Genomic DNA, 72089 nt, shown 5'->3' on the forward strand with positions numbered 1-72089 from the left:
ATCTATCTAATTCTTACTGGCATGGTTTGGCTCAGTCCATTTTAACTGACAGAGCCTTAGTGCAACATCAGAGACATGGATCTGCAGGCCGGCAGTGTGTAATATCCTCTGACGTGAAAGCAATAGCAGCCTATTTCTCATAAATACTTAAAACCTTTAGAGGGCTGTTAGAGATGGTCTAGTGAGTTGATACAAAAATCACACACAAAAGCCAAAATACAGCCCTTATCAAATGGCTCTTCAGGAACACATCCTGATATTGCATCTGGCAAATACAATCCCCGGAGCAGTGATTTATGTGTAACCTAATATTGAAACCAATAAAGATGGTGCAGCGCTCTTAATTTGTAGATTACCCAGTTTTATGTTTCCATCAAAAGTACATCTTGGCTCAAAATGATATTTCTAATAAATGTTCCAGTCAGTTGAGTCAGTAAAGTGCATATTACCGACCGTGTTTCACTATGTAGGAGCTCCCTACTGCAGATAATTAACATGCCAGCTAATATATAAATAATAACCCAATTGAGATTAACAACAAAAAAAACCTGATTGACATTTTTAAAAGCTGCAGTGTGGTTTTGTTGTTAACGCGTCCATATAGTGCACTTTCTTCTGTCAACTTTAAAGGTGTACAAATTTAGAGCGTTATTGATAGCTGACCTTTGTGAGGTGTCAGCAGGACCACATCCGCGAGTGTGTATGTGTGTGCATGCATGTTTCTGCGAGCGTGCCAGTATGCGTGCATGCGTTTGGTCTTTTATCACCAGCTCTTATGCGCGGTATAGGCAGTCCTTACTGAATCTTACTGTTGTCAAGAGGGTGCCTTTTTTTAGGTGGCATGTTATCCGCAGACATACTATCAGCCGTGCATTCTGACAGGGCCAGGCTAGATGATGCAATACATTATGTCTGGTATGCACAGATCCATGGGTGATACAGGTGTAGACATACTAAAGGCAGAGCTTAGGACCTTATATATGCACGTTATAGAAAAAAATAACCAGGCTACCAAGGCCTCCTGGACGTATGTGGCTACATATGGTTAAAGGAATCTTTCCCAAGCCCCTCCCAGAGTCAAGAATGGGTGTAAAGCATTCGTAGTAGAGCCGGTCACCATTGTGCATCACTCATTTAGTGGAGTCAAGTGTTGATGTAAGTGCGGTCCAAAAGCTGGCCTTGGATACAAGATACTGTATACTGAAGCTGGCCACGATCAAGAAACCATGACATGACAGTTCACGAAAAAAAAATATCAGGATCTCTGACCTTCATTCAAATGTAACTGTGTAACGTTACCTTTATTCAGCCACGTCATATCTGCCATTGTCTAATGTCCAAGCCCTAACATATACTACCGAAGTGCCCTCACAGCCTCTTTTAGAACAGCCCACAATAAAGGACCGCAGGCTGGCACATGGATCTTGTGAGAAAATAACTCTTTTATCTGAGCAGTGGCACTCTGTCACATCTTTCCACTGTTGCTTTCCAAAGAGATCCACATTTGGAACAGCTGATACTGAGGTCCACTCATCTGGCTAATGTTAAAGTAGCACATTGGTGCTGAATGAGTGGATGGCATATGAGTACACCAGGACATTGTCTGGCGGTGACATCATGCTACTTCCACTTCCAGACCTGCTTTGATGTCTGAGAGCTGACCAGGTGAAATGCCTAAGCAAATCTGTGAGAGGCTGCTGATGATAACGCCTGCCTCATCTCTCTGTTTAGTAATGCCACAGACGAAAGTTCACGTATTTAGGATGACCTTCCACCTCATATTTAGTGTTGTAAAATCGTGTTTGCTTGTGTTTTAATTTCCGTTTGCTTTAATGTCTTTTACCCTCATTAACTGCAGTCATTCAGATGTCTCTTTTAATTAAGATGGCTGCTTTCCATGTTTGTTTTCACTGGCTCAGAATCAATTTCCACCTCACACTGATGGAAAAGAGAGGACGACTCTAAATTCTGCCAACCATCCATTATTCATCCAACATGGTGCAATTTACCTCAAACCCAACACTCTGGCCTCTGCACCGCCTCTGCGCTCTATCAATCAAAAAGAGTGAACAATGCCCAGTGAAAATGTCAAGTGTCAGTCATGACTCTTCAGTCTGTATGAAGCGCTGGTACTGCAGCGTTGTGACAGATGTTGAGGAAACGCTGACACGACAGAACGGAGAAAAACGATGGATGAGAGACGTTGAAGGATAATAGAGAATGACACTGTCAAGTACAGAGAGGAACAGAGGAGCAGGATAAGTGTCGCGGACTAAATTTTAGCTTATACAAGTTGACATCATCATTTGTCTACATGTCCAGACGTGATTGCCTCACGGGAATCTTGAGTGCATGACAGTGCACATTATAGCAAAAAATACTTGAAGTCGTGTTGCCTACACAGAAATATTACTCAAATAAAAAGTTCCCTATAGACATACAATACTGGGAATGAACAGCATCATGTCATGGTTATGTATCAGGTTGCATAATTTAAATTAATTAGAAAATGTTATGTTTCAGCAACCAGAAAATCTCCCTCACGTATCGATTGGTAACCGAATACAGATTTCCATTTGTATCCAGCTAATGTTTCACCTTCTGTAGTAAGAACTTAAAGTCTGAATCCATGTTCAAGATAACCCCTGCCTACTTGGTTTTTAATATTTTTCAATTACCCGTAATCCAATAGTGCTGAGGATGTTTGGCCGGGGAGACTGGAGGCAGGGATAGGAGATGCAAGAGTGAATTAATCTTCTGCAATATTTATCTTGCTCATATTTTTCAATATTGTAATATCATCTACAAATAAATTTGCTGACCTATCTGGTACAATGATCTACAAAGTTGGTGTTAATATTCCTGATCGGCTCTATTTTTGGTCTGCTTGAAGTGCTTGTGCAGTCTTTAGAACTCCGCGAATCAATATTCACGACAATAACAGAGGATAAAATGTCTACGTGTTGTTGTGTAAACTTATAGCGACAAAGCCGCAGAGAATCATCGCCTGACTCTGTAGCACTGTCGAGCTTTGTAGGCTATTTCAGCACATTGTTTTGATTGCACTGCCACATGATTGCACTCTCATAGACAAACCAGGACAGGCGATTGTTTTCAAGACAAAGGTCACGTAAACTCACGATACGTTACCTTCACGGCAACAAAGTGCAGACAAAGTCAGAAACAAGCTGTTTTGTCTTCCTTCCAATGAGCAGCTACTGAGCATTTAGAGTCAGCTCTCACCAACAGAGGCTACAGCTGTATAAATGAACAAACACTGTAATTACAACAGCAGACCACAAGGGTGCTTTTAGGCTAAGTGCTGATTTCTGCCTATTTCTTTCCCTCTTGTAATTTCCCAGTGAGTGAAACTACACAAGGGCATAGCATGCAATTTCGAAAACACACAAACAACAATTGTCTTTAGCCTTCAGTACTCCTACATAACAATGGAATTTGTTTTTAACTGGCTTTGTGTTGCAGTAACGTCAAAAAAATGCTTCATAAAAAATAAATACAAAACCAAGCATTTGACTGCATATCATACGTATTCTTTAACAGCATAAAATACATGCTTTGAAATATCCACAAGACATCAGGAATATATGTTGCTGGATTTCCCTAACGTTGAACGTCCCTTTTCATAGAATCACTACTTTGAAAACAAATCTTATATATTGGATTAAACCAAGTGGTATCCTCAGTGGATGTGGGCTGCAGATATAAGCTGGCCTTTGGCAATGCATTTTATGTGGCTGCTTTCTCCTCTTCTTCTATCTACATTTTACCGTTTTCAAAATCCCCCTCACTATAGGAAATAACAACAACAACCTTCGGGCAGCAACCTACGTACAGCTGAAAACTTTTGGCAAAAGGTTGAGTCATGCAATAAAGCAGTTTCTTTTTGCTGTTGTTTATTCCTTTTAATCACCATTCTTGCCTCTCTGCATGCAAATAATACATGAACACAAGGCCTGCGTCACTATTCTGAGGCAACAAAAGCACATCCTTCTCTGAGCCAAGACAACTGTGAGTGCTTTATAGAAATACAAACACACCAGAACTTTTTCTTTAACCGTACAGAGGAGTAATAATGAGGTGACCTCTCTACCTCGTCGGTGCTAGAGAATGATCTGGCAAGACTAACGAAGCCACAAACTCCAAGGCAAAAAATTAAGTGGCAGAAATTGCAGTTCCTGGAAAAGCCACTTGAGGCTGACTCCAAAAGTGAGTCAGTCCCTATAGATACCAATATTAAAACGCACAACTTCACAGTAGAAATAGTCACGTTAACAGCCTTATTCAAAAAAATGGTTCTTGTCTTTACTGGTAATTTCCCTGTTTGCCCTAATTGTGCAAAGGGTGAATATTTAAATAATTCACAATTAAGGGTGTGGCCACTTTGAGTGACAGGTAGATGCTGTCACAGGGCAGTCCACAGATGTTAGCTATTTGTCTTCTTATCGACTATTGCATTTCATACATTTTTCTATATTTGTCATGCTTAAAAAGTAAATATGGACTTTAGGTCTAAATCTAAAAGAGAAGTTATTATTTTTTTTTTTTTAAACTGAAGCTCCCAGGATTGCCATGACCTAAATACTGTAGATTAAAAATCTGCACAGACTCTAGGAGTGTTGACCATTAGGTCCCACTTTGGTCCAGACTGAAATATCTCAATAAATATTGAATAGAGCCAATCATGGTGCCCAGTGGATGAATTAGAAATGACTTCTCCAATGTGTCTCCAGGTCAAAGTTACATGCAATAGCAACCATCTACTTGATGGACTGGTAGCAAATGAAGGGTAATTACATCATCACAATATCATAGTTTATTACAAATCTGCAAAGGCGAATGACATTCCCATTAGCCTGGACTGTGTTTAGTGTTAATTAACAAAGCACTGAAGCTGCTGGGCATGTTAGCATCACCATGTGGGCGCGTTAACTTGGTGACATTAGTGTCTCGCTCAAAGCGCCACTGTCAGGTCAGTTATAAAGCAGATTCAAAAACAACAAACGCCGACCAAAGTGCTCTACAGAGAGATTAAATCGTGGGCTCATTTGATGATTACATTAAATTCAATACACAGGCAGCTCATGCTGTTCCTAAGTACAGCCTCACTGTGCAGGTAGAACGGATGTACACTCTTGTTTCAGTTGTGTAAAGTAATCAAATGCACATCTAATAATTGTAGTCTCGTCAGCGCTGGGATCACAGTGATGCCATTCAGCATGATTTGCTGCTGCTCCGCCCTGATAGTGGAACACCTAATCTGACTGTTAGAACTCACGACCACATTCACCATCTCTCCTTTTCCTTATCGGGGCATGAAAGGAAGGCAGAGCGGCTCGAGCTCCTTACGCAACACGGCTACCTCTTCATGTTTCCCACGTGTGTCTTCCAAACACAATTGCTGATAGACAGTCTCTCTGGAACACATTTCTAATATTACTCTGCACTTCATACACCTCAGTACCCTTCACGGTGGGTAGAGCCAGGCCTCTCCTGTGTGACTGCCGAGTGGCTTGATAAGTGGTGTTGTGGCTGATGAAATGTTGCATAGCTGGTTGCTGATGCGATGTCTGCCAATACGCCCCCCTATGAGGGCAGGGCAGGAGAGGGAGACTCAACTAACATCGAAGGGGTAAAATAAATCAGAATGAAAGATTAGGAGGAAGAGCTGCTGCAAGAAGGAACACTAAGAAAAGGAAAACAATGAGAAAGTGAGATGAGAGCATGTGAAGAGGTATAAAGTATGCAGTGAACAATGAAGAGTGATGTGGCCAAGAGTAAGAGGTGCAACTGGTTAGATGTGCCAGCTGGCTCGTGGTATTTCCATCGCTTGCACACTCAGGTGTTTTGCGGGAAAACACACATATTGTCAGCTCAGAGAAGTGTTTGGGGGCTTTTTGTTGAGAATAGGGGTACTGTCTTATTTTAATAATTCTTCATTGTTTGTTTGTCTTTTTTTGTCTTATTAACTACACCCGACTTACATCTTCCCCCTTTTTAGAGAAAAAATTTCATTGCTTTAAACTAAAAATCAAAACCTGTGATTGCTTGGTTTACATGTTCAAAAGCAGAGGAAATAGATCCACTGAGAACAACGCCGCTATGCTGAAGCGAGACGTGCTTTTAAAGCCTGAATCGAAGGAGATAGAGATAATCACAGACGTTTATTTGAATATAAGAAACGCTCAAATGCACATTTTAGATATGACCTTCGATTTATCAGAAGCAATGAGAACACAATGAGGCAAAACACATTTGCGATGATTCCTGTAAGACATTCAAATGACTATAAAACATTTCTACCGTTGAATATTCATGGAGTAAGTGGCTCAGAGAAAATTCATCGCTCTGCGGAAGCATTACCGTTCTATGATCTGTTCAGCCGTGGCAAAAGCGATACTTTTATAGTGGGCAAAATGGATAACAGTGAGATGTGGTTGTTACCCCATAAGAAATCAATGATGCAGTCATTAAGCCAGGAGATAACACATCGTGTGGTGTGGATAATAAAAGAGCTGAACATTTGAAACTTACTCGTAAAACAATTTATCTTTCACTTGGTATTCTGGTATCCATATAAATACAATATATATGTTTTATTGATGCTTCTAAGATGTTTGACTGTTTCCAATCACAAAAAAAACCCACATTGTACTACAGAAGGGTTTCTTGGTAAGAATCTGGTGAAATCCCATGTGCTCTTTTCTATGTGAATAATGCAGTTCAATAGGGTAGTATTCTTTTCTTTTTAACATCTATATGGGTGATCTGTCTATGCAGGATGGATGTTTAACAGGGTGTAGTATTGGTTATTCCCTCTTTAACCAGATTATGATTTGGTAATTTTCTGCCCATCATCGTTTATTCAGGACCGAGAAGCTAAATTTCTACTATCAACCCATAAAATCTTAAAACCTACTGGCAGGTTCAAAAACACCAAACCATCAAAATGACACCATTTATCAGAGCCAGGAACTATATAAACATAAGGAATCATCAGTTTAAACTTCAAGATGTTCCTCAGATGAATCATATGTGACATGTAGTTCCATTAAGCAAATCTAAGCTTAAAATCTTGATATTTCTTCAAAAGTACTTTATTCAATATATCTCATCAACAATTTTCCCAAAATAAAATGTTTTATTAAGCAGATTCTGGGACTGCAAGGTGGCTCGGTGGTTAGCACCGTCGCCTCGCAGCTAGAAGGTTGCCAGTTCGCGTCCCGGTTAAGACACCCGGTGTATAGATGATGGATGGATGGAAGCAGATTCTGTAAAAAAACTCAAAATTCTGCACTCCTTGGCACAACTGTGAACCCATTAGTTGTTCTGTTGCTTTTAGCTAAGCTGGGCTGAACCACAGGCAGTGTTTACAAGGAGCAGATAGGAGTTAAGTATGGAAAGAAATTTAAAATGTGACAAGTAAAATATCTCTGGCATTAGACCCCTCGTTTATTATCCAGTAATGGTAACAACTGTAGGCACTTGGAAAAATATTGTATACGTTGATTACAGTTTTTGGTATACTAAAGAAGTTCACCTTTTTAAAGTGATTTATAGCATTGTAACTGTGCCATACTGCACAAAAGCACATTTGCGTTCTCTCTACTTCCAGCCATGATTGTCCTGTTTCCATCGAGGTGCATGACTTTAAACAGCAGTTAAAATGAGACCTCTGTGAGCAAAAATGTGACAGCAAAAAATGACAAGAAACTGCTTGTCATTATTACGGTGAAGTCATATTTTGTCACTAAAGTGTTTTGAAACATACCCTATCTTTGGATTGGATGAAGTTTCATGCTGTTCTGCAACTGTCCAGTAGAGGGCAGCCACCCAAGCTTTAATTTCATCAATTCCACCATTTTAAAAAATCAATTTTCTTATTCTCTAATCAGTTTCTTATTAGCAGTCAGTCATTTGTAGCATTTAGCAGATAGTTTGGAAAGGTAGCTTGTCTATCAAACATTAATGTTTGAACAGAGTTGCAGTAAACCACCTGGAGCTGAACCTGCTCAAGACTGCAGAGATGACAGTAGACTTCAGGAGAAATCCCCCGACACCCGCCCCCCTCACCATCCTCAACAACACAGACTCTACTGTGGACACCTTCAGGTTTCTGAGATCCACAATCTCTTGGGATCTGAAGTGGACTCCCCACATAGACTCTGTCCAGAAGAAGCCCCAGCAGAAGTTATACTTCCCTCCTGCGACAGCTCTGGAAGTTTAACCGGCCACAGCAGTCACTGCCTGGTTTGGGTTGGCCACCAAACAGGACAGACACAAACTGCAAAAGACAATCAGGCCTGCAGAAAGGATAACTGGGGCCGAGCTGCCCTCCATCCAGGACCCGTACCTGTCCAGGGTTAGGAAGCGGGCAGGTAACATCTCTGCAGACCCCTCACACCTCACTCACAAACTCTTTGAACTACTCTCGTCTGGTAGGTGCTACAGAGCACTGTACGCCCAAACCACCAGGCACAGACACAGTTTCTTCCTCCAGACTGTTACCCCGATGAACTCCCACTCGTCTCAGAGACTCAGGAACCAATGTGCAATAGCCCACAGCCACGCATATTTGCACTATTTTACATTTTAACACACCGACCTAAGTAACCCTGCTATGCATGCATAATGTAAATACTTGTAAATACTGTTATTTATTGCTTACTCCTATTTTATTGCTCCACTTTGTGTCTTTATTTCTTATACAGAGAGCTAAGATTCACTGGAGTCAAATTTGTTGTTTGAATGTACAAACTTGGTCAATAAAGTTGATTGTAATTGTGATTCTGAAGCTATTTTTGCCCCTGGATTTCATCGTACATTACGCAATAGTGAGTATTTTTTGGACATATTTGGACATAGTTTTATTTACACATTTAACCATTAGATACAGTTTGTATGCTAGCTCTGTGCTGTTCACTGTAAATAACGACAGTGCTACAGTGACTCAGGATGCACAATAATAGGACGGTGAAACATCAAAATGGAATTCAGCCATCATTTTCATCCGTGATTTTCCTGCAGCAACATGTCAACGTGTCCTCTATATAAAATGACCTCATCTAATGTTTTCCAAATGTCATACAGATGTTTTCAAAAGGTCAAAGCCAGGATGAACCAACAGCTTCACTGTATTACTTCACAATCCCGAGCTGCAAATCCTTGTTAAACAAAACATCATAACATAAATTGTGATTCTGTTTAGCATACAACATATTTTCTGTGTTTGTTTGTTTAACATCTGCGCCCACCCATCATATAGCTCAGAACAATGATTGCGATGTTCCATCAGCAGAGAAACTCCCCGCGGTTGGCAGGATCAACAGAATCACCAGCGCGCTCCCTCATGTACTCGCTAATGAGGCTGTTACTGGAAAGCATTTATGAAAAAAAATAAATAAATCTACCTCAGAATTCTGTCCTTGATTCATGGGCAAAGCTGTAAATCCTCTTCATAGATTTTCAGCTTCTTCTTAGGCCTGTAATTAAGTAATGGCTCAATTAATCCTATCAAACCTGCATTGCCAGAGTGGAGAGCGGGGACATTCATTAGGAGCCACAGGAGGAGATTAATACACACCAAACCACATGATAGTTCTGGTACCCAGCTGGGTAGACACAACAGAAAACTGAAAGAATAAACTATAAGTCTAAATTTAGAGACTTCCTGTAAAAAAATCCAAACAGTAGCAGAAGTTAAAGAAGACAGAGCTTTGCCTGTTGTGGCTGTCGCAGTCGTCAAACTACTAAAATACTTTTCATTTGAAGTTTCAGTGTCCTTTGCCTGTTCTTGTTCTGTGTCTTAGGGCCAAGACATTCTGTCCAAATGTTGTTGTATGAGGAATGTGACCTCTGAATCTCCCCCTTCCTTCTTTGGTAACGGCGCTGCTCCGCAACATCAAAAGAGACCTAAATCACTAAATCAGTTTTGACCACATGACCCAGAGAAGTATTTGTGTATTTAGCTAAAGAGGATGAACTTATTACAGCAGACTGAATGAAAGGAAAATGTCATAAGTGTTTTTATTTGTTTATCAGTTGAAAATAGGACCTCACACTATGTCATTACTGTATCCAATGCAAATAGAGACTCTTTGAAGGAGCATTTTGCTTTCAGTCACATCCGCTTCTTTTCTCTATTTCTTTAGTTGTCTCTTAATGTTCCCTGATGTAGAATAGGGATATTCAAATAGCACATATAAATTACGTGAAAACATGGTAAAAGAAGCTTTACTGTCCTATCTGTATGTTAAAAGGAGCCACTACATCTAAGCGCTCGCTCAATGCTCACGTCTTTTTAAATCAAGAAGGCATTTGGTCCCATCTGCTAACTATTACTGACAGGCTGGGTTGTTGGCACTGCCAGACTGTTGTAGCCAAAGCTTAAGTTGCTGGCACAAAGCTCTGCCTGCCTTCTTTGCACTCAGTCTGGCGTTAGAAAGGTGTAATCTCCCTCTGAAAAGGCCACTTGTCTCACAGCTTTTAGCACATGGTCAAAGCCTCAGTCATAGCTCCTCGCTGGAAACGTCCTCGCACAACTGGGGGGCACGGCTCAGCCCGACTCACTGTCTGTGCTGCAGGCAGCACTCACTTACAAGATGAAGAGAGCAAAACGCATTTGGTTTGTAATATAGGAAAAGTTTTAGGTCTTATTGTGAGACTCCACAGCCATAGACAAATGATTATTGTATATTGTAAAATTCATTTTAAATAACTCCCTAAAGCTGCTCTAATCAGTAATGTGTCAACCATGAATGTGTAAGTTCTAATGAAGCCACATGAACCACATGTTAATTTAATTTTATAGGATGTTTTGGGGATCCAGTGCCTGAACAAACTGAACTTGACAAAGTGAACTCATTGTGCTGAATCTGAACCGTCGGTGTGAATCTGCAGCTTTCAGCACTAGTGAGCCTCTGACCAGCTGCTGTCAGCTCAGTCAGCTATGAAGCAAATTAAAAGACCTCAAAAGCCACGATCTCCATGAGAATCAAAATTTAAAAAACTCAGTCTTTTATAACTGGCTGCTGTGCTAATATGTACAGTGCTTGTATAGACTAGTTTTGAACTGAACAAACGACTGAAATGAAGACAGCCAAGCGCACAATGATGCATTCACTTACTTAAGTGCCTTCCCATTGTTGCACTTAAGTGTCTTTGAACGAGGATGTGTCTGCGTAGTTTAGAAAAAATTAAGCAAACTGCATAGTCAGTGACTATAAACTTTAAATGGATCACTTTCAGCAAAACAATTTGTGATTTCCACCTCTATTTCCGTCCACAAGTGGCGAAAAATCAATAAATGCAAGTGCAAGTGCAAGTTCCTGCATATGTCCTTACACATTACACATAATATACCAGCCAAAACAATAAGTAAATAAATCTTAGTGCTGAATCAATCAATACACCCGAACACAAACATTTGCTTCTCTCTGTTTCACATCCCTGTCAAACTTCAATTAAAATGCACACTTCCTTTTTTTATGCTAACTATTGCCTCTAACCATAGAGGGGATATTGTTTTCTTTTTGGGTCACATTAATGTGTGTAACTGATTCATTAAAAAGAAGGTTAAGCGATGTAAAATGACTAAGTTGTAAAGGGTTCATTTCATCTAGCACATTTCAAGCTGTGCCCTCTCCACGCTGCATTGTCTTTCCTTGCATTTTTCTGAGCTGCACTGCAGAGAGTTAACAGTACAGTAGTAGATCCATGCTGCTGATTCCAATTCAGTATTGACGTCCTGTCTCCCCTGGGGACCACTTATAGTGAGAAGAGACCCGAGTCAGCACTTAGTGAGCACTAGCCAGTGATGAGAAACACATACCATCAGTTCATGCCCAAATAGAAAAGAAAAACACAGAGAATGTGTCTATACTTGCACAGTGGTTGCAGAAAACAATAAGCGAGAATTAGCAAGTTGGCAATGAGCAAATTTCCTTTTTTTTCCTTGTCATGTGGTTGAAGCTTCCATAACTGAATTGTCTGTGATGCTGCATCTCTGTCATCTGACATTCATGTCTCACTCTGCTCCATCTAAGGCGATTTCCGTGCAGGGTGACACATCATATGGAGTCACCCATGTGTGGAGTGGTCATACCCCTAATAGAAAAAAATAAAAAATCATACATCTACGTCCTGTTCTGCTCTGTATTTTCATTAGCATGCGACGGATGTAAAAAAAAAAAATCACCTATATTGCTTTTAATGGCTGGCCCCTCCCTTCCTCTAAGGTGTAATAAGCGCTGTGTTCTTGAACAGGCTGTGTGTCAGCCGCTGACACCAGTAGATGAGCTGGGAGTCTGACCTCCAAACATCATTGGTCAGCAAACTGGGGAGGGGGAGATATACTGCAGTGTCTTTTTTTTCTTTCTGCAGAGGGCAGAAAGAACATGCTACAACATTGCTACTGCTGCCGACACCTCTCCTTCTATGTGCATTGCCCTTCTCTTCTTCCATATTTTGCTGTATAAAATCTCTTCAGCTCACTTATCTAAATTTTTTCTGCTTCACCAACCTTGCATGAAGATGAAGTCATCCCCTCTCTGCTTAAAATATCAGCTGACACAGACCTCAGCTACCACTCTGATTTGAATAGTCCGTGCTCCAGTTTTTGTTTCTCTCGCTCAAGTTGCACACACAGCGAATGGCCATCGCACAATGAAAGTGCACAACTCACCATCCACCACTATTATGTTCTTGGAGCAAATAAACAGATCAATGTCCAAAGCACACACACACACATAGAAGTGCACAATTAACAGCCCTCCACTCTGTGTGTAGTGAGGATTTGAACACGCTGATAATGAAGTTTCTGTGTGACTTAATGCACATGATTACATAACATAGGTTAACATCCAGTATATATAGCAGTGAAGAGCCAGGAGGGCAAACTCACCTTTTGTTTCGAGGCATTCCAACACTCCAGAGATTCAGTCTGCAAATGAGGGAGAGGAGATTTACCCGAGCCAGTAAGATGAAGAATGTGGCACACACACTCCCATTGATGGAGCCGCTGCCTCCCCCCCCACCCCCCTCAGTTATCCCTTTTGCATGAGTGCATTCAATCACACGTACGCATGACACGCACTGGCCGCTCTCTGACTACAGTAAGTGAAACACTCGCCACTCACTGCGTCCACAGTACACAAGGGGTGTTTCTCCTCACTCTTAATCCTTCATCCCAGTGCCAAGTTGTTTCTCCTGCGAGAATCTGCTCTCTACCTGATTCCTGTCAGCTTTCACGTCTCTGTTTGCCTTCTTCCCCTTCTGATCTGTAGACCTCATGATTTAGCAGACGGGAGTTGTAACAATCCTCTGCTGCATCATTTGCTCCGTTTCTCATCACAGCCCTTTCTGCTCCTTGAGCCTTTGATGTCACTTCGTTTGATTGCCCTGTTTTTCTTGCAGAACCCCCTGGATCTTATCTTTCTTTCTTTTTTTTTTTGTTAAATTTATTGCCTTACTAGCTTGAGCAACCCCACGGTGCTGACCACGCTAACTGTCTCCACTTTTTTTTACAGGTCTTCAGCAATCCGGCCATTGGCACAAAGCCCTGTAAGCTGCCTCAGCTTAGCAGTGGGGTAAACCAATCAGGTGGCCTGAGGTCTATCCCAGGAAGGAGCTGCTTTATTAATCTGACGGAGGGATAAAGAGGAAAAGGGAAGGGATAGACAGGTGCATGTATGTCTGTGTCTGTATGGCCACGAGGGGTGAGGAAAGGGGTGTTTAGAGCTGTTTTTTGTTTTTTTTTCTTTAATCTTGGGGCAATGTAATGTTTCCTTCTTTGCATACTGTTACTAGAGAGAGAAAACATGGTGTGTTAGAAGGTCACGGTGGGGTCATGTCCTCCCTTCATAAATCTCTGCATAATCAATCTATTAGGGAGTGTGCAAGGTGGATGGAAAACATGGAAGAAGTCAACATGATATGCCAAAAGGGAACTGAAACACAGGCTGCTTCCTTTTTTGGCTAAAAAGCAAATGTTAGAGACATCACTGATGTGGGAAATTCTTCAACACTGCTTAATCTTAAACTCAGAAATCAATCCCAAGCATGTTTTCTGTTTGTTTGTTTTTACAAGAGTAAGAGTCTACAGGAATGCCAGCAGCCCTGTGAGGCTGTAGTAAGGCAGAGCAAAGCTTTGAGCTAGCCACTGATGTGCTCACTAACATTTAGTCAGTTGTTTTGCAGGTATTCCACCAAAACCAGTGTGTTGAACAAATTCAAACTGTAACCTGAGAATTAAAAGATGAAAACTCAGGAGATCGAAGTGGCTATAATTGATTCTTTGGGGACAAAGAATGTTTGTGCCAAATTTCTCACCAATACATTCAATAGTTGTTGAGCTATTTCATGAGAAACAATAAACGTTAACCTCATGGCAGGAAGAGAACAATGGCTGACGATCACCAAAGTCTATAGAATGAATTGTCTGAGAACCACGAATGTCAAACCAAAACTTCCATCCTTCAAGTACATGTTAAGATATTTGTAATCATGGAAACTATTCCTCTGGCACCATTAGCATTCAGGGGATCAGTAAAGTCATTTGTATTGTTTGGACATCTTGAGGAATTTCCAAGAAAAGCCATCCAGTAGTTGTGAAGGCATTTCATTCCAAACATTAAATGTCCGATCAGTAGGATTTGTCTTCTGGAGATCATGAATGTTTTTACCAAGTTCTATAAAATTACATGATTCTTCAGCCTGTACCAAACAATTGAACTGACTTGTATTGCCATCCCTAATGTTGTGTCATTATCATGAGTAAAACAAGTTTATTTTTTTCTACAAATGCAAAGACAGAACTCTCTAGTTTACAGTATTCAATACAGTCTGAATAATGGATTTAAACAAGGCTAGACTTCTAATTAAAGTTCCTGATGGATTTTAAAGAGATTAATGGTTCATTTCAGCAGCACTTTGACATGGTGGAGCTTTGAACTGTGCCTGCATTGGTTTGGATTAATGGCATACTTGGGAATGATGGGACACGCGCTCTGTGGCATGACAGCTGACGTTGAGCTAATTAACACGCTGTGGTTCAAAGCGGTTGTTGGTATGATATGATTAAAGATTTGAAACGACGTACTGGATTTTTTCAGTGAGAGATTTGCTTAGTAAGTGAACTGTCAACAGAATATGGGAGCAATTATGAAGAAAAACAAGTGTTAACATTTGAACTTAAACTGGGAGGACTTACTTTAAAGGAGGATCATCAATCCATGGTAATAACGATGACATGACATATCCCTTATAATCAATAACAAGACATTAATTGCTTTTGCTCTCAGTGCAGGTTTTGTTGATCTACTGTGGTTCAAAATTGCTCTGATTCATTTAGCAGCAGCAGCAGCAGCAGCAGGTCATTTCTGCTTTTACATTACTGCTGACCCTTCAAAATGAATTTGCCAATGCAGTTATCTTCAAATTTATAGGTATTTGGACTGTCGTAGTAATGCACTTACGAGCAGCCTAAAACTGCAATGATATGTGCAGCGGAATAAATCAACTTCACTCCATTTCCTTGGAATGTATATCTTAGGAACGATTCATATATTTTTTGACTCATCGCTTCAAGCAGTATTTTATGTCGAACTCCTGAGAGATGACCACGATCAATTTGCACAAAAGCTCCAAAAATAAAAGTCAGCAGAGTGAAAAACAGCATTAACAACTGTTGACTGGAGGTTTTTGTATATTTTTTATGTACAGCAAATTACAACTAGGTGGTCTAAATCCCCCCAAAGAGGGGCGACATGCAGTTTAAGGACTACGGCTGTATAGTTATAGTGGCAACCTGAACTCTGGCAGTGTAGGATGTAAAACAAAAAGGACGACATGTCACCCAGGGAGGGTGCAGAAAAATATTAAAAAGCCTGTTTTTGCCACTCACAGTTAAAGGTGAAGCTGTGACCACTGTATGCATTTCCCAATCAAATAAATATAAAGACAGTCACAAATGATTCAGAATCCCATACTATACATATAAAAAAGAGAAAACAAGCAATATTAGTACTGCAATAGGGAAACAAAGGCAGATCATTTGCAGTATGCGTGTACACACACTGTCATGTCAGAGGAAAGATATTTGTTTGAGGCAACAATTTTCACATATGAAATGGAAGACAAGAAATAAGAAATATTTATCATAGGATATGAAGAGGCTCAATGCTGAGTGGCTCATAAACACTGTCCTAACGCCCTCTAGTGGTGAATTTTAATAGAAGCAGCTATGCAGTAAGTTTCATTTCTCTGATGCTCTGAATGAGGTCATGCAAAATTATATACTGATAGAAAACAACAAGAACTAAACATTCACATGAAGTTTTCAGGGGGTTTTTTTTCTGCATGAAGGTGGCGAGAGTGAATGGATGATCCACACTACGACCTTAGGGCTTTGTGCTTTTAAACAAAGGCCATTGAAGGACTGTATGGGGCAACTCCCATGTTTGCATTTCTGTTGAGAGAAACAAACATGGGTGTGGAGAGGTTATATATGTACTTGCAAAGAGTAATTTAGTACTCTACTGTACAGCAGGCCTCAGGATAATGAGCGAGATGAAATCTGATAATAACAATTATCCAGAACAAGAGATCAGGACTTTCCTGAAAAAAAGGAGAAATGTCTCTCACCCAGGATGAGGAAAGGTAACAAAAACAATCAAACCAAGAAATAAAAGCATCAACAAAGAGCCAAAAGTAGCACTTGTGCTTTCTTCACATGTACTTTGAGGTTCAAATTCTTTAGTCAGTGGAAGCCGTTTACTGAGCATCTAAACCATTTCTGCCTTTGTGTGTCGTCTGTTTAAGCAAATCACATGCCAAAGGTAAGTGCATGACTCACTTAGCCCGAAAAACGCGTTGACCCATTTGTTCACAGCTGCTGTTCTTAGAACAGAAACATCTATTTCTTGGTCACTTTCTTTGGACGGTGCAGTGTTCATATTTAGCGTCCTGTGTGACTATAATAAGACACAGGCCGTACATTGTCATGTATTTCTGTGTCACCTGATCTTTGTACCGGACACATAGGGTACAACTGCACCTGCCTGCTTTCAGATCCTGAAAAAGTTATTTGTCAAGTAGTTCAACACTGAGTGTGTCTCGTGAAATAGAAGATAAAGTCTGTTATATCCTATTATCCATATTGTGACAAGCATGGTTTCTTTTACAGAACTCTCTGCAATATAGAAAAAAATACAGGCAAGAAAAAACAGAACCCTCCAGCCCTGGGCCACTGTTTATTACTGGGCATTGAGATTTATTACTGGTGATAATAATAATACTATGACCTGTACACTGGATTGTAAAAGGCCCTTACAGTTATTTTTATCATGTGACACTACTTCCTTACTGTCTTGTATTCTGGACTCTTACTCACTATAAAACCTCCAACTTGCAGAAAAATGTAAAGCTGGCCTCAATTTTTATCCTACGGACGATTCAAGTTGTTAATCTGAATTCTTATTTTACTTCCAGCTGCTCTTGTTTTAGTTTATTCATGCATATATATGTTTTTATTCATTTTACTGACTTTGTTTAGGTTTTGTTATTTGAGTGCCCACATCTTTGATTTCCTTGCTCAGCTGCATTGTGCATGAGGCTTCCTCACAGCACCTCATTGCATTCTGAGTTCAAAAAGGTTAAATAAAGCTTAAAATATGTGTTGGTGCAGAATCTAATCCATGACTAATGTTTTACAATTTAAAGGCAGAATCATTCTGCTATTTTAATTCAGTCTCAAAGATAATGAGTAGTGAAATTTAAGTATAAAATCCAAAATAAGATAAAAATAAATGAATGTATAATAATAATAATAATAATAATAATAATAATAATAATAATAATAATAATAATAATAACTCAAGTTTAAAAAAAATCTAAACAAATCTCTAAAACCACAACACATGGGCAATAAGACAGTCCAGGCAACATTAACGGTGAAAAAGGAGATAGGGAATAGTTTATGTTCTTTGGAACTTATGTAACATTTTATTATTAAATATTTTCACCATAATCCCAGCTGACTTTGCGCCTCCGCCATGTCTTGCACATCTACTCGCATATTTACGGTAGTTACCCCGCATGAACTCCGCAGTTTGTTTTGGACTTAATGCTGCGGGAATCACAACAGACGTGAAGTCATTCCTGACATATTTAATGTTTGCAGATGAAATAATGTCGCACCCACTGAAACAGGTTTACATGGTTTAAACGGACGCGCCTCCCAGCTGGCACGAACTCGTTCACGTGTTCATGCCTCTGCCGCCACAACTGACTTCCACCAAACACCTACCAAAGTCCACAGAGATCTGATCGGGCTTTGGGAAAGTAGCTCTTCATGCCAGATGCTTGCTCACACCGTGACTATGATTTTTTTTTTTTTAATCTCGACTTCCTGAAAAACGTGGACATCCTCCTGCACGAAATGGTTAATCCTCCACTGGATCAACGCTGATATAGAAATGAAACCGGAGTTTCCTGTTTCTCATTTCCTTATTTTGTTGCGCTGTTGCCACAATGCCTGGTTCTTTAGGTTTTTAGACCAAGTTGACATTTTTCAAGAGCAGAAGCTGAGCTGCTGGAAGTGAATCACATCTGTCTGAAGTCTGGATGCCCCACGTGATGAGAAGCAGTAGAATTAGTAAGTGTTCTGCAGGTATTGTATCTAAGATCAAATCCAACCTCAGAGAGTGTGAGATGTCAAAGTCACACATTTAATGCTATAAATAACCTACAATCCCAGGTATAATCAGCAAACTGTGGTGTAATAACAACAGCCTACAGGATGTGTAGTATGCCAGATACTGTTGTAATGTCAGGGATGAAACAGAATTATGACTTTTTCATCTCTAAAGATTCCATAATCCCGGATAAGGCTGCACTGCTCTATATTATTAAATAAGCAATAGGTAAAATGACTACATGTAGTAGTGATGGTCTTGTTTCTTTGTATACTCTGTATTTTTATATCAACAAGCAATGCAATGACTATATGTAGAGTTAAAGGTGTCACTAGTCATTATAAAAATGCTAATAATGAGGAGCAGCCGAATGGTCTGCCTGCATCCTATTATCACTCTGTTGCAGGGGGAAAACACTCGAGCTTGTTTGTATTTATTTAACCCTATTCAGGACTTTCATGCTGCCATATGTAGGAAGTCTTTCAGGATCCACCGGACCCCAAGAAAGAATATGTGCAAAATATTTGTTGGTATTCATTATAGACTTTTATACTATGTTAAATACATTTTCTGATATGTTGACGTATTTTTGGTTCCAAATACATGACAAATGTCCCTCTTTTTATATTTAAAAAAAAATCTTCAAAAATAAAAAAACAATACTTAAACCAAATAGGGTCCAAAAGACGCCAAAAGTCCTGAACAGGGTTAAACCACTCATGGTTATATCGGGCACAGCTAAACACAGGATGCCACCATGGTGTTCCCCATCATTCTCTTTTCAATTGGTGGTCATTTCTCTGATTAGCCTGTCAGCAGAAAACATCCCACAAACAAACCCTCTAACCTCTCATACCTCTAAAATCCTGCTAACAGAAGATTGAATATCAGACTTACATTTTGTAAGAAATACAACTTAAAATATGCCCTGATGGTTCTCTGCAGGGCTGCAAGGTAGCTCAGTGGTTAGCATTGTCAACTAGAAGATCCGTTAGGACACCCAGGATCTTTCTGCGTGGAGTTTGCATGTTCTCCCCGTGCAGCGTGGGTTCTCTCCGGGTTCTTCCTCCCACACAGTCCAAAAACATGTTGAGGTTAATTGGTGATTCTAAATTGTCCGTAGTGTGAATGTGAGTGTGCTTCTGTCTCTAAGTGTAGCCCTGTGATAGACTGGTGACCTGTCCAGGGTGTCGCCTGCCTTCACCCTAAGTCAGCTGGGATAGACTCCAGCCCCCCGTGACCCTAGTGAGGATTAAGCGGTGTATAGATGATGGATGGATGATTCTCTGTATTAACTGAATGTGCCAGCAGATAAATGTTAATGCGAACATGTTTTCCATGAATATGTCAATGTTCTTGTTGTACAAATGCTTAATGTAGGTTAAAGCTCACATTTTATTCTCTCTTCTTAAAGATTCTTGAAAGATGTGCTCCCCTCGTTCCTGTCTGCTATCATGGGCCCTCATCATGTGTTGTTTAATGATGGGACCGTCCTATTACGTGGCCGCCGTTAAGAAGAACTCCTGCCACGTGCAGGACGGCCGAGCTGACTGCAGTCACCTCAGCCTTCGGGAGATTCCTCCGGATCTTCCCACAAACATCTTCAGTTTGGATATATCTCACAACAGATTGGTGGGGCTTCCCCCTGTGTCGCTGAAGCTGTACCCAGGTCTCGTCCACCTCGATGCCAGCTACAACAGCATCTCCAAGCTGGAGGAGGGTTTGTGCCAGACGCTGCCTCTGCTACAGACACTGAACCTGAAACATAACCAAGTGCATTTGCTGAAGAACGAGGATCTGAGCCATTGTACCAATCTGATATCGTTGAATATGGCCAGCAACAGGCTGAAGCTGGAAGGAGAGCCGTTCTCTGGGCTGCAGGTACAGTACACCGTTGTCATAACCAATAGTGACATGACGCATGTGATTAGTAATGAGGTTCAGTTTTATTGGTGCAGCACCATTTCATGCACATGCAGTTAGTGCGTCATTTGTAAATTATGAGGCCTCGGGACACAAAGAAGGAGCTGTTCCTGCAGGTCGGAGGAGAGATAAATAGATGGGACGCATCAAGAGTCATCATGAGCAGAGAATTGTTGATGTTTAAAGCACCGCAGTGTAGGATCTATTGCCATACAGCCTGTAGGAGAACCTACAGTGGCTGCTAAAAATGCTAAAGGCTTCGTGTAGAGCCAGTGTTGGGTTTGTCTGTTGCTGCTGTCGAAACATGACTGCACATGGATAAGGACCTGCCTCAACGTGTGGGTATGGAGGGCTCACTGGAATGAAAATGTCTTTATAAATGTTATATTCCATGTCTGCCAGCAGATCTTCCTAAATCCTACACTTTGGACTCTAAATAACAAAAAACAAAGAAAAAAAAAATCACAATATTCACACAAATTTAGCAGGAGGAGGCATGCAGACAGCTGTCTAGAGCATGTGGCTTTTCTTTCTCTCTTTGTCCGATTGACCTTCCCTTCACTTCCCTGTCGTTGTGCTTCTGTCTGCGCATTGCCACAATGGGGAGGAAATGGAATTAGGACTGAGTGTTCACTTGCATACCACAAGAAACAAAAGGGTTAAGAAACCAAACTAAGTGAGATGTTCTGTCTGTCAGTCTCCTGCTGCAGAAATGTGCTGTAATTGTTGAACTTCAAACACACAAAAACACTTTGCTGGGATGTTGGTAAATGTAATGTTCTATACAACATGGAGAATAACAGAGTTTGTCCAGATTCTCGAAGGAGAACCACAAATGTAGCAGCTTATATAGTGAACAGAAACTCAGGAGCGTGTTTTTGTCGCACAGCATACATAGTTTTATAAGTTTTAATCCTGTGAGCAGTTTTTTGTACCCTATAAGAAATGCTGGGTCCAACTTTCTAAAGACAAATTTCAAAACTAACATGATGCTTCACACACTTCAGGCATCACCGTGTGACCTGAGTGTGTCTCACTTTTTTTATAATCCGATAGAAAATGTATTCAAAATAGGCAAACACTCAATATACAAGTGATTTCAAGAGGAATTTAAAAAAGAGAGAGAGAAAAGATAACATTAACATTATTAAAAGTGTATGTACAGATTTTGACAGTGGCAGAGGAGGAGCTGGTTTTAAGCTCGGTGGTTGTGGATCCTGACAGGATTTTACACAAATTACACCATGGATGCAGTCTGCAGTACATTTTCTTAAATCCAGTACTTTTATGCAGTACTCGTACTTTCCTTGAGCATCACCATGCTGTTTTATAGCTCGACTCAGGACAAAAATATTGAACATTTACTCTACTTGATTTATTTGGCAGCTCACGTGATTGGTTACTTTGGAATTTGTTTGTTTTTTTCCATATCAAAATCTGCTTTGGGGTTGTTTTTTCTCTGTGTTTTTAGTTCTGATCAAGCTCTAGTTTACTAGCTTCTGACAAGAAAGCAGAAAAACCTATATTCCAGAAGTGAAGAACTTCTTCTGCAGCTGTTTATGATATAATAAAACATTTAAAAAATGAATAAAGGAAGAGAATAAGATAAAGAGAGTACAAGCAGTAAAAGAAGAACAGGAATAAAATAATATGTAAGGACTGTAAAGATGATGATGAATTACTGAAACAAAACTTAAACAAAGAAGTTATGAGTTTGTGAATAAGTGATTATGGTGTAGGTGCAGCTCAGCAGGAAGGTTGTTCATGCTATAGGAAAAAAAATGACGTGTGTTATCTCTGTATGGACACTGAGGACCAGAGAGAAGTGCTGCCTTTTTATACAGGGGTCACGTCTGAACTACGCTGTAGAGCAAAACCAAAGCATCTCTTTCAGGAGTTCAGTTGTTTGATATGCCCCTCATGCACTGAAATAAATGAGCCCTAACTCTGTTTTCATTCTCTGTTCATAATTCACAGAGCCTGAAATTTCTTGATGTTTCCATAAACAAACTGCAGTCAGCCACGCTTGGCTCTCAGCCACAACTGCCCAGATTAGTGAAGCTCAATCTGGCATTCAACGAATTCACCGCTCTGAAGAGAGAAGACTTTTCCTTCCTCAACCAGTCATCATTTCTACAACTCCTCAACCTGTCATCAGTGCCTCTAAACACAGTAAGAAACGTACCTAGAAATGGGAAATGAAATGTTATTGACGAAACTGGAACTATCCGTAGAAAGTAACTCTCGTACCACCTTGCTTTCAGATGTTTGTTTTATTTCCCTTTTTTGTCTCACGATAAGTTTTCTCTGATTTGTTGCAGCTGGAGACGGGTTGCTTTAAGCCTATTTCTGGCCTACGTACTTTAATACTGGATGGGAGCAAAATAGGCACTCGGGTCATTTCCAAAGTCTGCTCAGCCCTTTCTGATACCGCCATCGATGCCCTGTCTCTTAAGAAGATGAATCTGATCACGCTGACAAACACAACCTTCATTGGACTGAACAAAACAAATGTAACCTTTCTGGATCTGTCCAGTAATAGCATGAGTAAAATTGAAGATGGCTCATTCCAGTGGCTGCCTAAACTTCAAACTCTGATTATGTCCGACAACAACCTCAAGCGCCTGACCAACAGCTCATTTATGGGGCTCGAAAGTTTAAAAAAACTCCAGCTGACAAAAGCACTGGTGAAAAGCTCCTCCAGCCCCATTATCAATGACTTCTCTTTCCAACCATTAAGCTCCCTGGAGAGTTTGATATTAGCAGGAAATAAAGCTCTGAGGATCACAGAGCACACCTTTACAGGCCTGACAAGTCTTACAGAACTTGATCTGAGCGGGAGTAGTTACACGTCACTCAAATACATGACCAACAGGACCTTAATCTCACTTGCGGGTTCACCGCTTACAAAGCTGAATCTGATAGGAACAGATATAAACCTCATTAATAATGGAAGCTTCTCGTTTTTGAGAAACCTCACCATTCTTCTTTTAGATTACAACTTTATCAGGCAAAGTCTCACTGGTGGAGAATTTGAAGGCCTGGATAAGGTTCAGGAGATTCACATGAGCAATAACTATCAGTCAGTTACCCTGAGTTCTGGATCATTTGTTGGCGTGCCCGGTCTTAGAGTCCTGACTTTGGGAAAAAGTCTGAGAGCTGAAGCTTTGAACCAGGATCCCTCTCCATTCAGGTTCCTGTCCAACCTTACCATCTTGGATCTGAGCAACAACAACATTGCAAACATCAAAGAAAGTATGCTGGAGGGCACTGTGAACCTGAAGGTATTGAAACTCCAACATAACAACTTAGCCCGGCTGTGGAAGAGTGCCAACCTTGGTGGGCCAGTGTTTTTTCTCAAGTATACGCGGAATCTGATAAACTTACAGCTGGACTATAACGGATTTGATGAGATTCCAGTGGAGGCTCTCAGAGGTTTGACCAGCCTCGAGGAGCTAAGCCTCACCAACAATCTCTTAAACAGTCTGAAGGACTCCGTTTTTGATGATCTGACCTCACTGCGGGTTTTACGTTTACAGAAGAACCTGATCACAGCAGTGAGGCCTGAAGTGTTCAAAACTCCTATGAGCAACCTCAGCCTGCTTGTCATGGAAAAAAATCCGTTTGACTGCACGTGTGACAGCATCCTGTGGTTCACGACATGGTTGAACAAAACAAATATGACCAGTGTGCCGGGTCTCAAGGACCAGTATAAGTGCAACACCCCGCTAACTTACTTCAACCGCTCCATCATGGATTTTGACCCCCTCTCTTGCAAAGACATGACCCCATTTCAGGCTCTTTACATACTGAGCAGCACAGCTGTCATCACGCTGATTGTGATCGCACTTCTGGTGCGGTTCCATGGCTGGAGGATTCAGTTCTATTGGAATATACTGATCAATCGCACACTAGGATATAGTGATGCCAAACTTGAAGAGGGCAGAGAATTTGAGTATGATGCTTACGTCGTATATGCAGACAGAGACGCCAGCTGGGTGGAGAGAAGGCTGGTCCCTTTGGAGAATGAAATGTGTCGGTTTTGTTTGGAGGATCGAGACTCAGTTATTGGCATGCCACAGCTCGAGTCCATCGTGGATAATATGAACAAGTCCAGAAAAATCCTGTTTGTCGTCACTGAAAGTCTTCTCAAAGATCCCTGGTGTAGACGGTAAATCAAACATACACTACTGGAGTTATGCTTTATGATTATTAAGTTAAAGCCAAATAAAATGTAAATATAAACAGTACTGAGCAAAAGCTTGAAACTCTAAATGTAAAGTGGGGATGCTCTCAAATGCTATACCACAAATAGCCTCATCAAATCAGTGTTTGATGGTGGTGCTACTTTACAGCAACAGGGGATGAACCAGTTTTTCCAGTATATTTGCTCACAGTTTTTAAAGGTGGTAAGTAGGTATTCCAGCATTTTGGAGAACGTGCCACGGTTCCTCTGTAGACCAAGGCTGTCTCAGTTGCTTCTGTTTCTTCATGTGACCCCCACACTGACTCCATGATGTTAAAAACAAGGCTCTTTGTTTGCTCTTGTTGTTTTTTGGCTGAAGACAGTTCTGTATGACTCAGGCTGTATATTCAAACTGGTCCTTCTGCAAAAATAAATTTAGGACCAATAAGATGCCTCCTAATGGTATTGCTTGATTGATAAAAATCAGAACCTCTAAAGCGCCTAAAACTTTTGCCCAGTTCTGTATATTTGAATGCTGTGATGTCTAGTAAAATCTACATACATCTGTATTATCAGCGACAGAGAGAATGTTGTCCTTCTTGCGTTAATTGCTTGTCTTTTCTTACCCAGATTTAAAGTCTACCAGGCACTTCACCAGGTCATCGAAGCCAGCAGGGACTCTGTTGTTCTGGTCTTTCTACAGGATGTGCACGACTACAAGTTGTCTCGCTCCCTGTTCCTCCGCAGGGGCATGTTGCGTTCATGTTGCGTCCTGGACTGGCCTGTCCATAAGGAGAGAGTACCGGCCTTTCACCAGAAGCTCCTCATTGCGCTCGGCATGACTAACCGACTGCAGGACTGACTTTTTCCTTGTTAATAGTGGAAAATTTGATTCATGACAATAATTACCTATGCTTGTACAGTTTGTGTAATTGTTTCTAATTGCTGATTGTTTTCCTTCTGTGTAAATATTTGGCTTATATATGTGCTTCATACTACTTAAGTCATGTTGTGTTTGAAGGATATTGTGGCTGTACGTCAAAAGTCCAATAAAGTCACATGAATATCTCAACTACACCGTGGAATGTTTTTTTTTTTTTTTTTATAACTTACTAAAACAGATTTGCAGGCGAACACACACACACACACACACACACACACACACACATTATATTTTTAAACACGATCCAGTGGTCTGGTTATTTATTATTTATTAACCACATATTAATGATTTACTGTTGTTTACTCATTTGCTGTATTTGTAACATCCACCCCAACATTTCTAGAATAAAAATCAATCCCAGCCACATTTTCAATTATAAAACATCTTAATGAAGTGTTTCTGCTCATATGTTGCCATAGAAAATTTGCGCCTAATACAAATCACAATCACACTGGCCTAAAATTAAAATAAGACATGAGGGCTTTAAAAATTCTGTTGTCCTGACATCTAGTGGCTATAGTAGGGAATTACAGAAACTGCTATACTTCAGTAAAACGTCCATTGGTGATGTGAGCCTGTGGACAACATGAAATACTGCTGCTTAATTTGGTTTTTTAAAGTTAGATATACACTATATTGCCAAAAGTATTCACTCACCCATCCAAATAATCAAAATCATGTGTTCCAATCACTTCAATGGCCACAGGTGTAAAAAAAATCAAGCACTAAGGCATGCAGACGGTTTCTACACACATTTGTGAAAGAACGGGTCGCTCTCAGGAGCTCAGTGAATTCCAGCATGGTTCTGTGATGGGATGCCACCTGTGCAACAAGTCCAGTCGTGAAATTTCCTCACTCCTCAGTATTCCACAGCCAACTGTCAGTGGTATTATAACAAAGTGGAAGCGATTGGGAATGACAGCAACTAAGCCACAAAGTGGTAGGCCATGTAAACTGACAGAGCGGGGTCGGCAGATGCTGAGGCACATAGGGAGCAGAGGTCGCCAACTTTCTGCAGAGACAATCGCTACAGACCTCCAAACTTCATGTGGCCTTCAGATTAGCTCAAGAACAGTGTGTAGAGAGCTTCATGGAATGGGTTTCCGTGGTAGAGCAGCTGCATCCAGGCCGTTAATCACCAAGTGCAATGCAAAGCGTCGGATGCAGTGGTGGAAAGCACACCACCACTGGACTCTAGAGCGGTGGAGACGCCTTCTCCGGAGTGATGAATCGCGCTTCTGGCAATCTGATGGACGAGTCTGGGTTTGGCGGTTGCCAGGAGACTGGTACTGGCCTGCATTGTGCCAAGTGTAAAGTTTGGTGGAGGGGGGATTATGGTGTGGGCTTGTTTTTCAGGAGCTGGGCTTGGCCCCTTAGTTCCAGTGAAAGGAACTCTGAATGCTTCAGCATACCAAGAGATTGTGGACAATTCCATGCTTCCAACCTGATAGAACAGATTTGGGATGAATTCGAGTGGAGACTGAGAGCCAGGCCTTCTTGTCCAACATCAGTGTGTGACCTCACAAATGCGCTTCTGGAAGAATGGTCAAAAAATTCCCAGAAACACACTCCGAAACCTTGGGGACAGCCTTCCTAGAAGAGTTGAAGCTGTTGTAGCTGCAAAGGGTGGACCGACGTCATATCAAGCCCTATGGATTAAGAATGGGATGTCTCTTCAGTTCATCTGTGAGTCAAGGCAGGTGAGCGAATACTTTTGGCAATATAGTGTATGCTTGGCATCAACATGGTAAGCTCATTTAAGATTTTTTTTTTTTAGCAATATTTGTTAATCAAATCCAATCCAAATTTATTTGTAAAGCACTTCAAAAACAACTACAGGTGACCAAAGTGCTGTAATCAATACATTAAAAAAAGTACATTAAAATACATAAAGAGTACATTATAATACATAAAAGTACACAATAAGTATAAAAAATTAAAAAGAATAAAAAACATAATCGCAATATAATAACAACAATAAAACAGAATAAAAATAAACAGGATCAACATCTCACAAAGTGTCAAAGGCCAAGTAAAAAAGGTGGGTAAACAGACAGAGAAGAGGCCTGTCTAATGTGCAGAGGCAGACTGTTCCATAGTGTTGGAGCTGCAACAGCAAAGGCATGGTCCCTTCTTAAGTTACAGTCGTCCTCAAATGTATTCATATCCTACCATTAAAGGAAAAGCAAAATTCACAATAGTTACTCAAACAACTAGAAACTGAAAAAAGCAATAATAAATAAAAAATGTGCTAAACTATAACTTAGTGAAATAAGACATTGTTTTTGAGTTGTGGTTGAAAAGAATAACTAAAAAAAACAAAACTGCTGTAAACTGCTCTCATTTGTCCATGACAAATGAGAGCAATGAGAGCGGACCAAAATCCAAACACCTGTCAACAGGTGCAGAAGTCTGATTGAGAGTTACAGAAAACACTTGATTACAGTGATTGACTCAAAGGGTTGTTCAACAAAATGCTAGTTTACGGGTCCCATCATGCTTGTTTACTTGTTTTGTTGTTGTTGTTTTCTTTTTTTTTAAAAAGGGCATTTCTGTTGAACCACAGTTTAAAAGCAATGTCATCATTTTCATTACATTTTTGTTTCTTATTACTTTTGTCAATTTCAACTTATTTCAGTAACAGCTATTTTTTCACTTCTTTAATGGGAGGGTATGAATACATCTGAGGACGACTGTAAATGAACATGTGACAAATAAACACAACTCTTGAAGCTTGAACTAAAAGTGCAAGTTCCCTCTCTACACATGTAAGCATTCATTTGAATCTCCCCATGTCTTCTCATTAGCGTCTGCAGCACCTTCAAATGCTCAGGAGCCAAAGTTTGTGACCTTTGAAACCGGTCTGTATCGCTCTCCAGTTCTGACAACATGCACCTCCTGTCAGACTCAGGTCACCACTCAGGGCACCTTCAGAGTCGGGGCTCACGCATGGCTCATGTGTCTCGTTTTTTTGTCCTTCTTTAATGGGAGGGTATGCATACATTTGAGGACGACTGTACATACTGACTTGAAATGAGTACATATTAAAGTAACTTCTGTGCAGGAAGTAACAACAGTCTGTGAAGCAGTCCTCTACCATTTATTGCAGATCCTCAAGTCTCGTTTTCAATTAAAAGGCCATTCCTATAAATAACAGTGAAAAACTTGTACTGTATAGTCTGTACATTCAGTCGCCTTGAAAAGGTTCCAGGCAGTCTGCAAGATGCTAGACAATCAGAGTGGGAAAAATGCAGAGCAATGTTCCGCAGAGTGGTAGGTAAGCTTTCAGAAAGATTATTTTATTAAGTTCCTATGCGTCCTCCCCTTCCTGCAAAAGTTTTGATATGAAGACATTTTTCAAATTGCCAAGGTGTATCATATTTTATGTATTCAATTAAGAGTTCAGTTACACTTGGTGGTTATTTCCCAGCAGACCGGGATGGATTATTGTTTTTTCAGTGGTGTGCCGTCAAGGCCTTCTCTGCTCCATCAGAATTACTGACTTATGTTGTAATATTTTCCCATTAATCTTTTCACATTATTCCCAATAGTCTGCTCTCTTCATTTCATAGTGTCTCTGGGCTGTGGTGCTTCCAGCAGTATGTTTATTTTAGAGCTTTTATCCAATCGTATGTCAGCCATCATGTGTTGCCAGGGTCACAGAAATCTGCCCTGAGGAACTTCAGAATCAAAGACGCCTGTAGCTTAAAATGCATTGTAATGAAACTGTTGCTTTAACCAATCAGATTGAGAGTTGGTGGTCCCGGGGCCAGCTAGCAGCACTCTGATTGGACGGTCAGAGAGCATCTAATTCCAAATAAGTCATGTCAAGTCACAGCTATTTCTAGTGCACATATTAAACAACAGCAGTTGAGCAAAAGGGCGTTCCAGTAGAAAACTAAGATTTAATTAAATGTTTTTATTTTATTTAAATAGCGCTGAGTCGCAACATAAGCAATCTCTCGACGCTTCACTTAGTAAATAATTCAAAAATTATAGAGAGAAACCTCCAGCAGAACCAAGTGAAAACCCTACAATAATATTACATATACAAATGTTCTTTAATTTATTTCCTGAGGGCAAATCCCTACAACATTATACATAATGCATGGAGAACCCAAATTGAGATTAAAATTTGTATTGAGCTGAAATTTATATCTCTTCCATTGATTGCAGTATTTCATGGGTCCCAGCTGTGAACAGCTCTGATCATAAAAGGTACATGGTGGTAAGATAAGGCTGTTATTTATTAACCAGTCCGGCTTGTCATGATAAACAGTTGATGTTGATGAATGCAAGGAGAGAATAAGTCGAACAAAGGTCTCTTGCTTCCACCAGTCAGCTATCATACTGTGAATAATTAACATTTTTATGACGTAATTTGAGTCAATACAATTCACTCTGGGGTTGTTTTTCCTCCATATTTTAGTATTCATGTTTGTCTGTCTTCTGTATGTTCTTCTCATGCATTCTGTAACATTTCCTCATCTACCCCAGGGCAATAACCGGCAATACAACTCCGTGGGCCCTTCGAAAAACGGAAGTTGTCCGTGGATTGACAGCAGAGGGGAGGAGGAGGAGTAAAGGCAGGGCCCACGTCACGCTCTGTTAATAGCAGCAACACATGAAGACAACCTGGTACTGACATTCAGGCACAACCTGAACATACACTCTGCAGCAAAGATGGCGGTATTGCTTGGTAGTTACACTATACCTGTACTTGGAGTTAGCATCGTCATCGCCGCTCTGACCTACATCACCTACAAGCTGCTGAGCAGCTACCTGCACCAATGGTTTGAGATGAAGCCTATCCCCGAGGTGGAGGGAACGTACCCCATCATCGGAAATGCACTGATGTTCAAGAACAACGCAGGAGGTAAGACAGAAAAGGAGGCTGCAGAGGCTGATACACCGATGACGCAATCACGCTTTTATTTTTCTGTTAGTTAACATATTTATATTTTCTCTTTGTTTCAGATTTCTTTAACCAAATTCAGGAACTTACCCGTGAGTTCTCTGATAGGCCGCTGTTTAAAGTCTGGATTGGACCGGTCCCATTTGTGGTTCTGTATCACTCTGAAACTGTTGAGGTATGCTGACAGACAATTCCACATACACAGCATGTATACAATATCAACAGGGGTTACATGACAAGCATTCTCAGAAAAAGATTAGGATTCAGTCATATGTGGAGCAGCTACAGTCAAAGTGTTGGTACAGGCACAACTATAAGAACCAAATATACTGCAGGACTTTCATTTTAAATAATCACAGCTTTCATGAAGTGGAAGCTGCCGCACTTAAGCCAAATTCAGCCCGACAATTTGGGCTGACCTTAACCTTAGGATGTCATTGCACTTTTACACAGTGCTGCAGACTGCTGCGCCTCTAACTGATATGTAATTTCTACTGCTAACCATTCCAGCATTTAAGTCAAGTCAGGCTTGTTTTATTTATGCGGCCTGATCACAAATTTGTCTCGAGGGGCTTTACAATCTGTATAAGTTCCACCTGAACTGAATTTGCAGTATACAATTAGACTAATCTTGTATGCTTACAGAGTCATACTAAATAAATCACTGCAGTCAAACCCGGCCGCTGTATGGTTCATCCTTTTGACTGTGTACTAGATATCTATCTAAAAAAAAGAAGTATCTGTTTCAAATGTTATTGCTGATGACATGTTGTTTTTGTCTACAAACTGACTTTTCTAGCCCATTTTGACCAACCCAGTTCACATGGAAAAATCTTATTCCTACACCTTCCTCCATCCCTGGCTTGGAACTGGTCTGCTCACTAGGTAAACCTATGGATACTAAAATTCCTCTCAGTAATTATCAGGGTCCATCAATAAGGAGAAAGACAAATACACGTGATCCAAACATGCAAGCTCAGATGACTGCGTTTAAAGAAAAAAGTCATGACAACGGAATAAGTGAATAATAACATAATAGCATGTTCTGAAATGTGTGACATTATTTCTCAACCACCAAGCAGAGGGTGGTGCTGGAAAAAAAAATCATGTCGTGGCCAAAATATAGTCTAGTATAGTTGGTAGCGGTTGGTAGCACTGTTGCCTCGCAGCAAGAAGGTTGCCGGTTCGCATCCCGGTGGGGGCACCGGAATCTTTCTGCATGGAGTTTGCATGTTCTCCCCGTGCAGCGTGGGTTCTCTCCGGGTTCTCCGGCTTCCTCCCACACAGTTCAAAACCATGTTGAGGTTAATTGGTGATTCTAAATTGTCCATAGGTGTGAATGTGAGTGTGCTTGGTTGTCTGTCTCTAAGTGTAGCCCTGTGATAAACTGGTGACCTGTCCAGGGTGTCTCCTGCCTTCGTCCTAAGTCGGCTGGGATAGGCTCCAGCCCCCTAGTGAGGATTAAGCGGTGTATAGATAATGGATGGATGGATGATCAAAAGCTAAGGATGTATATGGAATGGACACATACATGTTGAAACAAATAAGTCAGTCAGTTACCATTCCATTAACACACATTATCAATAAGGCACTCAGTGAAGGGATATTCCCTGAATCATGGAAACTTGCACGGATCATCCCAATATTCAGAAGTGGCAATCCAGAACTAACCTCAAATTATAGGCCAATTAGCATCCTACCCACTGTGTCCAAGGTTTTTGAAAAACTAATAGTTGAACAAATCACCAAGCACCTCAATAACAGCTCCTTTCCATTGCATCCAATGCAGTTCGGATATAGGTGCAATCATTCCACAGAAACTGCAATGTGTTGTTTTCTGGAAAAAGTCAAGTCGTCAGTAGACAATGGGGGACCAGTGGGGGCATTGAGCATTCGATACAGTCAATCATTCCATTCTTTTGCAGAAACTTTCAAATTTTAATTTTTCCACAGAATGTATTACTTTGATCAAGTCCTAGCTCTCAGCCCACTCACAAGTTGTTCAAATAGATAATCATAACTCCCATGCTTTGCAAACATTTACTGGAGTACCTCAAGGCTCAATTATTGGTCCAGTTCTTTTTAGCATTTATATTAATGATTTGCCATTGGTTTATCAGAGTTGTACTCATGTACGCAGATGATACTGTCATCTTTGCTCATGGTAAAACAGCTGAGGAGGTCTCATCAAAACTAACAGACGCAATGGCACTGGTCACATCCTGGCTCCAAACCTCCTGTCTGCAACTTAACATATCCAAAACTGTATGCATGTTTTTTTTCAAAAAAAACAATTTAAACATTGATCCAGATATCTCAATAGCAGGACAAAAACTACAGGCCGTTACAAAATTAAAATATTTGGGATTAAATTTAGACTCAAAACTTAGCTTCAAATCGCATATTAGAAAAACTTGTAATAAGGTCAAATACAGTTTATCAAATTTTAGGTTCATTAGAGACTGTCTATCAAGTGAAGCTGCAAAAACATACTTTTTTGCCATGATCCTCTCCCATATCACATATTGTGTCATAGCTTGGTCTAATTCACATGCTACAACAATCAGTCCCATAAAACCATTATATAAACAAGCACTGGATAAAAAAAAACCTTACAGTTATCATCATTGCCACATTTTGCAGAAATATAAACTCCTGAGCTGGGATAATCTGGTAAAATTTAAAAATGTTTGTTTAATGTACAGAATTAAAACTGGTTCTGCTCCCCCTTCATTGAATGACTTTATTAACTTTAGATCGAGTAGAGGCAGAGTAACCAGGGGGGCAGTGAGGGAGGACTGCATTCTCCCCCGCCCAGAATCTGTGTTTGGCCAGGCCGTCTTTTCATTTAGAGCATCCCAACAGTGGAACACAGTGCCTGAAGTGATGAGAGAGTCTCCATCATTGTTTTCATTTAAAAGGAACGCCAAAAGGTGGCTGCTAGAGACACAGACCTGTGAGCACTAACTGTCACAGGAAATGTAAATATACTGGTTGCATTTTTTTTTTCTCCCTGTATTTTTATTGTATGTGTAAATTGTTATGTGATGCTAATTTTTGAAAATGTTTTTAGGCTGGCTTTGACAACTGCCAAAGGGACTAAAAACTGAAAACTAGCTTAATTTAACTAACTCGGGCACGTTTACATTATACAGTGTTGATTAATGTGCATTGTTCCTTGTCAAATAAATAAATAAATAAATAAATAGACCTGAGGATGGGAAAAGGTCAGAAGGTCACCACAGTCCACGTGGTTTGCTAACAGGGAGTCTTGTGTTTAAAGTTCCTATTTGTGAACTGAGGATCGAACTATAAAAAATAAGAGTGGAGCCACTGTGTTTAGAACACCAGTGCTCTTTAGATGTGATTATTGTCTTTGAAAAACAAAACGAGTGATATAAAAGGTCAGGGGGGTTCATCAAAAAGCATTTCCTCGCTTGTGACAGTTAATGTGCACAACAAACCTTCTGTTCTGAGCTATCGCTAATCCCTGTTGCAAGTCAAATGAGAACACAGGTCCTACTGGTGTCCTCTTTAACTCAAACCATTGTGGATTGTTTTCCTTCCTTTGACCAGCACTGGGACTAAGTGGCGTCAGCGGAGGAAGATGTTGACACCCACCTTCCACTTCTCAATCCTGACGGACTTCTTGGAGGTAATGAACGAACAGGCGGAGGTTCTGTTGGGGAAGCTGGAGAAGCAGGCAGGGAAGGGTTCGTTCAACTGCTTCAGTCACATCACCCTCTGCGCTCTAGACATCATCTGTGGTAAGTATATCAAAAATTGATCCCAGTGTTGTGGCTAATTGTCACCTTATTAGATTAACCTAATCAAAATCATGTCGTTCTGTTTATTTTGCTCCGTTACAATTTTCATGGCATTTCTGCCCATGCAATGTCGTATAACAAACAAACAAACAAACCGACTGTTGTTACATATGTAAAACTGTGCAAAAAGGTGTATAGTGGAAAGAAATGATTAGAAACTACAAACGTCAGCGGGAAAAGAAAACTACAGTCAACAAAAATTGTCACCACACACTCATCCTGCCTCCATGCTTCTGAATGATAACCTGTGCCCAGGTGAGCACACACCCTTAACAATCAAACCAAAAGTGACACACACCCACCAGCCAGTACTAATACAAAGCACACACACCTCACACGTCTCACGCCTCACATGGCTCCTCCATTCAGTAAGAAGCAACTAGACTTTAGGTTCTTGAAGGCCTCTCAGCCAAGAACTGAATGAGTCAAGAGGTAAAACATCTTCAAGAACCTGAAAGAAAAGTTCAGCTGATTTTACTGAAGCTCCTGAAGGACTGAGAATCGATACAGGCATAAATCAAAAGTGCTTCTGCACCTGTATGGATGAACCTTTTCTGGACATATTTCTGCATTCACACAAAGAAAAATGTCCAAAACCTTACTTACCTTACTACAATGTTCATTTATATTTAGATGTTCAAACACACCTTCATGTCATTCCAGAAACTGCAATGGGAAAGAATATTTATGCACAGAGTAATTCTGATTCAGAGTACGTTCAGTGCGTGTACAAGTGAGTGTTTTTTTTTTCTCTCCATTTTTTGTCCTATAACACAAATACAGAGAACGATGAAAGCTCTGTCTTATTTGTTGTCTTCATCTTAACGATTCATCCTTAGAATGAGTGACATCGTGAGCCGCAGACAGAGGAAACCTTGGCTTTGGTCCGACTTTGTGTACAACTACTTTGGTGAGGGCCAAGAGCACGACAAGACGCTCAAGATCCTCCATTCCTTCACATACAAAGTAAGCGCTGGAGCCAGTGGTTCCAAATCCCACTAAAACATTCACTCTGTCCATTTATAAATGAGCCTTTTCCACTTTATCCCATCGAGCAGGGCTATTCAATTCAAAATTCACTCGGGCTGGATTTTCAGACTAAGCTGGGCGGGACATTTTTAGCAGACTGTGAGTAAAGTTAACCGTTTAAAACAAACACAAAAAGATAAGATAACAAACACACCGGATGTTTATTAATGTATTGCCACATCCAAAGGACATAAACACAATAGAAGAGCAGTGCTTAAACTAAACCTGTGCTGAAATATTCATCCATCCATCCATTATCTATACACCGCTTAATCCTCATTGGGGTCGCGGGGGGCTGGAGCCTATCCCAGCCGCCTTAGGGTGAAGGCAGGTTCACCTGGACAGGTAACCAGTCTATCACAGGGCTACACTTAGAGACAGACAACCAAGCACACTCACATCCACACCTACAGACAATTTAGAATCACCAATTAACCTCAACATGTTTTTGGACTGTGTGGGAGGAAGCCGGAGAACCCGGAGAGAACCCACGCCGCACGGGGAGAACATGCAAATTCCACGCAGAAAGATTCCGGTGCCCCACCGCACGCGAACCGGCGACCTTCTAGCTGTGAGGCAACAGTGCTACCAACTGCGCCACCCTGCAGCCCTACTGAAACATTGCTTCTTTAAATTTTACATTTCAAACACATAACTTCAACACGTTTTGATAGGTAACTACAAGCACATGTTAAGGTGCATATGAACATAAAAACAAAGTGCAGATTAGAAACAACGTCTTTTGTTTTGGTCACATCTGGAAGTGCATAAAAAAGTCACTTGCTTAACAGCAACTTTTCAACATTTGAGGTAATTTTTTTCTTGAGTTTGTCTCAGTCCATATTTGGTCTCATCTCAGACAGTCACATCTTGAGTGCATATAATCATAAAAATAAAGAGTGGGCACAGTGACACAGTTCCTATCCCTTTGAAATGAAGTAAAGCTGACATCAAAGTGCATAATAAAGTGCAACTCAGTGAAATAACTGTGAAAACAAAATGTCTTTCTTCAGTATTAAACGTATAATAAGTTAACAGAAAATAGTCACATAAATACATAAAACTACAGTTAGTTTCTGCTACAGCACGCTGCTTTGTTGCACTTAACACTAAGCATTAACATAACATTCAACAACATTCAGACTTCAATATAGTATCTGATAAATATAATAAAGTTCTATCTATCTATCTATCTATCTATCTATCTATCTATCTATCTGTCAGAGACCAACGAGAGCTGTTTTTTTAAAAATTTTTTTTATCATGTTCATGTGTGAAAAGCTTGATTCACATGTAAATGTTGATCCAAACATACTGAGCAAGTGGACTGCAACTTTCTTAATGTTAGGGAACTGATGCACATTGACATTACACCAGAACCTTTCAGGTCCATTGCTGTGAAGCTCGTGAGCCATGACTTGGGATAGTATGAATTTCCCCTCATCAATAGAGGGGACCACTTCCTTTGCTCTGGTGGACAAGTCCTGGTGTGTTGCCACAGTGAAGGGCTTTTTCAGCAAAGCTCATCACATCTGTGAGCAGAACAAGCCTATCGAGTCGACTGGTAAAGTTGTCTTTCATGATGAAACCTGTCATCATGTCAGTGATTCGCAAGGGGAATGAGATGCATTTGCGTAGTGGGGGAAAATGCAGTATTCTGCCAGTGCTTAAGTCAGTTGTAAAAATGTCCAGTTTGACTTGGAAGGCACCCATCTGTTCTACAAGATCAATGACAGTTTTATCCCCACCTTGCAATCCCACATTTAGATCATTAAGATGCCTAAATAGGTCGTAGAGAAAGCAGACATCAGGCAATAAGTTGTCGTCCAATATCTGAGCTAAGTATGTCTCTGCTCTTTTTAACTTGCTGCTGCAGAGGAAAGTGGTTATCTCCTCCCTGAGATCACAGAAACGCTCCAGTGCTGTGCCTTTGGAGAGCCACCTTACGTCGTTATGCAACAATAGGTCCTGGTGCTCAGCAGACATCTCTGACAACAGCTGGCGAAACAAGCGATGTTGGAGGCTTGATGCTGAGCAAATGACGTTTATTATAGCCATCACATTGTCCATTGCTGATTTAAGATGATCGCTCAGCTTTGGGCACAATACAGTCTGATGCACAACACAATGCAGGGTTGTCATCTGAGGTGCAACAGCAGACCAACATGCAGCCAAACCGCTAACTTTTCTAGCCATGGATGGAGCCCCATCCCTAACAAGCATGCACACGTGCTTCATGTCCAGATCATTATCTTCAAAAACTGATGATATATTTTCAAACAGTATTTCACCTGTTGTGTGTCCATCTAATGGCAATAAGCCCAGCAGTTCCTCTTTAAAAACTGTCCCGTCAAAAAAACGGACGTACATGCACAGCTGGGCTGTGTCAGGTCTATCTGTGGACTCATCTACTGCTGCAGCCATATGATCAGCTTTTCTGAGCTCTTTTACCAGCGTCTCGAACACGTCTGTGGCGAGAATGTCAACCCTGTCGATGTTTGAAGTGTCAGACAGGAGTACCTGTTTGATAGCAGATGTCACACTCATCTTAACTTTATCGTCGGTTAAAACTTAATCCAGCATGCAGTCCTTCACAGTTTCTGAGTCTGTGAACGGCCTCTTTTTCTTTGCCAAGATCCATGACACACGAAGGGAAGCTGCTGTGGCCCTTTCCTGAGCTGTGCAAGTCCGCTTCATTGTAGTTCAGCTCCGGTTGCAAGGCGCAGTCAAACTCTGAATTTTAGCTGCCCTCTCATCAGATCCCGCGGGAAAGTTTGTCCGAAACGCAGCATGTTTTTCAGTGTGGTGTCTTCGGACATTATAGTGTTTCAGCACTGCATCGCATTCGTTGCAGAGTAAACACATTGGTTTGGCGTTCGGACTTGGTGGTACTTGTCAGTCCACGCAGGATTAAAGCGACGGTTTTCCTCGCCGATTTTTCGTTTCAGGGTAGAAAAAGAACAGAACGCTTTGGGTAACATCCTTAACCTCATTTATTTTCAGGTGATAAATGAGAAGGCGGAGAATATGTCCTACACCGAATCAGACAGCGACTCTGATCAGGGCGTGAAGAAACGAAGGGCATTTCTGGACATGCTCTTAAAGACCGAAGATGAGGATGGAAACAAGATGAGCCATCAGGACATTCAGGAGGAAGTGGACACCTTTATGTTTAGGGTTAGTGGCTGGAATATAACTCACACTATGAGTAAAACAAATACAGTTGTCCTCAGATGTATTCATACCCTCCCATTAAAGAAGACAAAAAACAGCTGTCACTGAAATAAGTTGAAATTTACAAAAGTAATAATAAATAGAAATTTAATGAAAATTGTGACGTTGCTTTTGAATTGTGTTTCAACAGAAACTAAAAACAAAACAAAACAAAACGACTTAGGGTGAAGGCAGGAGACACCCTGGACAGGTCACCAGTCTATCACAGGGCTACACTTAGAGACAGACAACCAAGCACACTCACATTCACACCTACGGACAATTTAGAATCACCAATTAACCTCAACATGTTTTTTGGACTGTGTGGGAGGAAGCCGGAGAACCCGGAGAGAACCCACGCTGCACGGGGAGAACATGCAAACTCCACGCAGAAAGATTCCGGTGCCCCCACCGGGACGCGAACCGGCGACCTTCTTGATGTGAGGCAACAGTGCTAACCACCGAGCCACCTTGCAGCGGCTCAAAGAGTTGTTCAACAAAATATTAGTTCACAGGTCCCATCATGCAGGTTTGCTTGTTGTTGTTTTTAATATTTCTGCTGAATCACAATTCAAAAGCAATGTCATGATTTTTATTACATTTCTATTTATTATTACTTTTGTCAATTTCAGCTTATTTCAGTGGCAGCAGCTGTTTTTTTTCCTTCTTTAATGGGAGGCTATGAATACATTTGAGGACGACTGTATCTATGCAGCTTTAAAGTCTTAAAAATGTGTTTGCTTTAAAAGTGTGACGGCATTTAACGGCCTCTACATTGCAGGGTCATGATACTACAGCAGCCTCTATGAACTGGGCCCTCCATCTGCTGGGCTCCCACCCCGAGGTGCAACGCAAAGTTCAACAAGAGCTACAGGAGGTGTTCGGTAACAGCAACATAACCTACCCCGCTCCATTCTCACTTTAATGACATTGTTTATTTTCCTGCCTGAAGCCTTTTGACTCATCTTTGTTCAGACTTATTTGCTCTTTGCAAGTCAAGGGGGGAGCTTATACTTGGATAACAGCTGTGAAAATCCTTGCCAAAATACACAGACAATAATTGAATTATTGTCAGTGCTGTGTGGATCCACTGTGGCCTCCATGCATTTTCCATGATGTAAACTAAATGCTAATTCTGCACCCATTCATGGACCTAAACTTGCCCTCAAGCACAAAAAAAAAACAACTAATTTTGTCTTTTTCCCAACTCTTCTATCTCCAGTGTAAACCTAATTACATTAATGCTCAGTGCCGAGTTTTATATCCAACGTCTTCTGTTAACAATTGTTGATTTAGAGCCATCATATAAAGAAAAATGATTGCACTAAAGAGTCTTGGCTCTTGAACTTAAGCACAATAATTTCGTGTGCTGTGCTGCATCCACTATTAATCTGTTCTTATCTATTCGGTAAGATAGGACAAGTTGCATTTACTGCATGTGTGCCACAGTTATAAAAGTAGAAGAAAGTTCAACTGCATAATCTCAGGTGGAAAACCTTCTGCCGTCTGACCTGTAAGAATTAGTTTGCACTGCTGCTACACTGTGGTGAGAAGAAGAATTTATTTTCTGTCTAATGTGCAAAGGTACATCTGACCGGCCTATTACCATGGAGGACCTGAAGAAGCTCAAATACCTGGAATGTGTGATCAAGGAGACTCTGCGGCTGTTTCCCTCTGTGCCTTTCTTCGCTCGCACCATCCGCGAAGACTGCCACATCAGTGAGTCACAGTTATTAATCACAAATCCCCCACGGTGGTGGTATCTTTTACAGGAAGTGGAAGGGAAGCCAGAGTTCCTCCTATATATATATATACATGCATATATATATATATTTATTCAAGATCTAGTTTTCTTTGTCTCATGACATCAGTTGTATGGTGTTGTTGCAATCGTCCTTTCCAGCACGTGGCACTGTGCAGCAACTTAATGTAGCATATTATGATCCTACATATTGGGCTCATGGCTATGAAACGCTCTTTTCTTATTCCAAATTGTCATTTGATCCACTGTTAATATGAAAACTGTAGAAAGTGCAGCTTTAGTCGTCCTTAAATGTATTCATACTCTTCCATTAAAGAAAAGGCAAAATTCACAATAGTCACTCAAATAACTAGAAACTGAAAAAAGTAATAAGAAATAAAAATTTGCTAAATTATGATTTAGTGAAATATAACATTGCTTTTGAATTGTGGCTGAAAAGAATAATTAAAAAAAAAAAAAAAAAAAAAAAAAACTGTCCTGGACAAATTAGAGCACTTTGCTGATGAGCAGTGGGCAAAAATCAAAACACCTGATTGCAGTGATTGGCTCAAAGGGATGTTCAACAAAATATTAGTTTACGAGTCCCATCATGCTTGTTTACTTGTTTAAAAAAAAAAATTCTGTTGAACCACAATTCAAAAGCAATGTCATGATTTTCATTACTTTTTTCTTTATGATTACGTTTGTCAATTTCAACTTATTTCAGTGACAGCTGTTTCTTTCCGTCTTTAATGGGAGGGTATGAATACATTTAAGGACGACTGTATGTCATGTTGGAAATATACAGTGAAGCAACAGCATCCAAAATCTGGTGTTTTTCGGTCAAATAAAGCGAGAAAATTAAAGTTTTTTTTTAGTAGAGGTACGAATAAGAACCACAGTGCTTTGGAAAGATTATACCTGAGTGATGTTGTTTTTGTGAAACAAAGGACAGAAAGCAGATTGGTCACAGTTTGTGCTCTTTTTTTTAACGTCTCATTTAGTTTTCTCATAAATGAAGCTGCCATCATTTACTTACTGATGCACCGTATGTTTACTACCAGGTGACCAAAGTCACCTCGTCACATTCATACAAGAGGTTTAGACGGCTTTTATGTATTATTTCTGTTACCGTTCTTATTCCCTGCATGACTCATTCCACCACCATAAGGTCCTTCTCAACCCACTGAAGCTTCAGTATCATCTTGTAAGCTCTTGTTTATGCGTATTTCTGTATGTGATGCTGTGTTTGGGGATTCGCTCTCTCAGTAGACCTCTCTTTGCTGTTTCGTTAAGAGCTCCCTCACACAGAATACTGTGTCTTCATTTGCAACAAAACGGAAATTCTCTGACGTAAAAGTCCCTGGACTTACAGTTTACATGACTGACTGATACAGCTTTGACTCTGTGCATCTGTCACAAGAAATTATGTGATCAAATGCAAGCATCATACTAAAAAAAAAAAAAAAAAAAATCCCCAGTTGTAATAAACCTGAATTATTCAGATTTCTAAGTCTGAATTATTAAATCAGTTCTTTACAACTGGGGGTTTAATGTTGTTTTTTAGTTCTGGCTATCATTCCTTGCACTCGCCAAACTGAGAGGTCAGTTCTAGGAATATGTCTTTGACAGGACAGCGGCGGCATCACAAAATCAGACAGGATGTTAGATCTCATGGCTTCCCCATTGGACTTAGTTTTCCCAGACGATGGCAAATGATTTAATGACAACAGTGTTATCTGGATCTTTAGTAAAGATAAACAAACTACCAATAAAAAAAGGTCTTATCTTAAAAAATACAAGACCCATCTTTTAATGTAGCCATCCCTCCCTTTGGCATTTAGTTATCTGTCAGGGAACTGAATCAAGATCCTACATGACATTTTTTGTTCTTGACTAAGTTGTGTTTTACTTGTAGAGGGCTTCAAGGTTCCTGTAGGTGCGAATGTCGTCATAATCACCTACGCTCTCCACCGTGACCCACGATACTTCCCCGATCCCGAGGAGTTCAGGCCCGAGCGTTTTTTGCCTGAGAACTCAGTAGGAAGGCCTCCTTATGCATACGTCCCCTTCTCAGCTGGACTCCGCAACTGTATCGGTGAGACCAGGAGGCTTTCACTTTAATACATTTAATAGCTCTGTACGTACTTTGGCTTTGAGTGAGGCTAATTAATTATTTGTGTTTTATTATAACGTTCTCCAGGTCAGCGCTTTGCTGTTATGGAAGAGAAGGTGATTTTGGCATCCATTCTGCGTAACTTCAACGTTGAAGCTTGCCAGACACGTGAGGAGCTTCGTCCAGTGGGCGAGCTCATCTTACGACCAGAGAAAGGCATCTGGATCAAACTGGAGAAGAGGACGCCTCAGACTTCACCAAACTAGTTCTGAGTCAGTTTGCAGAGGAATCTACCTTCCTTTGTATATTAACATCCTTACAAAACTAAACACTGTAATGTTAAAGAAATTAAAGCGTAAACAAACAGAAAGAATCTTGTACTTAAAGAATTCCATTAAAATGCTAGAAACAGAAAGCTTTAGGGACTTTATAGAGTAACAATGAATTACTTATAACAGTTAACTGCTCATTTTGAAACACATGACTGATTATTTACAGGGTGAAAATGAGACTAATGGCACTGCTGCATTGGGTTCCGTGACTATTTTCAAGGTCACATGCTTTTTTACGTAAAAAAAAAAGAAGAATTTCTCATGATTCAAAAACAAGCATCTTGCAAGTCCTAATATTTCATGACCTGTTTAGTGGCATTTCTGTTATTTTTGTCTGTTGCTGTAAATCTGGAGGAAATAAAGAGTATGAGACATGCTTTAAATGCGCAATATATTTTACTTTTCCATTATGTTTTACACTTATGTTGTGGTATTAGCTGGTAATGAAATCCTGAATCCTCCAACTCAGAGGTGCAGAACGAGGCTTAATAAATAACACTGTTACATATTCATTACATTTATACACACCCCAACAAAGATAAGCCTTTCATTTGTGCAGCATTTCCTCTGAATGTTAATTTTCAACCCCGAGCTGCAGTATTTTCCCTTGAATGACCCCATATTACATCTGTTTGTTTATCGCTGTAGATTTGCTAGATCATCTATTTATAGTTTCCGCCTACTTTCTGTCTTTGTCTTTACTTTAAGAAACTGATATTTCAGCATTATAAACATAATGATACCGATACAGAATGGGGCTTTGACTTTCCGCCTTTTTTCCCAAAGCTGCATCGGCCTTTTCACAGAAACATATTGACATGTTACAACAGATAAAACACAGTTGCCAAAAATGAAGCTAATAATGGCTGAATTCACTGATTCGCTGACGTATACCGACGCCCACACGGTGCTGACTATCACAAGCTACTTCTTAAACATACCCTGCTTTACTATCTATTTTACTTTAAATAGAGCTTTATCTCAGAAAATTAACAATGTGCAGAATTGAAGAAGTTGTAAAACTAGCGACTGAATCCATAAATTCGTGACTAAAAAAAATTTCCTGAGATAATAAATCAAGGAAGATGTTGGGTTTTCTCATTGACTTCTATGCAACTGGACTTATTTTTGCGGCCAGAGAAGTCACCCCCCCCTGCTGGCCATGACAAATAATGCAGGTTTAACGCACTTCAATTTCTACTATGCTTTTCAGACCTGAGGGCTGTACTATGAAGCAAGATTAGTGGGTTATCAAGGTATTTTGAGCTTAAAGTCAGAGGTTTTAGTGTCACAAAGGTGGCTCTCTTTTTACCCGGATAGAACTGATGCTGTGGAGCTAACCTGGTCGGGAGCAGGTTATGTTCAGACAGTTTTCTTTTCTTTTCTTTTTTTAAATTATTTTATTTATTATTGCTTTTTTCAGTTTCTAGTTATTTGAGTGACAATTGTGAATTTTGCCTTTTCTTTCATGGAGGGGTGTGAATAACACGACCGTATATTCCTCATTGTTCTCCATTAAAACAACGTGTTGACTGCAGCAGCTGCACACGACCGTTTCATTTTGTGCAGAAGAAGAGTCACGTGATGAGTTAAACATCCCTTTTTATGTGAACGTGCCCAGAGTCTGAAAAAGAAAGTTGATAATCACTTTCATGATACCTGTTATCTCTGGCTGGGGATTTAGGTTTTGTCGAGCCGACTTACACAAAGAAAGCCTGGCTTTGTCAAACTTGCTTCGTGGTACAGCCCTCTGGAGGCTATGTCCATCTTTTATATACAATCTATAGCAAATATAGATTTGACATCCAACACGGAGGATATTTATGAGTATAAAATGCTCCTACTTAAGTGTAAACGATGCCGAATATAACTTCAGCAGTCAGACGACATTTTTGTAAAACTTCTTCCCACTCATCAACCTTATGAGTGCACATTCAGGTTCTTGATTATGAGCGAAACTCTTTACTGACTGAACCGTATTGAGGTCAGAAGGTTCCATTGTAAGAGAAGGTAATCATAGCATGACACAGTTACAAATGACCCCATTCATTATGTCATAGAATGATTTAGCAGGCGTGCCTGCAAGGGTCATTGCCTAACACCAAAATGACTTAACTGATGATGAATAGCATGCCTTTTTCCAATGCTATTATTTGAATTATTGAACACATCTCTAATCAATGGCTGGATAGAGCTGAGGCGCCTGAGCTCCAAATGAAGCAGGAAGAGTTCATTTATCTGAGGATCTCTAATAAATGGCACAGATAAAGGAGCTTTAGTGCGTGGCTAGAGGAGGTGGGTTGCATGAGATTGCTTTTCAGGACATCATGCCTCCATTATTATCATAATGATAAAGCATTCATTCACGGGGTCGTGATGAGTCATAAACTGCAGTATCGAAACATTAGAATAAAAACATAAATAGAAAAGTATGCGAATGGTACCTTACACTGTGACACTGTTGATGTTCCTGAACCTAAAACTGGCAAAATTCAGTTTCCTATGTTCCGTTAATCAATTATTTTTTAACATACAGAAATATCGAAAAACAAAACATTTAACGAGAAGAAACTGGAAAAGCTGGAGATGCACATAACTGACCCCATTAGTCTGTTGAAGGTCCCTCATCTCTTCTATCCCCGGCTTGTTTTCTTTTACAGCCACCGCAGTTACATAATCGTTTTAGTTGCTCGCTGCAACAGCTGAAAGCTCTCTGTGTACAAAGGTATCTTGTGGTTTCTTCTGTCTGAAATACAGCATTTCCACACTGAGGACAGAATACTAATTCAGCAGGACCCACATGCACTTAAATTCTGACACCCGCATCATTGCAGATATAACACTTGGCAGGAGTGCAAAGGCGAACTTGCAAAAGTCAGACAGCAGCCTGTTCAAAGACTGTCTGCAGCTCCAGATTCACAAACAGCACTGGTTCACAACCTGAGGGCCAGGACCCCAAAGAGGTCACACAAAGAATATCATGAGACAATAAACAGGACAGAGGATCAATAAAAAACAACCATATTGTGACTATTCAACATTTAGTTCTATAATCTTTGGCTAGCTGTTATGTAATGCTGGACACTGTTATGTCTTCAGTCCTGTGAATAGGACGTAGATGAAATCAGCACTTAGCTCGCTGGCAGACACACCCATTTCTGAAATACCAAGATTACAAGACAGCAACCCCGTTAGATAATATTGAACTTTGTCAAGTTTCAGATTCTCTCCGTGGACTGGGATGGTTGCTTTTTAAGAATTTACTAGATTCAGATCATGTATAATGTTGGCACAACAATGGTGCATTTAAGGACACAAGAAATCCAAAAGAAGATATTTTCTGCCTTCTAAAACCTCTCAATGTGAAACTTCATATTATGAAATGAAACCAGCTTCTCAGGGTCCCGTATGAGCAGAAGAAACAGAGAAAATAGAGGCCGTGACCTCTTTAAAGCCCTACTCTCTGGATGCAGTCTGTGACAGGTGCTAGCTCAATTTTGAGAAGTTACAAACCAAAAAGTCTGAAGACCCCCGGAGGGAACGATGAGAAAAGCTTGAAAATTTAAAAAAGGATGCATTTCTGACACGATATTGTTACCTATATGAGCACCACTGTAAAATACACTCCTTGAGCAGAATCCACCAGACACATGCAAAACACTATGAAGTAACAATGAAAACAACATGAAAGGCTTCAATGAGACTTTAATGTCAGCGAGCTTCATCCCAGACACAGAAATGCCCTGTAGGGCTCTGTGATGAAATTAAATGAAACCACTTTGAGGAGAAATGTGATGATAGATTTTCCCATTTCACTTCCAAATTGAATTTTTTTTTTTCTTTTTTGGGAGAATGCATTATGAAATATTGTAACTTAACCGAGAACAAAAGACGCACCGTGCGCTCTAAGGACACAATAAGGTCGTCACATTTAGGACTGACGCCTGGCAACGTTTTAAAATGAGGATCATTAAACTGTCCTGCGTAGAGTGCAGTTCAAACCGATGTCCAGAGAGAGGCAGCAGTGTATGCTTTTCTAAATGTGTGCAAACCAAAGATAAGCAGGAGTTGGCCGAGTGTTGTACAGTGTGCGTATGTGTGTGTGTGTGTACGTCAGACAGTGAGTGAGGGCGCAACAACACAAACAGTATCTGCAGTTTTGTTTTTTTTTCCTTCCTCAGTGCCCGGCAGCTTCATGCTGATGTGAGTGACAGCTGTCTTCACCATGTGTACAGTTTATAGCCTGTGAGCTTCACATTTTTCGTGTCCTGACACTTGAATGACACATGATAAATGTGCAATGTTCCTTTAAAAATTTAATTAACACGTGTCCAGTCTCAGGGACATTGTAGCTCAGATGTATGAAGCCAGTGAAGATTTTTTTTTTTTTTTCAACCCAATTTGAGAAATATCTGAATTCCAGCATTTAAAAACTCTCCAGACACTGATTTACATATGACAAGACAAATCTGACTGTCAAACAAACACAGTGTGAGCAAAAAAAAAAGGCAGCCCAGCAGCTGTTATTTGAAACGGCACAAGCCTCTCAATAATCTCATGTCTTCTTGAAGTGACGGAACTGGACTGATTTCCTCCAAATACCTCCAGTCCTCAGACACAGCAACGCAGCTCATCTCCAAATAAGGTTTGATTTCTCCACCACCTACCGACTCTCACTTTGTAGTCACCTAACGGTAATAACATGGACAAACGGGCACTCTAGTAGGCTCAGATCGCACGTGTCTGCCAGCTGGTGGGATGCAGGTTAGACTCCTGCTGCATTCGTGCCAGCTCCTCTCCTGTTTCGTGCTCCATGAGCCTTATAAGGAAGAATTTTACCCACAACTAATACCCAGAATTAAAACGAAATGGCAAAATGGAAAATGAAAGGATGGGGCTTGTAGTGTTCTACCTTGTAATTATTCTCAACAACTTCTCTGAAGAGACTAAAACAAGAAAATGACCTTATCTTACCCACTAGCAGCACTGCCTGTGTAAGCAAAGCCAGATTTATTTCCAGGAAAAATAAAAACTAAACAAAACAACTAATAAAAGCATTGGAGTTTATTTGTTTTAATCAGATCAGTGCACCATCTTGTAAATAGTCACAAGGGCAGCAAATTAAATGTAGCTGAGGAAAAGTGCACAAAAGAATACCCAGCTAGGAAATTACTAAATCATTTAGAAAAAATAAAAATGCTATATACATTTGAAACCTGTTGGAACATTATGAGAAGGTGTTTTAATGTTTAAAAGTGCAACAAAAGAGATGCATAATTTAAAGAAGCCCTTAAATAACCTTTAAGTTGTTTACATTTTTGTACTTATATGAAATTTAATACAATTTTGACAAGAAAAAAATAACAAATATATCCTGAAACAGCAACATCAGATAAAAAAACAACATTGAAATATTAGAATTATGAGTAAATGTACTCACTCGACAACACAAACTGGATATAAAATGGATGTCTTTTGTTTACTGTGCTTTAAAAATGCTTCCTTGCATGTTACAAAAACTATTCCAACAGCCCCGTTCATGTGGGCTGCAGACCGTGAATTTAACCTTCAGGTTATTGATGTTGTTTGCATAAAACAACCGGCAAAAACTAGTTTAATGACCCGTTATGATCAATAGAGTGCCGTAGATTTAGGCTGCAGTTGCCTCGGGACACAAGAAGAAGGTGTAGCTCGGATGGTGTAGTATTTATATCTACATCTCTGTGATGTCTTGTGGACCTCGCTGGCCCCACAGAGCACCAGAGACCAGCGTTGAGGAGGATCGGATGTGACAGTATCCCTAGATCTGACTGAGCACCATGCTGGAGCTTCATGACACACTGCTATCTCTATTGGTTGCTTTTAGTCGCTCTCCCACACGTACGCGTGCACAAAGACACACCAGCACTCACAGTTAAACCACCCACTCGTTTATCCGGCCGCTCTCCCTTCTTCACCATCGGCCTCGATTCTGTCCATTTTCCCATCAAATGAATGCCCCCCCCCGCCCCATTAGAAACCAAACTCAAATCAGGATTGTCCAATTTGGAGGGAGGCAGGGAGATGGGGATGGAGGGAAAGAGAAAGAGGGGAGCAAGGAGATGAACAGGAAGTGACTGAGATTAGATAGAGGGAAAGCAAATGAGATATCAGGCTGAGTGAAAGCACGAGAGCGGCAGTCTGAAGGAAGGACAAATTGAAAATGAGGCTCCGTGAGAAGCAATGATCACACAAACCAGATAATATACCAGAACTATCAACTTAGAATATCACTGTCACAGCAAAAGAGGGATTCCTTTGGGTTAAAATAAACCCCGACGCCTGCTATCTCGCTGTTCCCATAGAAACATGTCAGCTGGGTTGCCACCAACTTTGAGGTGAACCGGTGCGCATCGCTCAAGGCACTGCAGCCACGCATTCTTCACTTCCTTTGAAGTACACCAATATTTAATCTCACAGCTAAATTGTTTGAAATGTAGGTCATGGCTCCAATTTTACTACTGTGGGGTAAGACTTAAAAGCCGACCACAGCTCAATATATCAGTTGTTAGTCCCTTTTGTACCTTGACTCCAAAATAATCTCTCCATATTCATTTCTCATTAATCAGAAGAGTTTCTGGACATGCTTCGTATTAAGTTTCAATTATAAGCAGCCACAGGTAAACAAAGGTGTTGGATTGGGGTCAAAACAATTTGCCGAGATGGTGAGAAGACCGCAGAAGAGTTAGGAGCAAATAAAAAGTTTCAGCGAATGTTTTATGTCCCGCTTTTTATTTCTTCTTTCTTCAAAAAGCAAATATTCCATTTATTAGATACTATATTAAAGTGTGCTTTTGAAGACGTTTTTCTCCCAACTCTTCAAATCAGCTCTAGGATTTCACCATGCTGAATGCTGACAACGTGCTCCTCTGTACACTGTTTCTGAGCCATGCTGCATTTACTTTATTGATCAAGTGTGTTTGACTTATTGATCAATCTCTTTTGTTGTCTTCTCTCTGCTCTGTGTGAACACTGCCTGCAGTTCATCTTAAAAACTCTCTGATTTTTTGTCACGTGACTGTTGATCACAGCGGAGTCAGTCATAGTTTCTAGGATGCAACAAGGAAAGCAGATTTATTTTTTTTGCTTGTTTTTTTGAATGAGACATGTAAAATGAAGGGAGTTTGACAAAACGTCCCAATCTGAAGCTTATCTTTGGCTAATTTTCCTGATAGAACAAGACATAAGACATGATGAAATGAAATGAAAAATACTTTATTTATCCCAGAAGGGAAATTCTATCTTGTAAAAGCTCACTTTCTCTCTTTTTTTAAATTTATTTTTAAAATCAATAAAAAAAAAACTGATACACTCATAGTAAGTTGTAATATTGAAAATCTGATGATTTATTTCTGGCCTTAATAATTATGTAATTATGTAATTTTTCTGATTTATTTATTTATTTTTTTACATCAAACATGACCTCCAAACTTGCCTTTGGATTCTGGAGTTCAGAATTTAAACAACAGCAGCATTTAAACTGCATGATCTATACTAGTTTGATCAAACCTGATAATTCATGTCATATCAGCATGACATGATAACTTACAATGAGCTTCTTGTCACATCAGCAACCTTTTCAGTCTAAGCGTCTCCCTAAATGTGTCTGTGGAGAGTCCATGACGGTCGGCACCTCTCGGTCGTCTTTGGTCTTTACGTCGTTCTTGCAAAGTTCTGAGGTGTGTTTAGGTTCATTTAGCTTCTGCATCATGAGTCCTTCTCCGCTAAGGTGCAGACCAGAGGGTGGAGCATGTCTCTGAAGAATGAGGAGATACTACTTCTTGGTCGAATCAGAGAAGGTGTCCATGTGGAAGTACGTAAAACACCTCGAAGTAAAAGTCAAAGCAAACTTTGACACAATATGTAAAGAACACAGCACAAAATATAATCACAGCAATCTCTTGGAAACATTTGGAAATGTTTTTATATGATGAAATGACCTCAACAAACAAATGCCTGCCAAATAATTTAATAATTTTGTCTCTCAGCTGATTGATTAACCAACTTATAATTTCAGCTGTACTTGTTTGAATTGTTGGGTTGTTTACTTGATAACAAAACATCATAATTTACAGGTTTTTCATATGTTTTGTGAGGTAATTAGTAACTAGACAAATGTGGTGAAGTAAAAACACAAAATATCCTCCTAAAATGTAGTAAAGTGGAAGTAGAACGTGACCTAGATGAAGTACATTTACCAAAGAATTTGTGTTTAGTTGCACTGCTTGAGTAAATGGGTTTATTTACAATCCACAACTGTGGGTTTGAAATACTGTGCTATCATTCTCTCTCCTGCTGGTGTCCGTACATACTCTCTTCTGCTACTGCCTTAAATCTCTAACTTGGATTCATCAGTAAATAGGACTACTATCTATTCATCGTGTGCTACAAAATGCTGGTAAGTCTTAGCCAAGCGGTAACCTACACGGCTGAAAAACGAAGTCAGCTGCCACAAACTGCAGTTCCTCGAATAGCCACCATAGACTTCCATGATGAAACTTTAATGCAAAAACAAACATGATAAAAAGCCTGGGAAAAAAAACAGTTTTGGTCTCTGTAACTAATCTCACTGGATATGACAGCTACATGGGGCTAAAGTTTTATAGAGTTCAACTATTACATTTCCGAATTGTATTTATGCTTAATGTTATGGCTTTAGCATAATAAGGATGTGAATGACATGTTGGAGCTGTCATAGGATAATCCATAGACCAGAGGTTTGTGGATTAACCAGGAGTTAGGGAGTCAGGCAACAGTAGCGATGACCGAAGCCTTCATGTTCAGTTTTAAAATGCTGTTCAGGAGCCACATGGGTAACGCAACGGAGGGTTCATCTGTCTTTACATCCCGTCGACGGTCTTTGCACAGCCTCAGCACTTGGCCTTGTTTCCCTTCCTAAAAAGTGGTGTGGAGATGCTATGTGTCCTCAGAGACTTCTTCTATATCGCCTTCTTTTAAGGAGACTTTTGCTGATCGGAGCCTTCTGCTTTTTTAGCAAATTCTGTATCTGTGATGAAGCAGCCCTTCTATCTCTAAGTGAACAAAGTTTGCTCTATTGATCTTCTGATGGCGTCATCACTTTTGGTCTGCCTGATCGTGCTTTGGATAAAACTGAACCAGTTTCCTCCAAGTGTTTTTGAGTGCTGTGCACTGCACCCTTCGAAACCTCAAGTCTAGTCATGATTTGACACTGACAAAACCCTCTTTGCTTAGAATAACAATTTGGCACTTTTACTTAGTTCTGATGTCATACTCTCCACTATCACAGTTCTACTTATGCTCTGCAGGAAACTTGAGGCACAGCCATACTTAGAACAGACTAATCTATTCATCAGAAGCAGTCTCTGATGAGGGGACTGAGTGTATGTGTTTCAATGGAAGGATGTAACTAAAGGAAATCTGACCTTTAGTACAAAGGTCAATGGCACACAAATAGAAGTCGAGCAGACTATCTCTCAGAATATCCCCCTTCACTTTACGCATCAGAACTTCTTTTGTTTTTATTAGTTCTACCCACTGCGGGGCTGGAGCCTATTCAGGAGCCTGGAGGGGTTATATGAGGGTTAAGGTACACTCTGGGGCATCAAAGGGCCAACACAAAAACAGACAACCGCGCACACTCAGACCTACAGCCAATTAAGAATCACTAATTAAACTTCCATTCGTGTCAATGGACTGTGAGAGGAAACCAGAGCACCTGCAGCCTTCTAGCTGCGAGGAGACGGTGCTAAACGTTGCAACACTTTGCCGCCCTTCTTGTGTTTTAAATTTTTTTTTAAAACCTCAGACTTTATGGTTGTTTCCAGGTTTATGTGAAAGTATGACACACTTTCAATTTTCTTAACCCCTTTATGGGGCAAGTGACCATATTTGGTAACTTCCTTGGACGGTCAATGTGTCCACCCCGTGTCTCTCGTTGAGGTTGAGGAACCATGTGACCTTTGATTTCGTTTTTACATGAGTGTCAATATCACTACCTTAAAAAAAAAAAGTCACTAAACAAATGTTCCAGGCACTTTATAAACGCCTTGTTACTGGTTTGCATTGAACTCCACTTTGATTTATTTTGTGAGATTAGCGCCACTAAGACCACCGTCCAAGAAAAATGTGACTAAATGAACTTGCCAAGCACTTTATAAATACTTTGCTACTGGTTGTGTACGTATCATTACCTCAAACTACAATGTTTCTAAATACATTTTTTAGTCCTTCAGTTTACTTTTTCTTTTGTTTATTAAATTCCCCCTTCTTTTTTTTTTTTAACCGTAAAAGTGCAGGTTACCATATATGGTAACTCTATTAATCTTGATTGGCAACATTTTTATTTTTTAAAGTCACAAAAGTAAAAATATCTTGAAATATCCTTCAATAACACCCTAGCGTTGGAATTTTTAATTTTCCAAGTATTTCAAGGAGTGCCCTATGAAGGGTTAATATGCTCCCAAAAAGTTAACAAAGCTAGAAAAGCAACCAAAGACACACAAGCATAATATTAGATAGTTGTAACTGCTGAATCAGACATATTGTGTCTCTACACAGGTTTAACTATTGGAACTAATTCTACTGTGTTGCTATATGTGGAGGTAAATCACAAATGGAAAGAGAATTCAACATAGAATGCTCTTTAGTGATGTATTGTGACACCCACAACAGCATCAGCGACGTCTCCAAAGCTTTACTAATGGAATAAACACTCTATTTAAAAAGGTGACTGCGGGAGGTCTTATCATATGATTTATATGATTTTCATGCTCATCAAATCACTCAGGCATCCCTCACGCTGTGCAGGCAAGCATCTGCAACCATTAAGTTCCTGTATTCATATATTCTGATTCCTCCTCTAATTTGTCACCTGTCTACTCTCTCTACGATGCATCATCTTACGGACATGCTGGTAATGCAATAACAGGACGATGGGGACATATTCAAAGCAAAAAAAGTGGTCACAACTGTGCTGAAAATGTAGCCACAAAAGCACAGCAGTCAGTCAAACAAACCATCGAGTTAAACACAGAATAGGACAAATAGAGATAAGTGGCCTCTGTGCGAGTTCTTCCTACTGTAGTGGAGAAGAGAAACAGACAGAGGGAATAAAGAGAAGGCTTTAACATGCTTCTCAAAGTCTGCACCTTATCAGGATCTCCACAACTGGCTCCTCCACCAGCCCCCGGGGTCTTCCAGTGGGCACGAAGAAAGAGGGAATGAATGACACGAACTGCATGCAGAATGGGGAGCGCGGCATCTAAAACCGCTCTGAACCAGAGCAGTGTGTGATTACCATTTTGAGGGTAGAGGAGTGTGTTAAGAGAAGCAAAGTGGCATAATTATTAGCTGAACCCGACATGCACAAGAGGTCTAAGTCTTAAGCTTCACCAAGGTTAAACCAGGACTGAATCTTTAGCAGCTTCAGCTCCATATATGCCGAAGACTTAAAGCGACCATTAAAATGTTACAAAAGCAAAAACTCTCGTCCAAAAGTTCAACATATTCTCCAAAGATGGATATTAAAAGTTTAGCTCCGGGGTCCTTCTAACCGGTGACTTTCTTCCCCTGTTGAGCAATTTGTTTTTCTTTAATTAAAGCTTGAATTATAATAACTGCTCTCATGCTGGACTTCTTGTCCTCCAGCTCTTCCACTGTCTGCTGAGTCTACTCGTCTAGTCCGTGTCAGACCTCGGAAAATCAGTGTGAACGCAAAGAACACCAGCAAAAGGATGATATTACTTTCAAATAAGTTACTGTATCCATTCTGGTTTGTTTGTCTTTATTCGAAAGGATGAGTAAAACCTCAAGAGTGCATAAGGGAGAGGATGACAAGTGATGGGTCAGAACCGCCTGAACCAAAAGTGCTCGGGGGGAATATTTATCCTGGCAGTCGTGTTTGGCTAAATATTAACTGTGTATGACGGGAAAGCAAATGTGCTCTGTTTATTTGGATGGAGGCAGACTTGTGTACATTTGTCATGCTCCACCCATCCTCACCTTGCCTCGAATGAATCAGAGCGTCCTTAATTGATGCCGCTCGACTCGTGGAAGATGAGATCATGTGCCATTTGAGGTTGCTCGCAAATATATTAATCAGGGCTTAAGATGATGAAAATTCTGCATCTGCTCATCTGCACATGAAACAATACGCTAGCTAAATAAATACAAAAATTCAATTACCCCTTTATAACCTCGTGCCCGTCTCCATTTCTCATTCCAGTTCTGCCCCGTTCCCACCACCTAACCATAAAAGGCAGTATTTCACAGCGCGTCGCAGTTTGATCAAAGTCAGCAAAGCTAATATTTCACAAATTAACAACCGCAGTGACAACATCACGGTGAAATTATCAGGCATGTCCTTGCTGGCTGTCTTTGTTAGTCGCTTTCCTGCAAAATCACTGCATAATGAAGGTAGATGTGGATCGACTGCGGGTGAGAGAAAGCTCCTGACAAAGAGACCTTGCTCACAGTGAGCTCCCCTCTGCACAAATAAAGGTTTAAATAAAACATGGTGTACACAGTCATTACCTTGATTCAACTGGACAACTGAATTCAGCTGGAAAAAAACTGGTATGGCACTTCAATAAAATACACATAATTGAGTCAAAGGGGATGCTGTGTTATCTAATTGAAGACTGAACATTGTGTGGGAGCTTGTGTTGACTCCCACAAGGCACGATACAATTAACCTACGTATTTAGCTTTTTATATTCTTTCATGTACTAATGCCACATTTGTACATTCATTGTTTGGCCTTAATATCACCATCTAAGTAGACAAAGAACACAAAAACACAGCTACTCTGAACTCCCTGTGTGTATTTACAGATCTAAAACTGTCTTTTCATGTGTTCAGATTGTCCTTGTCGCTCTAAAGTAACCACGAGTGAAGCACCTCAAGTCACAGCAGGGAAGACACCAAGGCCTTGTCCTGAAATTCCCTCTTAACCGCTTTCCTTGCTCTGGTGCTGTCCTCGCTTTGATGTGGCCGTTTGCAAAGACGGACCAGTGATGCATTATTTCAACCCTGAACGGGACGCCACTCAACAAGACAAATGTTTAGTTTGTACAACATCTGCCTGACCAGGTTGAAAGTATCCTGCACAAGGACTAAGACTGTTCTAGTCATGCCTTACATGCAGTACAGTTGCTTCAGAAAGTATTAGGATCTCTTCACTTTTTGTGCAGATCAGATCATTTTTCCGTTTATCTGCGTGAAAACTTTTTTCTAGACAATTTTGCAGATTTCGTTCAAATTAAAACAAAAATCTCTCACTTATAAAAGTATTCACACCTTTTGTTGTGGCAGTCAGAGTTGTGGTCAGATGTATCCGGTTTGCTTTAATAATGTTTGCGATGTGTCTAGAACCTGAGTGGAGACCACCAGAGGTAACACTGCAGTCTTATTGGTCAGCCCAGATGTGATAGGTTCACTGAGACTCCAATGCTCAGGGTTTAACTAAATGCAGCTACAGTACAAGTAGAAGTAGAAGCAAAACTACAGATGATGCCATCTCCATCGCCCTACACTGCTCTTAGCCATGTTGAAAGTCCTAACACATATGTCAGGATGCTGTTCGTTGACTTCAGCTCTGCATTTAAGCCCCATTTAGCCCCAGCTGACTGCAAACACTGGAACTTAGAACCTCCCTATCTGCGGATCAAGGACTTCTTGACTAACAGACCCCAGCATGTCAGAGTGGGCACCTCCACATCCTCCACTATCGTCTTCAACACTGGTGGCTGTGTCCTGAGTCCAGTCCTTTACACACTGTACACCCATGGCTGTGTTGCCACCTACAGATCCAACATCCTTATCAAATTTGCAGACGACACAACTACCTTAGGGTTTGTCAGCAACAACAACGAGGCACCATATTGGGAGGAGGTCCAAGCACTAGCAGCCTGGTGCAGCGACAACAACCTCAACCTCAACACCACAATGACAAAAGAAGTCATCACTGACTTTCAGAAGTCAAGGACCATATCGCACTCAGGCCTGAGCATCAATGGGGAAGAAGTGGAGGGGGTCATTTTATGGTTAAACAAATGTCGGTAGTTTGATAAATCATCATCACACATGGACCGGATTTTTGAATATTAAAATTATAAATACACCCTGGATGTTTCTTTAATTCTGTCATCTTTGCTTCATTCTTGTTAAATCCCAGTTACTTTAACATCTTGGGCCCCCTAGAAAACACCCAAATGAAACCCACTGGAGGAGAAAATCAGCCTATAAAGGATCACAGGTAAGTTGTTTTGATTTGGGCGTCAATTTCGACTCAAGTTGTGAAAAAAACTTTTCGTTCTGTGTTGGCACACATCATTACTGGTGTGGGAGTTACAGCACGGCTTTCTGAGGAGCTCACGTTTCTCACCTTTCAACAGTCACACAAATAACAGAAAGTATTTGATTAAACTTTTCTTCATAATTATTTCTAATAATAAGAATGTGAATAATAGGAATGAGAAAGTAGATGAAAAATACCCTCTGCTGTGTACTCTCAGCTCCACGGGTTTGTTCTTCTGCTTGTTTTATCACGGCTCACCTTATGAAAGTTTTTTTTTTCTTTTATCTTTGAGTTAAAGTGAGTGGTTGGGAACAGCATGCATGTTGGTATCTTTATTAAAGTGACTTAATGATGGATCGCCCTCATGTATGAATCACACATGGACATTAGCCTCATTCTGCACACGATCCATGACAAAACAAAAAAATAAAAATCCCCACCAGACTCCACTGTAATTCACACAGTGACTAACATACCAATTATCTTTTTTCTTTATTATTCATCATTATCCATTATTTCTTTTTACTTGAAACTTCTAGGGCTGAAAAATAAAGCCAACGCAGAAGTGCCAAGTTCCTTGAATGGTCCCTTGAGGATCACTCCAAAACTGATTCGATGGCCATAGACCCTCATGGTAAAATATCCAAACATCCATCTTTACTTTGGATGTGTCCTTCATTTATTGCTATTTCTAACAATATCCCAAGTTTGGGATGCCTATAGGATAACTTTTCCCCCTCAAATAAGCTGCAGAATCTCTTCTACTGGGCCATTTTGTCAACCGAATAGCTAAAATATTACCTGTACCTGTGTTACCCGACGCACATCAGATAATTATTAGCATTAACTGTAAAATAAGAAACCAAAGTACATCAGCATGACATTTCTCAGCTCTCATACTGACATCGTTTTTCACAATGTCACAATGTTTTTCACACATGCAACAGCACCGTAATAGAAAAATTGAAATTCAGCTATGTCTGTTGGTTTTGGTGGGCCACACAGAGATGTCCACTGGCTACACCTCGCCACTGTTACGAAGGATTTCCTGGAGGCACCCCTGCAGTCCACCTGTGGCAAACCGAAGGTAGTGCCCAGAGATCAGAAAGTCACACACCTGTGTATATCACAATGCACACTGCATTTTAGGACAACACCCAAGCTACATACTCCAGAGAACTCTCTGTAGACCTCTTTCATATAGCTGACCACATTGCACTGATCAAAGAAGGAGAATAAAACCATTTCTAAAGGCCTAAATGTATATAAAGAAGAAAGCTTAGAACCACCAGGACTTTTACTAGATTTGTCTGTAGAGCCAAACTGAATAACTGAACAACAATGTCCTTAATCAGCGAGGTGACCAAAAACCTAACAGTCCCTCTAGCAGAACTCTAGCAGTCCTCTGGAGAGCTGGAAAAACCTGCAGGAAGGACAAACATCTCTGCAGCACTTCATCAATTAAGCTGTTCGAGCAGCCGAATGGATGTTTTGTCCAAAGGACTCGGAGAGCTCGAGGAAACACATTCTTTAGTCTGATGAGACAAAAATTTAATTCTTTGAGCAGATATCCAATCACTGTGTCTCGTAAACCCCGAGCCTGTTCGTCAAATGACTAATGCCATCCCTACAGTGAAACAAAGGGGTGGCCTCCCAGCCGCAGAAACAGGGAGGCTGGTCAGAGCTGAAAAGAGAATGAATGCAGAAAACTCCAGAGAGGTACTTGAAGAAAGCTAGCTGTAGCGTGCAGCGACCTGAAACTAGGGCGAAGATTCACCTTTGAGCATGACAGTGATACAAAGCACGCCGCCAAGGCCTGGCTGCTCCGGCTTCTTCAGGACAAGTCTCCGACTGTCCTTGAGTGACTAAGCTACGGCACAGACTTAAACCCCATGTAACATCTGTGGAGAGACCTGAAGATGGCAGTTCACAGACGCTTCCCATCAAATCTGAAGGGGCTTGAGAGGATCTAGCCGGGAAAATGGGATAAACTGCGCAAATCCAGGTGTGCAAAGCTTGTAGAGGCTTACCGAAGAAAACCCAAAGCTTTAACTGCCTCCAAAGGGTCAGAATACCTTCGAAAATGAAAGATTTCAGTCTTCGATTTTGAATAAATTTGCAAACAAATCTGAAAACTTGATTTTGCCTTGACATGACGGATTACAGATTTTAGATTGATCGGAAAAAAATTCTATTTTTTCCATTTCAAAATTGCATTTATACCACAATAAAGTGTGCATGAAGTGAAGAGCTTTGAAGACTTTCTCAATTCTTTTGTGTTGACCTCATGACCTATCCCTGATATAAATCAAATTTAATTCTGGCCACTTTCCCAGTGATTAATATATGTTAAGCCGCATTAAGCTCATTTGTCCTCATCAGTGTTGCTCCTTCTTACATTGTTTTTTATATATTTGTCTTCCTTTGGGCTACAGTGTGGTCTGACGGTGGACGCTTTTTTAAATTCTATCTCACCTTGACTTAGTTTTGTATGATTTATCTCTGTCGAAACATATTAACACGATTTGCTTCAAGTGAATTTCTTCTCACTCGAATGATCTCTTCATGTCTCTCTGCGGCTTCAAGTAAAGACCCCCTTTCATTACTATTTCATGTGGCGTCTTTGCGAATGTTCAAGTCCTGACTAGAATTTCAACAGAAAGTCCGTGGCTTTGTGCAAAACGTGCATTTGAGACGATGGGTGAGTCCGCCGGGTTGGTAGTGTTACATCTCTAACCAGTTTTGAACGAGCACAGTGCTGTATCACACACACACACACACACACATACTGAGGCGTGGATCTGACTGATTATGTCTCCCAGTTATAAATACGCTTGGAGCAGAAGATTAGGCGAAGATGGGCTTTCACACATAATAACTGAGATTATCCTGCTGACTCCTCTGACGTCACAACTTCTGATCTAACAGGAACTTGCACGATTCAATGTGACACCAATCAAAACATCAGCGGAGACGGACACCCACGCTAAGATTACTTCTCCTTGCCCAAAACAGCCCTCACTCACGGACTCTATTCTTGTTAAAATGCAAAACCCCCGAGACTCTTTGTTTCACTGGACCATTACAACTCATACATACACAAGTGTACACACCTTCCATCTGGCATTTGGTGTAACATTAGATCAAATAATACTCACCAGAAACAAAAGATTGTATTGTACTTAAACATATGGCATACTGATGGGATAATAAATTACTTAATTAGTAAAATTACTTCCCAGTGAAATCCTACTTACTTTGAAATTTTTGACCAACCTAGAAAACACTCAACCCGCTGGAGGAGAAAATCAATCTTTCAGAAGAGATCACAGGTATGTTGTTTTGATTCAGGGGTCAATTTCCATTCAGTTTGTCCAAAAAACTCCCCTTTCAAACACACTATTGTCAGTGTGCAAATTACACCATGGTGTTCAGCCGAGCTCGCTTTTGACTCATGTTTTATGTTTTGAAACATCAAACACAACCTTTAAAAAAGTGTTTGATTAAATGTCATTTGATAAGAACAGGGATAATGAGACTTAATTAGAGTTTTATATTTCTTCGTTTGTTTCTTTTATAACAGCTGACATCAAGAAAGTTTTCTTTTTTTCTATATTTGAATTATAATCAACAAAGTTTCTGGTATGCTTTGATGGTGATATCTGTTAAAGTGAATTAATGATGAATCGCCTCATCTATGAATCACACATAAATAATAGCCTCATTTTATGCATGATCCATGATGATGATGACTCAAAAAATGTGAAATGTATGGCAAAGATAACACACTGACAATATCTCAAAGACCCCCTCCCCGAGCTTGTCTGGCTCCCCTGTAGCTCCAACACTGACCAATGTACCAATTAAACTAATACTCTCACACATGGAATCATCACGTTTAATGGTGTTTCCTTTTAGATCAAGTGTCAGCCTTCTCGGGCTGAAAAACGAAACCAACGCCCAAGTAATAAAAACTACAGTTCCTCAAATGACCACATGAGACTGACTCCAAAACTGACTCAATCCCCATCGACTACCATGTTGAAATGCCCAACTTTACAGCGGAAATAAATGTGTTTACACTCTATTACAAATACAGTTTGGAGTGCTATAGCTCATTTCCCTGCTCCTGAAAACTGTACAAGAGGTACGTTTTTATATAACTGAATTGTTTAAGCTGTATTAAGGTTTAAATGTACAGTTCCACACAAAAATATTGATACTTTGCACCCAATCTGGACATTTTCACTTTGGGGTGTACTCACTTTTGTTGCCAGCGGTTTGGACATTAATAGCTGTGTGACAGTAAATTTACACTGTTATACAAGCTGTACACTGACTACTTTACATTGTTAGCTGCTTTGACTGACAGGTGGGTGCTTTCATAAGATAGATCATGGCCCAGAGATGTTTACCCCTCTCCTAATCCACCTCTTTGCCCATTTTTGCATTAGCCAGGAGTTTAGAGAAGTCAGGTACTGACAAGATTCAACATTCAAGAGTTTTAAGTTTGTGACATGCTCATACAGTATGTGCAGTGAAATGCAGAAGTGACTGTTCTCAAGGCTGTGCAATAACAATAAGACATTATAAAAAGGACAAATCTTTACAAAAAACAAACAACAGAAATTTAGAAGAAAAAAAAAAAGAATAATGTCATAAATAATGGCGAGATGGTGGTAGAGACACGACACCAAGCTCCAAAGTCACTCTTCAGGGAACCTATGTGCGACCATCATCCGTCCTTATATATAGTCCATGTTTTGCATGCATTACTACGCAGTACGAAGCACTGCTCATGAAGGAGTTGTGTGCTGAGTGGCATGATAAACTAAACAGCATCGCGTATTGATGCTGTTTTAATCCTCTGATGCCTTAAAAAAAATAAACCTGAAGAAGAGAAATTATGAATGAAATTTTAAACAACAGAATCAAAAATCTTTAGAGCAAGGCCAGCTACGTTTCTAGTGAGAGAAGACAAACTGAGTAGATCAGATAATTGCGCCTCAAAACTGTACTCATGTGGACATAATGTCCTGCGCCGTTTGGGACAGGTCCACTGTGATGTGACCCGCATTGATCACTTGAGGGTTGACTGCATAAGCCCATATCTGATTTACCGCATGGGAACTCAAGCCTAAAGTTATGATGAAGCAGACACTCTTTACTGAGCATGATCTCACATTCCAATAAGACTGCAGGGCCTCACAGAAATCCATATGAGATGCGCATCTTCACAGTCAGTCAGTCAGAACGCCTGTGCATCAAGGTCAGCCACTCATCTCACGCCACAACATTTATATTATCCTTAATAGGCAGAATTAAGACCAAGCGTCAGTCAAACACAGATGTTCCCACTCAGCATCAATAAGTCTTAATGGGATGTAAGATTTAAGAAAGTCTATTTATGAACGGATTCGACTGCTGTTATTCAGAACTGAAGAGAGTCACAGAGAAGCAACACATTCCTAAAGGTGAATAAGACAGCTGGCTGCTTTGATCTGTGCACTTTGATGAAGCGAGACTTTGGGAGAACCTAAAATTAGGAACACAACTGATTGGCCCTCCATTTCTACTGCACTTACTGAACAAATAAACAATGTACAGGCTTCAAAATCACATACGTGTGTTGAGATGATATCATTTGTGATGAGCTCTTTTGTGAAGTTTGAGCAAAGTACGTCTTCGAAAGTATTCAAAGAGACAGAGAAAGGAGCCAGTTATGTCTTTAAATCACGGAGCCCACTCTTCTTTTGAGTTAAACTGGCAAGTAATTTTACAAATCAGCAGAGGCTGCATTGAAATATCTTTTCTGAAATGAGCACAATGCCTTTCCAAATCCATTTTCATAACAGGAAAGGATTATGTGAAGGAATTATGACCAGAATTGTTGTACAGTGAAATAACTCAGTAGAAAGCATAATTCCTTCATTATAACATCCTGAGTTACTTTGCCTCGGTGAAATATTTGTGTTTAGCAAAGAAGTAGTGTCTTTTGAGCCTGTGAATATGAGCCCTTCTGAAGCTCAGCACCTCTCACCTCGTGGAGTGGGTTGTAAGCAGCCGTATATTATCAGCTCTGATTGACTCCGGTGAACCGACTGAATGTGGTTAAAAACATCCCTCTCTCTGGGATCACCAAAGGTCTACGTCGTAGTCAAGGTTTCATTTATTAAAACTAAAATGGCTTTGTAGCTAAAGCTGGGGTCAGAAAGTGGCAAAACATCAGAACAAGAAATAGTTTAAGGTCATCTCATCACATGCAGACTAAATAGGCAAAAACATCACCTTACTTTTTGCATTTTATATAACTACCAGATTGATACCTCTTCTACCCAACGTAGAAGAATATATGTTTTAAAAAAGCCCTTTCTGTCAGTATTATAAACTACTGCACTTGCTTGCCACAAAAACTATTTAAAAGACCAAAACAGTATTAAAAAAAAGAGACTTGGAAATAAATTTGAATGGTAATGACTGGAATGACGACAGAAATCCTTCACTTGCTCCATATTCAATATCAAGGACATTATTTATTTCCCTGGTCTCTCTTGTGCACCTAATGAAAGTTTCACACGGTCTCCTATATACATTGTTTATACCTTGTCCCATTATTAAATCTTTTTAGAAAGCCGTCTTAGTGGAAATTAATTCAGTTTTTTGTCATGATTTAAATGCTTGTTCATCTACTTTCCTCCCTAATGTTTATAAAGGAACATTAGAACTAGATAAATTTAAACTTGAGTTTTGGGAAATAAAACTTGTGTTACTTGCAAGGTGGTTTTTAAAACTGAAGTGGGTCGTATGAGTCTGGACTACAGAGCTGGTTCTGACCTCCCTGAGGTCATAAACAAAAGTCTGCTAAAGAGCCCTCTTACCTGCTTGAATCAAGTCAACCATTTTCCATTTCCACAACTGACAAATCTGTTGTTATAATGGCTGATATTCAGCAGATGTTTTACTGCTTCCTTGTCCGCACTGACCATGGTGACTTTTTAAGATTTTTGTGCTTTGAGGACAATAATCCAAGCAAGCAGATCACAGAGTACCGCATGAAAGTGAATGTCTTCAGGAATTCTCCATTCCCTGAAATTGCGATCTATGGCTTAAAGAAAGTAGCTTTGCGTGGAAAAAAGGAACATGGCACTGAGAGCAGACATTTCATCGAGAGGAACTTTTATGTGGATGATGGCCTTGCCTCATTTACCACTGACAAGGAAGCAATCTCCATTCTGAAGACCACAAAGGCCAAGCTAGCATAAAAGTGCACAAGATAGCGTCTAACAGTCGGATGGTAATTGAAGCCTTTCCTCCTGAAGAGTGGACAAAGAGCCTCGTTGATTTGGAGCTGATGGTTGATGCCTTACCACTACAGCGCCATTTGGGATGAACCCGGAACTTGGAGTCTGACACCTTCACCTTTCGTGTGACCCTTCAGAAAAGACCCTTCACAAGGAGGGTTAGAATCTTATAGACTGTGAATGGGCTTCATGATCCTCTTGGATATGTTGCCCCAGTAACCATTCAAGGAAAGGCTCTAGTCAGAAGCATCTGATTGGGACTCCCCTCTTTCAATCAGCAAGAAAGAACAGTGGGGTCTGTGGACAGAGTCCCTTCAAGAGCTTGAACAGCTACAAATTGAAAAAAATCATACATATCGGTATTGCTTCGTGTCACAAAATACAAGGAACTCTGTATCTTCTGTGATGCGTCTTCGATGGCCATATCAACAGTTGCATACCTCAAGACAACAGACATGAATGGACACATTCATGCTGGATTCATAATGGGTAAAGCGAAGCTGGCTCCTCATCCTCTACATATGATTCCACGATTGGAACTTTGTGCTGCTGTCTTGGCTGTGGAAGTAAAGGACTTGATCACTGAGGAAATGGACACTGACTTCCATAAAGTCACATTTTACACAGCCAACCGCATTGTGTTAGGCTAACAAAGGCCAACCTCCTGAGGGAACAGTCCCAAAGTTTCTGTTTTCACCACAAAGGTCTCTGTATCTGGACTTGGTTCACATCGATTCGAAAGGTTTTCCAGTTGGAAGACGCTTTGTCGGGCTACAGCCAGGATCCTTCAAAGAATCAGGTCACACACAGCCAATACAAACAGCAAGGTAGATGAGTTTACACAAGCAAGGATCACAATCATCAGAACTGCACAGCAAGATACCTTCGCTGATGACCACAAGTGGTGCTATCTCAAAGACAAGTGTGCTGAGAAAGCTGAATCCCATTATCGACGCAGGTGGGACTTGGAGGGCGACTTTCCTCTGCTGATATTCCCTGGGAAGAGAAACACCCCATCATTGTTCCTAAAAAACATCCGTGTTAGTGAGATACTACCACGAGCAGGCTGCACATCAAGGCAGGCATCTTACAGAAGGTGCTATTTGAGCTGCGGGCTTGTGGCTTGTGGGTGGTAAGAGGTTGGTGTCAAGGATCCTTCAAAGGTGTGTGAGCGGCAAGAAACCAAGAGGAACAAAAGATGTCAAGCTTGCCACCTGACAGAGTCATCCCAAGTCCTCAATTCACTAATGTGGGCTGTGACGTGTTTGGGCCTTGGATTGTCAGTTCTTGTCGAACAAGAGGAGGCCTTTCAGAGAACAAACATTGGGCAGTCCTCTTCACTTGCTTGGTAACTAGGGCTGTAAACATTGAAGTGGTTGAATCTTTGCCCACTTTAAGTTTTGTGAACTCACTAAGAAGATTCACAGCTGTATGTGGTCCTGTTTGGGTCTTTTGCTTTGACCAGGGAACAAACTTCATTGGTGCATGCAGAGAACTCAAGATGAAATTTGGGGACAGCGAACTGACATCCAAAACTATCAACAGTTTTGTTGGCTGCATCGACCCAACCTAGTGGCCCCCCTAGATTTCCTTTTTATACATTTTCACAACTCAAATACCACATATATACCATGACTTGGCTGAATACTTGACATTATTTATTGATTGGTGTACATCTATATTTTGCAGCACAGCCAGCTAATCTTGATTTTAAATTCAGTATTTAATCAATAGTCAACGTCAATACATAGCTTTCTGTCTTGCATTACATCTTGGATAACAGATAATGACGGTTTTCGTGATCAATAGATAATCATAGTTTTCCTTACAAAATGATGTGCATTTCTAAGGAGTGTGATCAAGTCCATATCATCTGGACTGGTCCCCACAGAGGCTGCAGTTTATAAACACCCCTACCCATTTGGTGTTTATCAAATGAAATAAATAGTTGTTTTCCTCTCTGACCTCCGACAAAGACATTGAACACGGCTGTGAAAGTGACTGCAGGCAAGTAAGAACAGAAAGGTCAAGAGATCATACCTATAGTTCATGTTATTTATATCTGTGTTATGATAAAACATCAATTTATCACCAAAGCAGTGCAGCTTAACAGTGGTGCTGAACACATTTTAGTTTACTGTGAATTGACACTCATCATTACAGGACTGATCTATCAGTATGAATGTGTGCGTTTATCTATTTTGTATGCTTGTATTTATGTGTGTAGAATGAGCACATGTGACTTTCTCACTCTTTCGTACACTTAATGTTGAGTCCAACTTTTTGACATTTTGACAACAGCAACGTGAACTATTTCATTCAGCATTCAACTAGCCTGCCTGTGCAGAGAGCAGCTGCACGCAAGGCCCTTAAATTGCATTGTGGGTCACCAGGTTGCGGTGACAGATGAGTTGAAATTCTATGTTTTGTGTGAATTGCTTGTGTGTGTGATTCACAGATGATCTGGGTCGGACAAACAGACCAACATCCAAAACTTATGGATCTGTGCATGACAATTATTTATACTGAACAAAACAACAAAATGCTGTTGTCAAACTATGACATCAAACTTGGAAAGACAACACAGGTAAATACAAGTAAGGTCACTCTCTCATGGTGTTGTGTTTTTTTTTTGTTTTTTTTTTCATGATCAAAACGATCATTTTATCCTCACATCAAAGCCCTGAACACTGACACAACAGGGATGCTGGCCCTGTAATATGAGAGGCCCTCAACATGTACACCAGCCAACAACAACATTAAAACCACCTGCCTAATACTATGCAGGTCCCCCTCGTGGTGCCAAAACAGCTCTGACCTTGTTGGAACATGAACATGGAACCTCTGGTGGTGTCCAACTCGGACGTTGGCAGGGAATCCTCTGGGTCCTCTGGGTTGTGGGGTTGGCGCCTTGTTTCGGCGCATCTGCGTAACCCCCAGGTCAACACCCTGGGCCTTTGGTCGTGTTCCTCGAGTTGTTCCTTCGTAGCTTTTACAGTGTTGCAGTATCCTGATGGGAAAGGCCACTGACCATCAGGAGCACCACTGACATGGGGGAGAGGGGGGTTGTGCTTGGTCTGCAGCAGTCTTCAGTTGGGTGCTACATGTCTAATTAACATCCACATGACTGCCAGGATTCAAGGTTTCCCAGCAGAACATTACATTGTAACGACGTGATCTATGTCATTCCCTCCATCTGTCAGGATCTTCATTTTGTGGCTGATCTGTGTGGTTCTGTATGAAATATTTAGTGTTCTCCCTATAGAGAGCCCTGAGCAAGGCTGAAGGGAAATTTCCTATATGAAGTTGTTTTGTAAATCGCAGAAACTACACATAAAGCCTTCTCCATCAAATTCAATAAAATATAAGTAAGGAGAGTCAGGTGATTATAGAAGGGATTGCTGAAAAGATCATTTATATTTGCATGAAATTAGTGTATGAAATGAATGAAAAATGCTTTATTCATCCCAGAAGGGAAATTCAATAAATATGGGTGTATAAGTATAAATACAAATAAGTATGGGTGGCATTGATTAGGCAGGTTAGATTTTAATGTCGATGTTGTTGCTGTTGTCTACATATTTTGCTTTCAGGTTCATTGTGGAAACAATAATTCATAGAAGAAAAAACAAACTTAAGTTGTTTTTTTTTTTTTAGTGTAGCTGTTAGTTCTATTGGCTTGTTCTGTTTTTTTAAGCAGAGAACAAACCAAGTTCAGTACAAGGAAACATGAAGGTGAACTGTAATGAACTACTACCCAGGACTTGCTGTTTTAAAGTTTCGTTCGCATTTATTTTATTATTATTATTATTATTGTTTTTTGTAGTTAAGGCCTGCACACATTTCTCTGCAATCCTGCATTACCTCTGCAGCATTAGGGATGTATTCACTTCCATTTCCCCCCAAATGACTAAATTGCTCATCAGGTAACACATCAGAAGTGTTTTTGTTCTTTACTTTTTTAAATTTGCTGGAAAGTTTTTTTTTTGCCGGCTTGTGTTTATTCCTCTGAAACAGCCAGAACATCAATTGTACAGATGTTAAGAGCAGCTGGCTCTGTGATTGTTATCTTCCAACAAAAGCTTTCTTCTTGTCTCTGAACATTTATAAAGTAAAGTCATGTGTCATCATGTGCGCAACTGTTTTGCTCATAAGATGTCTCTGACTCATTGTATGCTGTCTAGAACAAAGTTGTGTCTAACCGTATCCTCTTGTGGTCTCCATTGTCGTCTGTATGCGATTATTCCACATATATCAGTTGTTTCGCTTTTCATTCCGAACACACCTTTACAGGGCCGTGCGTGTATTAATAGAGTCAGTATTATAATACATAATCACTATTCATCGGCTGTTCAGCAGTGATCACAGGGGACAGAGTGTGCACAAGTGGAACATCAACACAAGCCTCATTTAAATATGTAAACACACTTGACACTTTTCTTACTGTGGCAGCTAAAAAAAAACAAAAAAACAATCTGGGCAACTGGGTGAGTAGCGAAGCACTTTAACAGAGCGACGGTGGGTGAAGAGAATTCTCACTTTCTCAGTTTCAGTGTGTTTTGCCAACTTAACCACCCAGGAGAGACAAAGCTGAAGGCACAGCATCGAAGATCAGCGACTGACAGTCTCCAAAACACGAGGCGCAGAGAGTAATCGGTGATCCATCGCATTCCTCTTATTCCATATTCAGATTCCTCATATGCAGTAAACCTTGTAACAGGGCCGGTTCAACTCAATTACAAGCAATATAACATATAATGTTTGCCAAATAATTTAATAAAATCTAATGGTAAATCCATTGAGAGAAAGCACATGGCTATAGGGACAGATGATCAGTGTTTAGTAGTGTTCATAAAGGTTGTCAGGCTTTTTTAAAAAATTTGTTTATTTTTTTTGCGTGATTTCCTTTTCTTGTTGAGAGGCAGGCCTAGGCCACGGTTCAACAGCAAGAGGCAAATCTTCCTTTGCTTCTATCGCCCAAAAAAAGCTACTTTTCTATTGGTTACAGATAGAGACATACTATACATGCATATAGCCTCCTTCTTTTGCATAGCCTCAATTCAGTCTCTCTACATTTCATTACAAATTCAGCCTCTTACTCAATCTTGCGCCTTAAAATGTTTGGAATCTGGCAATATTAGAACCATGCTGGTGTGATACTGTGTGGTGTAGAAATTTGAAAAAATATGTGAGAAAGTTATTTTTTTTCACTGAAGTAGCACATACAGTAGGGTACTTGCACAGGTGGCAATACAGGAAAATGTTTTCTTGTATATAAAACAATTCTAATAATGGATCAGTGTAATAAATCATCTCCAGCTAACAAATGTAAATGTGGCAAAGTTTTTATCATTATTAAAGTTCATTAAAGTTGATTGAGGGAAAAATGGTAAAACACACATGACAAATAAAAGAAAACCTTGAAGCAATGACCATTACATTGAGGGAATCTGGTGGCTCTGTTATGGTGTCGAGGGCATTTTCCTGACGTGGTTTGGGTCCATTCTTCCCCTTTAGAGCATCGGTCTCTGCAAATGTATACAAAGTGGTTCTGAATGACCGCCTTTATCCTGTTTTGAAACATTTCTATCCTGATGCGAGTGGTCGCTTCCAGGATGACAGTTCCTACATCCATGAATGGTTTGATGGGTGTGAAATGATGCGAATCATAAGTTATGTGTCACGGTCTCCTCTACTCCTTCCCTCTCCCTTGCCCTCTTCTGCAGGTGAGGTGAGCGAGGCGTGTGGGCAGGTGCAGCTGATCAGTAATGGCTTCCAGCTGCAGCAGGGAGTGGTCCACTTCCACACTCATTTCAGCTGCCATAAAGGACACCAGCAGACCACTTCTCGATGCTGGGTTGATTCAGTTAGTTGACTTGAGCTCCTTGTGTTTTCCTTGCGTTCTGTCTCCCATCAGCCTGTTAATCCTGTCTCCGTTCTCCGATTCAGTTCCGACGCTCCCTGCTGCTGGATTTTCCTGGTCAGTCTCCACGATTCCTTAAGTCTCCATGCCTCCGACTCTCTGGAAAAGGATCCCTGTCTCACGTCTCTGACCATTGGCTGCACCTGCCCGGATTCACGCCACCATTCCTCCACATGCCTCGCCATCCTGCAACTCCTTCCCCTATCCCATCCTCCCTCTCAGTAAGCCTCACGTCTTTTGCCTGAACCCTGCCAGTTTGTTAGCTTCTTCCTGATTGTACTGTGTACTGAAGTAAAGCCCGTATCGAGTAGTTTTGTATTGTCCTTAGTTGTTGCAAGTTTTTCAGTAGCCTGCTAACAGTCCTGCTCTAGATGTCGTGCCCTCCCACCCAACTACATTTCAAACCGAAACTACGAATTTTCCCCTTCAGACGATCAAGCAGCACGTCTACAAAGAGATCCTGCGGCGTTTGCTTTTTTCAGTGCGTGAGTAGAGGTCAGAGTTGTCCTCTTCCCCAAGCTCAAGGGGGTCATCAAGGGGACCCGTTTTGAAGATGTGGACGACATCAAGATGGCTGCGACGACGGAGCTGCAGAGGATCCCAGAAGAATCCTTCCAGGAGTGCATGGTGGCGTGGCAGAGAAGGCTGGGGAAGCCTCCCCAGGGGGATTACTTTGAAGGGGAAAATTTGGAGTTTGTGTTTGAAATATATCTTTTGTGACACCAGTCTTAAAACTTTCCTGACACACCTCGTATGTCGGCATTTGAACCTCTGAATCCGATCCGTCACATTATGGCCATAACAGTCACCAGATCTCAACCCGATCAAACATCTGTAGGAGATTTTAGATAGCGTTCTCAACCACCATCATCAAAACACCAAATGAGAGAATATCTTTGGGAAAAATAGTATTCATCCTTTTAGTAGAGTTCCCGAAACATGGAGAATCAATGAAAACCATCATTAAAGCTATTCTGACAGCATGTAGTTTCCCAATATCTGACTAAGACACTTGATGTTAGCTTTTCTTTTAATTTATCACCCATCTGTACATACTGTCCAATCTATTTATTTTTACATGGCAAACACAACATGTTGGTCTGGAATAATAAGTACAGTTCAGGGGCCAAAGCTGCACAAAAACACACATGTGCCTGAGTTGGTGATTCTGGGGTCTGGACAGATGTAGTTTTGGCATCCTCCTGCTGAATCCTCCTCACAATGGCAACAGAGGCTGCGGCCTCTCCTCGGATTTGAGCCTTGTCCAGATCCTACAGAAAGAACTGTTTATTATGCAGCTTTGAAATCAGTACTATCCAGATATCCACATGCACTCTGAGATATCCATCATGTTGCGGAATATAAAGAGGCCAGGTTCTTATTTTGCAGCTGTATCCATTCACAAGCTTATCTAAATTGCCCATCTGTTCTTTTGTGACGTCGTAGTCCATCATGATTTCTGGTTTTTGATGCTCCTAACCACAGACTCTCCCATCCCTCTTCATCATATGCATGAGCACAACATTTTTAGCTCTTTTTGAAATGTGGGACGCCAGGGACATGTCAGCTGTGAACCCAAACCTGTGTCAACGTGTATCAATCAGAATACTGTA

The 72089-nt window shown here is 40.5% G+C and overlaps 2 protein-coding genes and 1 long non-coding RNA gene across 4 annotated transcripts; 2 read left to right on the top strand and 1 right to left on the bottom strand.

The window, feature by feature from the left end:
- The first annotated feature begins 18161 nt into the window (after positions 1 to 18161).
- Positions 18162 to 25894, top strand: tlr3 (toll-like receptor 3). 2 transcript variants are annotated; one of them, XM_008282076.1, is made up of 5 exons: positions 18162 to 18685; positions 20125 to 20591; positions 22611 to 22805; positions 22955 to 24804; positions 25450 to 25894. In XM_008282076.1, exons 2-5 carry the CDS (start codon positions 20136 to 20138, stop codon positions 25679 to 25681), a joined length of 2733 nt encoding a protein of 910 aa, XP_008280298.1. In that variant the 5' UTR covers positions 18162 to 18685; positions 20125 to 20135; the 3' UTR covers positions 25682 to 25894. The 2 variants fall into 2 exon arrangements, with proteins under 2 accessions (XP_008280298.1, XP_008280297.1); XM_008282075.1 differs by having other exon boundaries at positions 18162 to 18670.
- Positions 25895 to 30445: 4551 nt separating this feature from the next.
- On the top strand, positions 30446 to 43325 carry cyp4v2a (cytochrome P450, family 4, subfamily V, member 2a). Its single transcript, XM_008282078.1, has 11 exons — positions 30446 to 30638; positions 30740 to 30852; positions 31477 to 31562; positions 34254 to 34444; positions 35168 to 35237; positions 35344 to 35470; positions 38537 to 38710; positions 39528 to 39630; positions 40331 to 40465; positions 42406 to 42585; positions 42691 to 43325. The coding sequence occupies exons 1-11, from the start codon at positions 30446 to 30448 to the stop codon at positions 42867 to 42869; spliced, it is 1551 nt and encodes a 516-aa protein (XP_008280300.1). The 3' UTR covers positions 42870 to 43325.
- LOC103357493 (uncharacterized) lies at positions 31524 to 33718 on the bottom strand. Its single transcript, XR_520203.1, has 3 exons — positions 33628 to 33718; positions 33549 to 33555; positions 31524 to 31535 (listed from the first exon to the last, which is right to left on the bottom strand). It is a non-coding gene; the product is annotated as an uncharacterized LOC103357493 (long non-coding RNA).
- Positions 43326 to 72089: the final 28764 nt, after the last annotated feature.

The sequence above is a fragment of the Stegastes partitus genome, unplaced genomic scaffold (genome assembly GCF_000690725.1).
Source record: "Stegastes partitus isolate 25-593 unplaced genomic scaffold, Stegastes_partitus-1.0.2 Scaffold256, whole genome shotgun sequence".
Lineage (NCBI taxonomy): Eukaryota > Metazoa > Chordata > Actinopteri > Pomacentridae > Stegastes > Stegastes partitus.

Coding starts and splice junctions, on each gene's coding strand:
- cyp4v2a (XM_008282078.1), top strand. CDS start 30,446: ATGGCGGTATTGCTTGGTAGTTACACTATACCTGTACTTGGAGTTAGC. Junction 30,639..30,739: donor GTTCAAGAACAACGCAGGAG/GTAAGACAGAAA, acceptor TCTTTGTTTCAG/ATTTCTTTAACCAAATTCAG. Junction 40,466..42,405: donor CCGCGAAGACTGCCACATCA/GTGAGTCACAGT, acceptor TTTTACTTGTAG/AGGGCTTCAAGGTTCCTGTA.
- tlr3 (XM_008282076.1), top strand. CDS start 20,136: ATGTGCTCCCCTCGTTCCTGTCTGCTATCATGGGCCCTCATCATGTGT. Junction 20,592..22,610: donor AGCCGTTCTCTGGGCTGCAG/GTACAGTACACC, acceptor CATAATTCACAG/AGCCTGAAATTTCTTGATGT. Junction 24,805..25,449: donor AAAGATCCCTGGTGTAGACG/GTAAATCAAACA, acceptor TTTCTTACCCAG/ATTTAAAGTCTACCAGGCAC.